The following is a 72,089-nucleotide window of genomic DNA, read 5'->3' as shown; positions in this document are numbered from 1 at the left end:
GATGATGGAATTGACATCTGAATCTATTGTATCTCATCCAACTCATGATCATATTACTGATTATTTGCCTATTCAAAAGGACGATAATTATATTAGAGACACTATTTATTCAGATAATGATGATTTAGAAGAATCTGTTTATACATAGGATACTATTGTTAAGACTAATAACGAGACAATAAATGTTTATAATGAGATACCTTCTAGTCATTTGAATAGTGAGATTCCTACAAGTCGCTTAGTTGCAGATAATAATGAGGCGATTATTCATGATATTGTTGTTCCGTTGAGCTCCTGTTTTGCTGACTCATCTTGTGATTTCCTAATTGCTAATATGAATGTGGAGGCGATTGGTACTGGTCAGGTAAGTACTGATTTTGAACCAATCTCAGTTTGTTTAGCCCACTTTGCAGATTTTGATGATCCTATGCTTATTGACATTGTCAATGCACTATGCCCTCCAATGGTTAATCAAGGTAAATCAATAACGGAAGTTATTTCCACGGACTTAGAACCAGATTTAGGAGTTACTGCTTTTGAAAAACTGGAACCTTTTTTTTTTTTTGATAAGTCAAAAATTGAATTAATAGATGAGAAAGTAGGGGTCTAACAACCACACCCAATATTTCGTTCGGCAATCTGAATGGACAAACTCCAATATACTTTCAAGAGAATCAACTAGACAGTCAGACTCAATCTATAGAAAAGTATATCAAAGAGTTTTATATCTCTATCTCTCAATTCAATCTGCAATCAGCAAATAGGAATTCGCGAGCCCGATTGAACATAAGAGAAGTAACTTGAACGGTACCAAAGACCAATGTTCAAGGATCAATCAATTTCAATCAACAACCAAAGGTTGGATTTACGAATTGATCGATTCAACACACAACCTATGATATTTCTATTATATAACAAAATATAAAGCAAAAAAGAAATAACACAGACACCAGAATTTTGTTAACGAGGAAAACCGCAAATGCAGAAAAACCCAGGGACCTAGTCCAAATTTGAACACCACACTGTATTAAGCCGCTGAAGACATTATCCCGCTACCAATGAACTTCGGACAGGAATGTAGTTGAACCCTAATAAATCTCGCACTGATTCAAGGTACAGTTGCGCTCCTTACGTCTCTGATCCCAGCAGGATACTACACACTTGATTCCCTTAGTTGATCTCACCCACAGCCAAGAGTTGATACGACCCAAAGTCGAAGACTTGATTAACAAATCTGTCTCACGCGGAAAAGTATGTTGGAACAGATAAATCTGTCTCCCACAGAAATACCTACGAGTTTTGTTCCTTCTTTTGATAAATTAAGTTGCACAAGAACCAATTGATAAACCAGACTTATATTCCCGAAGAACATCCTAGTATTATCAATCACCTCACAATAATATTAATCATATGGTAGCGAAACAAGATATTGTGGAATCACAAACGATGAGACGAAGATGTTTGTGACTACTTTTAATCTTACCTATCGGAGATAAATCTCAAGCAAATCTTAGAAAAGATAATACTCAATCAAGATAGAAGAAGTAAGATCATAACATGCAACTACAAAGAAAATAATTGGGTATGGATTCACAATCCCAATGAAGTCTTTAAGTCGTTAACCTTTCGTGAAAAACCTAAAGTTAAAGGAGAATCGACTCTAGCTTATACAACTAGTATCATACATGAGGTATGGGGATTAGGTTTCTCCTTTATATTTTTTTCAAATCACTGTTTGCAATCTAAGTTACCTTGGTAACAAAGCATTCAATATTCGACGTTAGATGAAAATCTGATTAGATTCAAGCTACTATCTTTCAGCCGTTATATCGAACTTAGCTTGTTATACACAAATGAAATGTACCTTCATTTAGGTTTAAGTAACTGTACCTAAACGTGTACACCATTTTGGCTCAACAGTAGTTAACCGAGGTTAGATTTATGAACACTCTCATATCAACCCTATTCATCTTAACCACAACTAGTTCAAATGACTCAAATGAAACTAGTTAAAGAGTATTTCAATTGCTATATTCTCATAGAAGTATACAAAAACATAATTGAAGCAAAATCGGTTTGATTCACTCGAATCAATTCATGAACATTATAGCCACGGTTTTCACAGAATGTATTCCTTAATATATAAACGTATTAGCTCATGTCACAACCGATTTTAGAACTTTAACCACTCAAGTATGAAACCGGTACACATACATAAGTAGCCGGTCTGAGTTTGGGTTCGCCAGCATACGAACGGGTACGCATACCTTAGTTTACTTCCAAAACCCAACAGGAATTCCCGGACCTATACCTTACGCAAGTATGCGTACCGGTATGTGCACTTCGTACACGGAATTTCACAACTACAAGTACGCATACGTGTATGCATACTCTAGTTACGGTCATGGATCACATACATGCAAGAGTGCACACTATGTTTATAATCCAATAGTTCTAAACTCTATTTCAATCATTGAAACTTTATTAAAGGATGACAATAGCCGTTTTCACACACTATTAGCATCAAAGCAATTTTCAAGTTATTGAAATAATCATAACGAAACATTCAAAGTCTACAGCAAATGATTGTATCACACAAACCATGTAAGATGTTATTCGGAAATTTTCACATGATCATCTTTTGACTTTCGTCAAGAGTATAAGATGAACTTGGTCGAAGCGAAAGCTTACCAACACATATTTCGAGAAATATGTAAGCGAGTCAATCTCAGCTCGAAATCTCAAATGTGCATAATCGACAACTATATAGTAATATGACTTTTGTCTCAATTTAGGAGATAGAGTAGAAATAGACTTTCCAAGTGATAGATGAGTTTTAGTCTCCACATACCTTTTGTTGATGAAGTTCCACAAGATCTCCTTAGTAGTTCTTCGTCTTCAATTGATGAATGTCGTGAAGTCTAATGCTCAACAACACAATCTATCCTAGTCCGAGACATCACTATAAGTATACTAGAAATCAAGACTTATAGTTTTGATCACTAACATTGACAAACAAGCTTGAGATAGCAACGCTTGTGAGTTCGACCGAGCAGTGCTCTAACAATCTCCCCCTTTGTCAATTTTAGTGACAAAACTATCAATACATATGGATTACAAAATAAATAAACTTTGTAGATTCTCATCCAAATGCTTGATCTCCTTGGTTCTTCGAAATTACTCGAAATCTTCATCACTTCCAAGTACTCTAATGATTCTAAATGTGTTCAACTCAGTATCATACTTGTTGAAGATCCGTAGCAATAACAATGAGAAAACAGTTGCTCTCAATCATTGTTATACAGTGTCATAGTATCATTACACAACATCAAAGTTCAATTGTATCACAACTTTGACAACAATACTATAATGATATGTATCATTCCCCCTTAGTCAATACTTCATCTCACAATGAAAACCACTCCCCCTTAGATAATGATCTGTAAACCTTATGTATTTGTAGTGTGAACTACACATTAATTCTCTCCCTTTTTGTCAATATAAATTGGCAAAGGTATGAAAACTAGTGGATCCTCATGAAATTTTCATAGAGATACTTCATGACCAAAAGAGAACAACATACCAACTTGTTTCGATTATTTCACATAGTCTAAACTTAGTGTATTCATCAAGGAGTTTATAAAGATACAAGATAACTCGTACAATATTCCACAACCGCACTCTTCATAAATATTTGGCAATTAAGCACAAGTTCAATTAAAACTCTCCCCCATAAAATGCCATTCCCGAAAGAACAACAAGAGTGACCTTACGTTTACAAGAAAAGAAAGATTTCTTTGGACATTAACAAGTCACATGAAACATTAATTCGTATCCAAAAATCTCAATTGAATTAACCACAAGGAAAATGATCAATTCAATTGGTCATGCTCGACATAAGAGAACTTACGGAGCAACACAGTACATACACAAAGATGTGGAGTAGGAAAACAACAATACTGCGGAATAACCAAAGATTCATTTTATTTTTCATCACTATTTGCATAATGACATATAATAGACTTAATCTTTGTAAACAAAAGTCCATCCTATCTTCCATCAATAATGACATAATAGGCTTAACTTTTGTAGTCAAAATATCATTTTATCTATTATCAATACTTTCGTACCGACATATAATAGAGTTAACTTTTGAACAAATATGGGACAGTCAAGGTTCACGGACATGAAGAACATATCCCATAACAATTTGCAATATATAAAACCATAAAGATTGATACTGCAAAAATCATCTTCCAACTCAATTTTTAGAATTTAAATAAATAAATCTAAAAACATTGCAAGATGAAAAACGTTGGCAATAGCTATGTGAACTCACAATAATGGTTATTCCAAACCCTAGTTATCCTTCTTAAAAACACAAGAATAAATTCTCATAAGAAGTTTCCTAGACATTGAATCAAAAACAACAACTACTCTAAGACCAACACAAATGAACACATGTTAAGAACAGAGTTTGTGTTCAGTATCTTCATGGATTTCAAGACCTTCAGGCTCGTGACTGACAGCACTGACAGCTTCTTCGGAGAAAATATCCTCTTTGAGAAAATCCTTAACATGCAATTTCATGAGAACAACATTAGAATTAACCTTTTTCAACTCATTTCGTAACATATCAAGATCCTTCATAGAGTTTCCAAGCTTCAGTTTTGCTCTCCCGAGATCCTTGAGAAAACCATGAACCACTTCAGCAGAAACCATCTCGGAATTTTCTCGATCTTGAAGAGAATATGCATAAAAGCATGATGCACCAGATGAAGATAGTCAACTATAAGAATGGTTCTTTTCTTCTTTACTTCGAACTCGAAGTAAATAGAGTTATCAACAAAATCTTCCGGCAAATCCCAAGATTACGGAGGAGCAGCCATTCTAGAAAAACAAAACCTGGAGTATGCGTATTCAAGCAAAAAGCTTTGATATTTAAATGGTTTCTCAAGGAACAGAGTTTAGGGTTTCCAAAGTTGGTCCATGACAAGTAACGTGGTACCCGTACGAACACAAACTTGACCCAAAGCCGGAAAATACCCAAGTCGCGAAAAACAAAAAACAGGAAAATTGTTTGTACACACAAGTTTTGCTACGTGACTAATTTCACCAAATTTAGCTCGATAAATTTTACATTCTCTTCAGAGAAAAAATTAGAGCAACCGAGTAGCATTTTTTGACACAAAAACAAGATTAAGAAGTTTTGTCAAAAACATACAAATACTTATGCAAACGTGTCTGTGAATGATAGTCCGGCTATGAACGATAAGAAAATAGCTAGAGCATCAGAAAACACTTTTCCATCAAGTATACCTGATTACATCTCACTCAACCAGGAATTTTTGTGAGTGAGATTTCAACCTTGTGATTAATTAGCACAAGTATGAGCCTTGAGCTCATCAAATGAACGTTGTTTTTTGGTTCAACCTGTTTCTTCTGATCTTTGGAGGAAAACCATTATGATGTGACAAGTTATCATAAAATTTACTATCATCAAAATACGACACATAGTTTTTGTTCTTACCTGAAGAAATTTGTCTAGAGGAAATTGACAACATGTTAATAATCTCTTCATAACCTTCAATTATCATTTTTAGGTTGTCTTCCATCTCTCCATTTTTGCTTCCTTCTTCTGGTAATTTTTTCACATCCTAAACAACATTATCTCTCTTTTTGATAAAAGAAAACCCATGAGTTCTTCTTGAACGAAATGGTTTAAGAAGACTGTTTCACATTTCATCATTTGAGGAACACATTGAACTGACTTTCCTGGTGGGGTACACAGGGTGAGTACTAAAACCAATTGGTTTAGACATACGAATGTCAGTTACACCTTTGAGAATTAAATATAAGGTGTGTTGAAGACGATCCAATAGAATTTTCATTCAACCTAGATTTGTTCTTTTGTTCACCATGTCATTTTGAATCACAAAAGAGACACACTTTCTGATCACCTGAGTGATTAGACAGAACAGTCTTAATACCATCATTGGGAGATATCTTCCTTCCAGGTGATGTGGATATTCCTTGATTAGAGGAAGGCACAGGCACATCTTTTCCAACATGAAGGGATTTTGATTTTGCTTCTGAAACAGATATTTTTCCAGTTAACTCAGAAGTAGTTGGTATAGTGGACTCCTTCGAACATTCTTGAACATAGAGTTTACTCAAAAGAAGTTCAGTTTCCAAAGTATCCTCTTTGAGTTTTCCCTCAAGCTGAGTTCGTGAAGAACAGACCGAGACGTTTTTCTCACGAAGGACCTTTAGAAGAGAGTCACACTCATTTACCATACCAATAAGGACATTGACATTGTGTTTCAACCGGTTAACATTATCAGCCTGGATTCTAACAAGTTATAGAATCACTGCACTCTGTTTGGATGTTTTCCTTTCAACTTCAGAGTCAGACTCGTCAGTAAGGTTATCCGGGTAACACTTGGGTAGTCTGTTTCATTGGAACACTAGGTTCTTCTATATTCGAGATCGAAATATCTTCCTGTATAATATATTTTATAGAAATGAACCTTTTGTTTCTTATAATGCATTTATCAGAGATAGCACTTATGTCCATATTCAGATTGCTACAAACAAAAAATTATAAGGTCATAAACGTGTTTGCCTGCTCTGATACCAATTAAAAAAGGCGGGGGTATAACAACCACACCGAGTATTTCGTTCGACAATCTAAATAGACAAACTCCAATATACTTTCAAGAGAGTCAACTAGACAGTCAGACTCAATATAGAGAAAAGTATATCAAAGAGTTTTATATCTCTATCTCTCAATTCAATCCGCAATCGTAAAATAGGAATTTGCGAGCCCGATTGAATATAAAAGAAGTAACTTGAACGGTACCAAAGACCAATGTTGAAGGATCAATCAATTTCAATCAACAACCAAAGTTTGGATTTACCGATTGATCGATTCAACGCACAACCAGTGATATTTCAATTATATAACAAAATATAATGCGGAAAAGAAATAATACAGACACCCGAATTTTGTTAACGAGGAAAACCGCAAATGCAGAAAAAACTCGGGACCTAGTACAACTTTGAACACCACACTGTATTAAGCCGCTACAGACACTATCCTACTACCAATGAACTTCGAACTGGAATGTAATTGAACCCTAATCAATCTCACACTGATTAAAGGCAGAGTTGCGCTCCTTACGTATCTGATCCCAGCAGGATACTACGTACTTGATTCCCTTAGCTGATCTCACCCACAACCAAGAGTTGCTACGACCCAAAGTCGAAGACTTGATAAACAAATCTGTCTCACACAGAAAAGTCTATTTGAATAGATAAATCTGTCTCCCACAGAAATACCTACGAGTTTTGTTCCGTATTTTTGATAAATCAAGGTGCACATGAACCAATTGATAAACCACACTTATATTCCCGAAGAACAGCCTAGTTTTATCAATCACCTCACAATAATCTTAATTGTATGGTAGCGAAACAAGATATTATCACAAACGATGAGACGAAGATGTTTGTGACTACTTTTAATCTTACCTATTAGAGATAAATCTCAAGCATATCTTAGCAAAGATAGTACTCAATCAGGGTAGAATAAGTAAGATCAGAACACGCAACTACAAAGAAAATAGTTAGGTCTGGCTTCACAATCCCAATGAAGTCTTTAAGTCGTTAACCTACAGGGTTTCGTGAAAAATCTAAGGTTAAAGGTTCTAGCTTATACAACTAGTATCACACAGTAGGTGTGGGGATTAGGTTTCCCAGTTGCTAGAGGTCTCCTTCATATAGGTCTCAAATCAGGGTTTGCAATCTAAGTTACCTTGGTAACAAAGCATTCGATATTCAGGTAAGTAATGATTTTGAACCAATCTCAGTTTGTTTAGCCCACTTTGCAGATTCTGATGATCCTATGCTTATTGAAATTTTCAATGCACTATGCCCTCCAACAGTTAATCAAGGTCACTCAATAACGGAAGTTATTTCCACGGACTTAGAACCAGATGTAGGATTTACTGATTTTGAAAAACTGGAACCTTTTTTTTAATGAGTCAAAAATTGAATTAATAAAAGAAAAAGCGGGGGCTAACAACCATACCCAATATTTCGTTCGGCAATCGGAATAGACAAACTCCAATATACTTTCAAGAGAATCAACTAGACAGTCTGACTTAATCTAGAGAAAAGTATATCAAAGAGTTTTATATCTCTATCTCTCAATTCAATCCGCAATTACAAATAGGAATTTGCGAGCCCGATTGAATATAAGAGAAGTGACTTGAACGGTACCAAAGACCAATGTTCAAGGATCAATCAAATTCAATCAACAACAAAAGGTTGGATTTACCAATTGATCGATTCAACGTACAACCTGTGATATTTCAATTATATAACAAAATATAATGCATAAAAGAAATAACACAGACACCAGAATTTTGTTAACGAGGAAAAACGCAGATGCAGAAAAACCCTGGGACCTAGTCCATCTTTGAACACCACACGGTATTAAGCCGCTACAGACACTAGCCTACTACCAATGAATTTCAGACTGGAATGTAGTTGAACCCTAATCAACCTCACACTGATTCAAGGTACAGTTGCGCTCCTTACGTCTCTGATCCCAGCAGGATACTACACACTTGATTCCCTTAGTTGATCTCACCCACAGCCAAGAGTTGCTATGACCCAAAGTCGAAGACTTGATAAACAAATCTGTCTCACACAGAAAAGTATGTTGGAATAGATAAATTTGTCTCCCACAGAAATACCTACGAGTTTTGTTCCATCTTTTGATAAATCAAGTTGCACAGGAACCAATTGATAAACCAGACTTATATTCCCGAAGAACAGCCTAGTATTATCAATCACCTTATAATAATATTAATCGTATGGTAGCGAAACAAGATATTGTGGAATCACAAACGATGAGACGAAGATGTTTGTGACTACTTTTAATCTTACCTATCGGAGATAAATCTCAAGAAATTCTTAGCAAAGATAATACTCAATCAAGATAGAAGAAGTAAGATCATAACATGCAACTACAGAGAAAATAGTTGGGTCTGGCTTCACAATCCCAATGAAGTCTTTAAGTCGTTAACCTACAGGGTTTCGTGAAAAACCTAAGGTTAAAGGAGAATCGACTCTAACTTATACAACTAGTATCATACAGGAGGTGTGGGGATTAGGTTTTCCAGTTGCTAGAGTTCACCTTTATATAGTTTTCAAATCAGGGTTTGCAATCTAAGTTACCCTGGTAAGAAAGCATTCAATATTCACCTTTAGATGAAAACCTGATTAAATTGAAGCTAATATCTTTAAACCGTTAGATTGAACTTAGCTTGTTATACACAAATAAATGTACCTTCATTTAGGTTTAAGTAATCGTACCTAAACGTGTACACCATGTTGGCTCAACAGTAGTTAACCGAGGTTAGCTATATGAACATTCTCATATCAACCCTATCCATCTTAACCACAACTATTTCAAATGACTCAAATGAAACTAGTTAAAGAGTATTTCAATTGCTATATTCTCATAGAAGTATACAAACACAATTGAAGCAAAGTCGGTTTGATTCACTCGAATCAATTCATGAACATTATAGCCACGGTTTGCAAAAAATGCATTCATCAATATATAAATGTATTAGTTCATGTCACAACCGATTTTAGAACTTTAATCACTCAAGTATGCAAACTGGTATGCATACTTAAGTAGTCGGTCTGAGTTTGGGTTCGCCAGTATGCGAACGGGTACGCATACCTTAATACACTTTCAAAACCCAGCAGAAATTTTGGGACCTATACCTTACGCAAGTATGCGTACCGATATGTGTATTTGGTACACAGAATTTCACAACTATAAGTATGCATACAGGTATGCATACTCTAGTTCCGGTCATGGATCACATACATGCAAGAATGCACACTGTGTTTATAATCCAGTAGTTCTAAACTCTATTCCAATCATTGAAACTTTCTTGGAGGATGACAATAGTCGTTTTCACACACTATTAGCATCAAATCAATTTTCAAGTTATTGAAATAATCATAACGAAGCATTCTAAGTCTACACCAAATGATTGTATCACACAAACCATGTAAGATGTTACTCGACAATTTTCACATGATCATCTTTTGACTTTCGTCAAGAATATAAGATGAACTTGGTTGAAGCGAAAGCTTACCAAATATGTAAGCGAGTTAATCTCAGCTCGAAATCTCAAATGTGCATAATCGATAACTATATAGTAATACGACTTTTGTCTCAGTATAGGAGATAAAATAGAAATAGACTTTCCAAGTGATAGATGAGTTTTAGTCTCCACATACCTTTTGTTGATGAAGTTCCACAAGCTCTCCGTAGTAGTTCTTTGTCTTCAATTGATGAATGTCGTGAAGTCTAATGCTCAACTACACAGTATATCCTAGTCTGAGACATCACTATAAGTATACTAGAAATCAAGACTTATAGTTTTGATCACTAACATTGACAAACAAGCTTGAGATAGAAACGCTTGTGAGTTCGACCGAGCAGTGCTCTAACAATCTCCCCCTTTGTCAATTTTAGTGACAAAACTATTAATACATATGGATTACAAAATAAATAAACTTTGTAAATTCTCATCCAAATGCTTGATCTCCTTGGTTCTTCAACATTACTCGAATTTTTTGTCACTTCCAAGTACTCCAATGATTCCAAATGTGTTCAACTCAGTATTATAGTTTTTGAAGATCCGTAGCAATAACAATGAGAAAACAGTTGCTCTCAATCATTGTTACACAGTATCATAGTATCATTACACATCATCAAAGTTCAATTGAATCACAACTTTGACACCAATACTATGGAGATATGTATCACTCCCCCTTAGTCAATACTTCATCTCACAATGAAAATCACTCCCCCTTACATCATGATCCGTAAACCATATGTATTTGTAGTGTGAACTATACATTAATTCTCCTCATTTTTGTAAATATAAATTGGCAAAAGTATGAAAACTAGTGGGATCCTCATGAAATTTTCAAAGAGATACTTCATGACTAAAAAAGAACAACATACCAACTTGTTTCGATGATTTCACATAGTCGAAACTCAGTGTATTCATCAAGAGTTAATAAAGATACAAGATAACTCCTACAATAATCCATAGCCTCACTCCCCACAAAGATTTGGCAACTAAGCACAGGTTCAATTAAGAACTTTCTCCCATAAAATGTCATTCCCGAAAGAACAACAAGAGCGACCTTACTTTACAAGAAAAGAAGGATTTATTTGGACAATAACAAATCACATGAAACATGAATTTGTATCCAAAAATCTCAATTGAATTAACCACAAGGAAAATGATCAATTCAATTGGTCATGCTCGATATAAGAGAACTTACGGAGCAACATAGTACATACACAAAGATGTGGATCAGGAAAAGACCCATACTACGGAATAATCAAAGATTCATTCTATTTTTCATCACTATTTGCATAATGACATATAATAGACTTAATCTTTGTAAACAGAAGTTCATCCTATCTTCCATCAAATAATGACATAATAAGCTTAACTTTTGTAGTCAGAATCTCATTATATCTTTTATTAATACTTTCATACCGACATATAATAGAGTTAACTTTTGAACAAATATGGGACAGTCAAGGTTCACGGACATGAACAACATATCCCATAACAATTTCCAATATATAAAACCATAAAGATTAATACTCAAAAAATCATCTTCCAAATCAACTTTAGAATTTAAATAAATAAATCTAAAAAATTGCAAGATGAAAATCGTTGGCAATAGCTATGTGTACTCATAATAATGGCTATTCCAAACCCTAGTTATCCTTCTTAAAAACACAAGAATAAATTCTCATAAGAAGTTTCCTAGACATTGAATAAAAAACAACAACTACTCTAAGACCAACACAACTGAACACACGTTAAAAATAGAGTTTGCTTTCAGTATCTTCATGGATTTCAAGACCTTCAGGCTCGTGACTGACAGCATTGACAGCTTCTTCGGAGAAAATATCCTCTTTGAGAAAATCCTTAACATGCAATTTCATGAGAACAAGGTTAGAATTAAAAACAGAGTCTGTGTTAAGTATCTTCATGGATTTCAAGACCTTCAGGCTCGTGACTGACAGCATTGCCAGCTTTTTCGGAGAAAATATCCTCTTTGAGAAGATCCTTAACATGCAATTTCATGAGAACAAGGTCAGAATTAACCTTTTTCAACTCAGTTCGTTGAGAAAACCCTGAAACACTTCAGCATAAAAGCATGACGCACCAGGATGAAGATAGTCAGTTTTAACAATGGTTCTTTTCTTTTTTACTTTGAACTCGAAGTAAATAGAGTTATCAACAAAATCTTCCGACAAATCCCAAGAACACGGAGGAGCGGCCATTCTGGAGCAACAAAACCTGGAGTATGCGTATTCAAGCAAAAGGCTTTGGTATTTAAATGGTTTCTCAAGGAAACAGAGTTTAGGGTTTCCAAAGTTGGTCCGTGACAAGTAACGTGGGTGCCCGTACGAGCACAAACTTGATCTAAAGCCGGAAAATACCTAAGTAGTGAAAAACGAAAAACAGGAAAATTGTTACTACACACAAGTTTTGCTACTGACTAATTTCACCAAATTTAGCTCGATAAATTTTACATTCTCTTCAGAGAAAAATTTAGAGAAACCGAGTAGCATTTTTTGACACAAAAATAAGATTAAGAAGTTTTGTCAAAAACATACAAATACTTATGCAAACGTGTTTGTGAATGGTAGTCCGGTTATGAACGATAAGAAAATAGCTAGAGCATCAGAAAACACTTTTCCATCAAGTATACCTGATTACATCTCACTCAACCAGGAATTTTTGTGAGTGAGATTTCAACCTTGTGATTAATTAGCACAAGTATGAGCCTTGAGCTCATCAAATGAACGTTGTTTTTGGTTCAACCTCTTTCTTCTGATCTTTGGAGGAAAACCATTATGATGTGAAAAGTTATCACAAAATTTACTATCATCAAAATACGACGCATAGTTTTTGTGCTTACCTGAAGAAATTTGTCTAGAGGAAATTGACAGCCTGTTAATAATGTCTTCATAACCTTCAATTATCATTTTTAGGTTGTCTTCCATCTCTCCATTTTGCTTCCTTCTACTGGTACTTTTTCATATCCTGAATAATATTATCTCTCTTTTTGATAGAAGAAAACCCATGAGTTCTTCTTGAACGAAATGGTTTAGGAAAACTATTTCGCATTTGATCATTTGAAGAACACATCGAACTGACTTTCTTGGTGGGGTACACAGGGTTAGTACTAAAACCAATTGGTTTAGACATACGAATGTCAGTTACACCTTTGAGAATTAAATATAAGGTGTGGTGAAGACGATCAATAAAATTGTCATTCAACCTAGATTTCATCTTTTGTTCACCATGTCCTTTTGAATCACGAAAGAGACATACTTTCTGATCACCTGAGTGATTAGACAGAATAGTCTTAATACCATCGTTGGGAGATATCTTCCTTCCAGGTGATGTGGATATTCCTTGATTAGAGGAAGACACAGGCACATCTTTTCCAACAGGAAGGGATTTTGATTTTGCTTCTGGAACATAAATTTTTCCAGTTAACTCAGAAGCAGTTGGTATAGTGGAATCCTAGGAACATTCTTGAATAGAGAGTTTACTCAAAAGAAGTTCAGTTTCCAAAATATCCTCTTTGAGTTTTCCCTCAAGATGAGTTCGTGAAGAACAGACTGAGACTTTTTCCTCACGAATGACCTTTAGAAGAGAGTCACGCTCATTTACCATACCAACAAGGACATTGACATTGTGTTTCATCCGGTTGACATCATCGGCTTGGATTCTAACAAGTTTTCGAATCACTGCACTCTCTTTGGCAGCTTCCCTTTCAACTTAAGAGTCAGACTCGTCAATATGATAATCCGGGTAACACTTGTCAATGGAAGTCTGTTTCATTGCAACACTAGGTTCGTCTATATTCGAGATCGACAAATCTTTTTATTTAATAGATTTCATAGAAACAGACTTTTTGTTTCTGGTAATGCGTTTATCAGAGATAACACTTCTGTCCATATTCAGATTGCTACAAACACAAACTTATAAGGTCATAAACGTGTTTGCCTGCTCTGATACCAATTAAAAAAGTTGGAGTCTAACAACCACACCCAATATTTCGTTCGGCAATTTGAATAGACAAACTCCAATATACTTTCACGAGAATCAACTATACAGTCAGACTCAATCTAGAGAAAAGTATATCAAAGAGTTTTATATCTCTATCTCTCAATTCAATCCACAATCAGTAAATAAGAATTTGCGAGCCCGATTGAATATAAGAGAAGTAACTTGAACGGTACCAAAGACCAACGTTCAAGGATCAATCAATTTCAATCAACAACCAAAGGTTGGATTTACCAATTGATTAATTCAATGCACAACCTGTGATATTTCAATTATATAACAAAATATAATGCGGAAAAGAAATAACACAGACACCAGAATTTTGTTAACGAGGAAAACCGCAAATGCAGAAAAACCCCGGGACCTAGTCCAACTTTGAACACCACACTGTATTAAGCCACTACAGACACTAGCCTACTATCAATGAACTTCAGACTGGAATGTAGTTGAACCCTAATCAATCTCACATTGATTAAAGGTACAGTTGCACTCCTTACGTCTCTGATCCCAGCAGGATACTAAGCACTTGATTCCCTTAGCTGATCTCACCCACAACCAAGAGTTGCTACGACCCAAAGTCGAAGACTTGATAAAAAAATCTGTCTCACACAGAAAAGTCTATTGGGATAGATAAATCTGTCTTCCACAGAAATACCTACGAGTTTTATTCCGTCTTTTGATAAATCAAGGTGCACAAGAGCCAATTGATAAACCAGACTTATATTTCCGAAGAACAACCTAGTATTATCAATCACCTCACAATAATCTTAATTGTATGGTTGCGAAATTAGATATTGTGAAATCACAAACGATGAGACGAAGATGTTTGTGACTACTTTTAATCTTACCTATCGGAGATATATCTCAAGCAAATCTTACCAAAGATAATACTCAATCACGATAGAAGAAGTAAGATCAGAACACGTATCTACAGAGAAAATAGGTGGGTCTGGCTTCACAATCCCAATAAAGTCTTTAAGTCGATAACCTACAGGGTTTCGTGAAAAACCTAAGGTTAGAGACTCTAGCTTATACAACTAGTATCACACAGGAGGTGTGGGGATCAGGTTTCCCAGTTGCTAGAGTTCTCCATTATATAGTTTTCAAATCAGGGTTTGCAATCTAAGTTACCTTGGTAACAAAGCATTCAATATTCACCGTTAGATGAAAACCTGATTAGATTCAAGCTAATATCTTTCAACCGTTAGATCGAACTTAGCTTGTTATACACAAATGAAATGTACCTTCATTTAGGTTTAAGTAACCGTACCTAAACGTGTACACCATTGTAGATGGTGGATTTTCGACAAAGGATAAAATCTTAAACTCATAATTATACGAAGCTCTGATTCAGCAATCAGACGTGAGTATCGAGACACGGGTCTCTCATCGAATTCTCAACGGAGAGTACTTTCTCTCAGAGTACATGTAGATATATAGTCTCACGACTGGACACCGACATATCTCATGAATACTGAATACTTTCGGTGATTATTTCTATATAGTATCACGAGATGGACGGCTCCTAGACAGCTTGCTCTGCTAGTATAGAGCGATAACGTCTTCAGGAACAAACAACAAGTTTACCCTGACTATATAAAGGATATGACTTACCGACAAGCTCATATCGGGATAATTATGCTCCTAGACAGCTTGCTCTGCTAGTATAGAGCCACAAAGTTAATTATTCCTAATTAAGATTAATTCTGCCGTGACATTCACTACTGAATTCCCAGAATAATCTATTATTGCTCCTATTCCATGGTTAAATCCACGACTGGTCCCATGGAATGGCAATAACAATTGCTCCTATTCCATGGTCGAATCCACGACTGGTCCCATGGAATGGAAATAAACAATTGTTCTGATTCTATGATCGAATCCATAGCTTGATCTCATAGAATAACAATAACTATATTATCTCATTACTGTGATTTCATGATCGAATCCACAACTGGTCTCATAAATGGTAATAGATAAATCTTAATTACTCCGATTCTACGGTCGAATCTACGATCCCATGGAATGGTAATGCTCACTTTATTATTCTGAATTCGTAGTCAAATCCTCAGCTGATCTTATGAATTAATAATAAACATCGTATTGCTCAGTTTTGTGAATTATTCTCCACCGAATTCCACAATTAGTAATAAATAATCAACAACCGGGCGTCTGAGCTACCTCTAAGTAAGCCCTGATTCGAATGGTGAAGGTGTATTCAACGACGATACACTAACAGTCACCGCACGAACGAGTATTTCAAAAATACAACGAAACGATTAACCTATGCAAAATAGAGAAGAAAATAATAAATAATTAAAAATATTGACCAGGGTGCTGGGAGCACGGACACACGACCGACCGTGTCGTGGTCAATCCCACGCCAGTTTTATATTTTTAATGCATTTTTATTATTTTCCATGATTTGATGAAAATTCTCTCATTTTATCAAATCTCCTTCGTCTCGAGGAAACTCCTCGGTTTCATGGTACTTCCATAAATCCATAAAAAATAATATAACATTAAGGAAAGGAGTGTGGGGCATGACCATTGGCCAACCGGCCATGCCTTGGTCCCAACCGGCCCCACACCCTATGGTTCCTTATTATTTTATTATTATTATTATTTCTCTAATTTCATGAAACAACTCCTTGATTTCATGGTATTTTGCACAAATCATCATATAATAAAAATAATATAAAATTAAGGAAAGGAGTGTGGGGCGTGACCATTGGCCAACCGGCCATGCCTTGGTCGCAACCGGCCCCACACCCCACGGTTCCTTATTATTTTATTATTATTATTATTATTATTATTTCTCTAATTTCATGAAAAACTCCTTGATTTCATGGTATTTTGCACAAATCATCATATAATAATAAATAAAATAAAATTATGAAAAACTTGTGGGACCGGGCCCCTAGCCAGTCCCACACGCCCTTTGCTTTATTATTTTATTATTATTTATCCTATTTTTCCTTGAATTCATCAAATTCCTTGATTTTATGGTATTTCTCTCAAATTAGGAAAAATTCCCTCAAATCATCAAAATACCTAAAAATATTAAAAAAATTAGGGAAACTCATCAGCCGCGCCTCCACGGTCCCACACTCCCTTGTTTTATTATTTTAATATTTTTTGATTCCCTGAACTCATGAAAACTCCTTCAATTCATGGAAGCTCCCTAAATTCATCAAATTTCTCAAAATTCATGAATTTTTCGTAAAATCATCAAAATATTATAAAATTAAGGAAAAGGCACCGCGGGACCGTGGTCACGACCGGTCGACCATGCCTTTACCATGGTTCCCACGCCTCCTCATTCCTTATTTTATAATTATTTTTCATCATCTCATGGTGTTTTCATCAGTTTCGTCGAAATCCAAATTTTGGCATATTTTCTCGAATGGATGCTCAATTGCACGCCAGAAAATATCAAAATTCTTAGGATTGAGACGCGAACACCTTGGGAACACGAGCATGCTATCTTCACCGACCAAGATTGACTCTTTGGCTCACGGAAGCCGGTCCCATCAATTTTCACAGTTTTGACCTAATTTGCACAATTGCTCGTATTAGGTCCAAAACTCTTCCAAACACTTTGGATTTTCATGAAGTGATCGTCAGGCGGACACGTGACAACCCAGGGCCAGTTTTAAGACTCCATGGTTGGTCCCTCGCCTCGTCATAATTAATTAGGTTTTCTCGCCTAAGGCTCAGACGAGCATTTTGAATAAATGATTAAGCCAGCATTTAATCATTCTTCCACCAACAAATCGTCAACTCTTAAGGAGTTCTTCGTATTTGCTCACCCGAGCATATGGACACTACATGGTTGTTCCACAGTCCCATGTAGTCGCTCCCTCCTTCGTCCTATGGTTGAAATTCTGAGAACCATGAATTGATCATCAATTGATCAAATTAGGTTTTCTGAATCCAAGGATCATCATTCCAGATTCCAACCTTAATAATTTTACGACGACCTCATGGTCATTAATTTTATTAATTATGCTCGGTTCAACGACCAGTATTCTAATTAATATTTTTGGTACGCTGCCAATAAACCATCAATTGAGCAACACATGCTCAGACGATCAAATATTCAACAATTCACCACATGAGCAACACTTGCTCAGATGATAAATATTTGCTCAAACCAAGGGATATTGGTTCAAAAATAAATATTTAACGATCCATCGAATGAGCAATACTTGCTCACTTCATCGTAAGAACTATACCTCTGTCTCATGACATGTTCAACCCATGAGTTTCAGAACATCATGTTCAACTTAGCAACTACATGGACTCGTCATCCCATCAAACTACGAAGTCATCAATTGACTAACAAACCACGAGACGTCAATCGTGTCACTTGGGGGATATCACTTAGGGTTTTGGTCTGGAGGTCTACGACACGTGTGTTCAAACACACGATGGAATGTGAGCAAGTCGTGCAATCAGTTGAATGAATTCACGAGGTAGTGGGTGGAAAATAGACCAAGTCTCCGCACGTTGAGCAACTGGTTTCAAACACGATCTCCACTTCCCCACTCCTTGATTCCATCAACTGTCACACTTCATGGAATCATGGTGTCTACAATTCCAGCAATATAAATAAGTCTCTAAATCATGATTGAATCATCGGCATCATCAGTATCATCAATCTCACATCAAACTGACAACATGAGATCATCAACTCATTAATTGAGAAACTACTCTCAATTGAGAAATTTCAATCACTCAGAGCTTATCGTATTCAGAATTCACACACCCACAATCTTTGATTACCATTGATTCCACACATTTCTAAGCTTCCCTCCTACAGATCATCCCATCCTCTCTTGTGACCGAATTTACTCTGGAACGGTCATTGTCTTGATTTAGACCGGAGTACTACAGATTGATCTTTCGAATCTAAAGCACCCCCTTTGTAGCGGTGCATCTGTGTGAGGTTTAACATTTCGCTCGGTTCAAGGAGTCTCCTCCGTACGGTCGTCTCCTCAATTCCTTAAAAATCAGCAAATCGTTTTTCCCCGTCTACATATTGGCGACCACAATGGGAGATCATTCTCTCGGTTGCAATCTCAATTCTCACAAGGATAGACGGTCTTAGGTCTACCAATTAGGGTTCAAACCCGATCCTAATATCACAAGCTCTAGTGGTACCGCTAATGCCACTCCTCCGACGCAACCTGCTATTACTACTGCTCCAAGCACTGGTGCTCCAGTGATCACCCCTGCAAGTGACGGCACTTGCGCCATCAACAATCTACTCTTCGTTGATCTCCTGAAGAAACCAGAGGAAATCAACCTACCATTCTTAATCTCATGAAGGTTCAGATTGATGTGGCTGCAGCATAGAACGAGTTGTGTACTTATCCCAAAACTCTCACAGAAAAGCTTTCGTCTGAACGAACTCAGCCTCAGCGCGAGAAAGGAAAAGTTAAAGAAACATCTTCAACTGTTGATCCTGAAATCTCTCCAATCCATGTTGTACATGATGAAGAATCCCGCAAAGATGCAAATGACTCTCCATCAATGGAACCTGAAAGTTTCATCAATCACTCGTGAAGACCTGGAGCACTCTTTTGTACATCGAGGAAAATACAAGACATCATTTGTCCATCTTCGTCAACCTTCATATCCCGCTGCCATACGGAGGATTCCTCTCCCAAAAGGTTATACCGCTCCAACATTCATTCTTTATGATGGAACGTACAATACTCAAAAACACATTTCTCGGTTTCGAGCGAACACGAGCACAACCATGTCGTCTGTCTGAAGAAATTTTCGAAGTCTCTGAGGCAGAGCATACACCTGGTACAACGCACCGGGAAGTATCACCGATTGGGGAGAGATAATTAATGCTTTCTACAGAAAATACTTCTTCGTGTCAGAGAAAGTAACTCTCTCTGATCTAGGAAGGATGCTTCAAAGGAGCGATGAACATCCCAATGATTATGTGAAAAGATTCAGAGCCGAGGCCCTGGACTGTCATGATCCAAGCGTCACAGAGAAACAACTGGTAGACTTCTGTATAAACAACATGATCTCGGTTTACAGATCTTTGTTGGAAAATCTACGTTTCCATACCTTCTCGGAGCTTCATGAAGCGGCGAAGAGATCGGCGACTACTGCACCCGCTTTACTGGAAGGAACAAAAGCTACAAAGGCTGAAGAACCGCGCTCGAGGTAACAGACATCTGATCAACAAGAAGTACAACCTCCGACCTTCCACAAACGTTGTTGCAGAAGGGAGCAAACGAAAAGTCGAACCGCCGTGCAAGCATACCTCAGCTCCTTCAAAAGCACAAAGGAAGGATAACCAATATGCAAAAACCTCGACCTAGCATCAACAAACGGGAAATGATCGGACAAATTCAAACCTCCCTGAAGTGATCGAGTTACCGGAAGTCTGGGTGAAAGATGATACAATGAACTTGATGTTCATCAAACAGAGCCAACTGAAGCAAGATGGAGAACCCCAGGTACTGTCATCTTCATGGATTCATCAATCATCCAACAAGTAACTGCAATATTTTGAAGCACATCTTCAAAGAGAAGTTTGATCTACACAATATTCAACTGGGGACTGAAGGAGTACACAGATCCTCTCCCAATCAATACCTCGACTCTCTGAACAACCTGTCAAAGAGGCAGTTCAATCCTTGGTCGAACGTGGATTTCTCTATCCGTTGAAGGCACAAAGGAGAGACATGTTCACAGTACTGAACCACATTGTGTCAAGAAGTTCATTCCGGAAATACTCCTTGAGCCTCCAACCACAGATCAAGAGATGTTCGACTGGGGACTGCTTACCATACTCAATCTCAGAAGAAACGAATTCGGGAGAACGTTGGTCCATGCTGGCACCGCTATCAACACCATTCCACTGAAAACCCTCGGAGCCGCAGGCAGCACTCGGCAACAAGCTAGTGGTGATCCCATCTCAATCAGAGACCTTGAAGGATCGCTTAGAAATATTTATGGCTACATCACTCTCAAGGTGGACATAAGCTTAACCTGGACAGAAACCAAGTTTCACATAATCAGGATGATCCAGAATATGACATGTTCTTCAGAAGAGCGTGGATCCATGTTGACAAAGCGTCTTTGGTTGCCCATCACGGACATCCCATCATCAAAGCACTTGGAGGAATTTCGAACTTTGACGAGATTGAAGCGAGAACCTGCAAAAGATGCATAGACATTCATCAAGAGGTTCCACACACAGGAAAGTCTCATTCCCCCATGTCTACATCATTTATTTCCTCACATGCTATCCTAGCATGGGGACTTAATTCTGCTAGCAACTCTGTAAGACGTTATGAATGATAACTTCACCGCATTAGCATTTTACCAACTGGTTGAATTTAACATTTCTCTGAATCGAGCACTGAGACGTTCATTGCTGACATAATGTCCAAACATGGCAAATAACACTTTGGGAGTTTCTACATAGCCTTGCAGGATTGTCCATGTGTGCCACAAAATTAGAAAGATCTGATTTCTGCACAAGTGTTGAATCCCACTGCTGTAACGAAAGAAATGCTGAATCAACAGAAGATAGTCGGGGCCCAGAAGATCAAACCTAAGACATGCTCAAGGGGTATGACGCTTCAACACTCAAGAAGCCCTCAAATTGTACTCCCAATCAAAGAGTACACCTTCGATAATGGCGCCTCTGGCTTCAACACAAATATCTCGACAGATTCAACACCAGCACGATTGACACTACATTCGATAAGTCTTCATTATCTCATTATAAGACTTCTGAAGCAGATGCAACATCATTCATACATGAATGTCACCAACTCCTTCAACATACACTGGGCAACCTGAGAACGGAGATTTCTGCTGATATCTTCCACAACAACGTGGATTCACATACAAAGCCGCTTCACGATACATCCATGCTTTCAAGAGTACTCAGGTTGAACTCCCAGTATACTGGATTCTCAACTCAGTTCGTCAATATAAATGCTCACTGAATGGAGGAGCAACGAATAATCATGGTTCCAGACTTTTCAATCTCTGGGGCAGCTCTGGCCATAACATCGACATTAACAAGGATATCTGTTGGAAATCCTTCCATGGTCTCAGCATCAATAAGAATGTATGGAGAAAACTCAATCGTGATCTTAGCATCAACAACGGGAGAAACATCCTCATGACATGGCTTAATCAACTTATCATTCTCTGAAGTGTTACACATGAAGCGGAATTCTCCAAGCACTAATGATTCATAGCAAGATATCTAGACGTGAAAACACATTAGCATGAGAATCTTCCGAAAGCTTGCATGGTGGACGGTCACAAGCCAAAGTCTTCTACAAGATGTTTTCTACAGATAAAGTACAACATACTTCATCCCATGGGTTTACAAAAACGTACCAATGAGTGAGGAATAAGACAATACTTACTCAACGAAAGATGTTCGTCTATGTCTCTTCTACAACATACCAAAAGGGTGCATCAATCGGACATACGATCTAAAAGATATGGCCTTTACTGTCAGGTCTACGAGATCTGAAAAATCTGTACGGGATTACAAATTACAAATGTGCACGCCTCATTGGATTACTTCTACAACTCCAAATTGAGTGATTCATTTCTCATGTGATAACTCAATCTATTAGCTTCAAAAGTTGGGGTCAAGCATCGAATTCCGACGTCGTATGAGGTTTCTACAGCTTCCAGAGCATACAACGCGCAACCAAAGATTCGTGGACGGGATTCATAACTTCCACTCGATCGGTGTCCACTAGGTCTTTTCGCTAATTCCTTCATCAAGGTACCTCCAACTTCAACCACCTAGGTCTTTACATCGATTTTTCTACCCGGGTCCTCTATCTAGGTCTTGACAGAAGAAGGGAAAACGAAATAGGGAGATTCAACAATATACTGGGGACTGTCGGTCCACCGATCATGACGATCAATTTCACAGCCCAACACTTATGGTGCCGGGCTCTCCAGTGCTAATCATTCATCATAAAAGGAATGCTACCACCGGGACATGAAACCATGGTCATTATATCATCCCCTCTTGAGAGCAACCTCAGTTATGGTCTCATGACCAGGGTTTTCAGAAGTAATGTTTCTATGACTGACAGAAACAAGGTGGTAATCAAGCACCATGCTCATGTGCCAATCAAGGAGTCCTGATCTCAATTGAATCAATGACATCAATCCTTCACCAACCGTTCAAGACACAAGCGAATTGTTTAAAGACGCAACATGAGTGTTTTACAACAAGCCCGTGTGAAATAATTTTATGCTGTCCTGTACAAACCTACGAGCTGGGAGCAATTGGTGAAGAATCTAGGTATGGGTCATATACAATTATCTTCGTATGGATGTCCTCTACAACATATCCAAAATTCACAACAATTGGAGAAACGGGCGAAGAGTTGTGGCCAAAACATTGGACCCCATGCCAGCTGTAAATTTTCTGAAGGTTTCCTGGAAGTTTACTGTTTCGTCGATTTCGGATCCTAAACAAGCTCTAAACTCAAAAATCTTCTTTACTAAAGCTTGGAAATTTCCTGGGCTTGGGGATACATATGCAGATGTCGAAAATACGACCCCAAACGAAGATTCTACAGCGTTTTTACTAAAGGCTGAAGTCTGAAATTTCCTGGTGACGTATTTCGGCAAAATTACTCGTGTATTCACATGGGTTTTCATTCATTCACTCACAAATCAGGAATTTCATACTTCTATGAAGGGGTCACAATAGATATACTTACTAGGGGAGTCTTTAAACCATTTGAGGGTTTGGCAATGTTGGAATCTCCGTTGGCAACTCCATTATCGTCATTCGGTTCGGGATTTTGGGAACTCTCCATATTATCATATCCTAAAGAAGAGCACGCTTCATAAACATAATGCTTATATACCATGATTTCTTCCTGGGTTCGTCAATAACAATTATTATTATGTCATTCAAGGAGATGCCACGATCACGTGCACGAAAAAGGGTACTTACATCGACTTCTTCATCAATGCTGGATTCATGAATTGTTTACCCGGGAACAAGTTGAAGACCGTCAATCGATGGAGCAAAAGTCTGAAAAGAAGTAACAAACCTTGATCTCATGATCCTAATTACACGGGTAAAGTCATGTCACAAGGAGCGGCTGGGGACTGCACGTCATTTGGTAACACCCTATAGTCCTTACTTATGGGTTCTCCGCTCCCGTAGATTTTCCTCCATTTCCATGGAGTCTACATTGATCCTGGATCTCACTACACGATCATCCTATGGTAAAGCCAACGGAATAACCAAGAATACAACTCAGTATGAAGGATCTCTCACCACTCAGAGCACATCGTTCATACAAAGCGCAGGATTCGACAGAACAATGAATCATGGATTAAAGGTGCTCACAACAGCGTCTACAAAAATGGTAATCCTCCACCCTTACCTATTTACGTTTCACGAACTTAGTAATAATAACGTAAAACCCTCGAAAAACTTGCTCGCCTCTTCAAACTTGCCAAGATGAGCAAAATTCATTATTTAAAACCAGCACCTGACTTGTCATGAAACTATGAATAATTCACATAACCTTTCATATGAACATTCGCTGGTTTTCTAAATGTGTGCATACACTATAATATCGCCAAACTCATACAAATATTATTTCACCATGTATAATTGTCTACTTTCAACAGTTGTTCAAAATCAAAACATGATTTTACAAAATATGTAAATATTTTAACGTGAAACCCATGTAAATTTGAAAAATATATCTACATACTTTTTCTCCTTCGCGCGAGCATCTGTCTTTGAAGTGAGGGTATATTTTCAAAAATTTGTGAACGCTCACATATCGAAAATAAAAATTTTCATGAAAGCTCATAGACAAAAATTTTATTAACAAACGCACGTCTTTTCAAAAAAAAAAAAAAAAATTTCTCTCGTGCGAGCATTCACCTTTGGAACGAGAGTTTATTCCATTTTGTGAAATCTCACAAAGATAAAATTTTGGTTTTCATGAAAGCTCATAAACAAAACTTTATATCATTAGACTCAAGTCTATTTTGTTTTTTCTTTAAACTGATGAACAAATGAGCGTCTATTCCTAAAATAAGGATTTCCTTATTGGGCCCTGCCCGCGAATCCTAATCGACCAAGGACTCGTCGTCCAAACCAGTGGTTCAGCACTAATTTATGCTCATCAAGCGACGCTCTAATCATGACATTGAAGCCTTCATCAAGTCGTGGTTTTCTCATACTCTCGAAATCCGGTAACGTCTCATCTTACGACTAAGTTCAATTACTGGTATTATTATTTATGGCCGTAAAATCACCATTTAATGCTGACTGGGGAACACAGCTTTCCTCAGTAAGCAGGGGACTTAATGTAGATGGTGGATTTTCGACAAAGGCTAAAATCGTAAACTCATGATTATACAAAGCTCTGATTCAGCAATCAGACGTGAGTATCGAGACACGGGTCTCTCATCGAATTCTCAACGGAGAGTACTTTCTCTCAGAGTACATGTAGATATGTAGTCTCACGATTGTACAATGACATATCTCATGAATACTGAATACTTTCGGTGATTATTTCTATACAGTATCACGAGATGGACGGATCCTAGACAGCTTGCTCTGCTAGTATAGAGCGATAACGTCTTCAGGAACAAACAACAAGTTTACCCTGACTATATAAAGGATATGACTTACCGACAAGCTCATATCGGGATAATTATGCTCCTAGACAGCTTGCTCTGCTGGTATAGATCCACAAAGTTAATTATTCCTAATTAAGATTAATTCTGCCGTGACATTCACTACTGAATTCCCAGAATAATCTCTTATTGCTCTTATTCCATGGTTAAATCCACGACTGGTCCCATGGAATGGCAATAAAAATTGCTCCTATTCCATGGTCGAATCCACGACTGGTCCCATGGAATGGAAATAAACAATTGTTCTGACTCTATGATCGAATCCACAGATTGATCTCATAGAATAGAAATAACTATATTATCTCATTACTCCGATTTCATGATCGAATCCACAACTGGTCTCATAAATGGTAATAGATAAATCTTAATTACTCTGATTCTACGGTCGAATCTACGATCCCATGGAATGGTAATGCTCACTTTATTATTCTGAATTCGTAGTCGAATCCTCAGCTGATCTTATGAATTAATAATAAAAATCTTATTGCTCAGTTTTGTGAATTATTCTCCACCGAATTCCACAACTGATAATAAATAATCAACAACCGGGCGTCTGAGCTACCTCTAAGTAAGCCCCGATTCAAATGGTGAAGGTGTATTCAACGACGATACAGTAACAGTCACCGCACGAACGAGTATTTCAAAAATACAACGAAACGATGAACCTATGCAAAATAGAGAAGAAAATAATAAATAATTAAAAATATTGACCCGGGTGCTGGGAACACGGACACACGACCGACCGACCGTGTCGTGGTCAATCCCACGCCAGTATATTTTTAATGCATTTTTATTATTTTCCATGATTTGATGAAAATTCTCTCATTTTATCTAATCTCCTTCGTCTCGAGGAAACTCCTCGGTTTCATGGTACTTCCATAAATCCATAAAAAATAATATAAAATTAAGGAAAGGAATGTGGGGCGTGACCATTGGACAACCGGCCATGCCTTGGTCCCAACTGGCCACACACCCCACGGTTCCTTATTATTTCTCTAATTTCATGAAAAAAATCCTTGATTTCATGGTATTTTGCACAAATCATCATATAATAATAAATAAAATAAAATTATGAAAAACTTGTGGGACCGGGCTACTAGCCGGCCGACCATGCCCTAGCCGGTCCCACACGCCCTTTGTTTTATTATTTTATTATTATTTATCCTATTTTTCCTTGAATTCATCAAATTCCTTGATTTTATAGTATTTCTCTCAAATTAGGAAAAATTCCCTCAAATCATCAAAATACCTAAAAATATTAAAAAAATTAGGGAAACTCATGGGATCGGGCCCTAGCCAGCTGGCCGCGCCTCCACTGTCTCACACGCCCTTGTTTTTATTATTTTAGTATTTTTTGCTTCCCTGAACTCATGAAAACTCCTTCAATTCATGGAAACTCCCTAAATTCATCAAATTTCTAAAAATTCATGAATTTTTCATAAAATCATCAAAATATTATAAAATTAAGGAAAAGGCACCACGAGACCGTGGTCACGATCGGCCGACCATGCCTTGACCACGGCAGTCCCACGCCTCCTCATTCCTTAATTTATAATTATTTTTCATCATCTCATGGTGTTTTCCTTAGTTTCGTTGAAACCCTAATTTTGGCATATTTTCTCGAATGAATGCTCAATTGCACGCCAGAAAATATCAAAATTCTTAGGACTGAGACGCGGACGACGCCTTGGGAACACCAGAATGTTATCTTGACCGACCAAGATTGGCTCTTTGGCTCACGAAAGCCGGTCCCATCAATTTTCACAGTTTTGACCTAATTTGCACAATTGCTCGTATTAGGTCCAAAACTCTTCCAAACACTTTGAATTTTCATGAAGTGATCGTCAGGTGGTCACGTGACAACCCAGAGCCGGTTTTAAGACTCCATGGTCGGTCCCTCGCCTCGTCATAATTAATTAGGTTTTCTCGCCTAAGGCTCAGACGAGCATTTTGAATAAATGATTAAGCCAGCATTTAATCATTCTTCCACCAACAAATCGTCAACTCTTCAGGAGTTCTTCGTATTTGCTCACGTGAGCATATGGACACTACATGGTTGCTCCACGGTCCTATGTAGTCGCTCCCTCCTTCGTCCCATGGTTGAAATTCTGACGAACCATGAATTGATCATCAATTGATCAAATTAGGGTTTCTGAATCCAAGGATCATCATTCCAGATTCCAACCTTAATAATTTTACGACGACCTCATGGTCATTAATTTTATTAATTATGCTCGGTTCAACGACCAGTATTCTAATTAATATTTTTGGTACGCTGCCAATAATCCATCAGATGAGCAACACATGCTCAGACGATCAAATATTCAACAATTCATCACATGAGCAACACTTGCTCAGATGATAAATATTTGCTCAAACCAAGGGATATTGCTTCAAAAATAAATATTTAACGATCCATCGAATGAGCAATACTTGATCACTTCATTGTAATAACTATACCTCTGTCTCATGATATGTTCAACCCATGAGTTTCAGAACATCGTGTTCAACTTAGCAACTACATGGACTCGTCGTCCCATCAAACTACGAAGTCATCAATTGACTAACAAACCACGAGACGTCAATCGTGTCACTTGGGGGATATCACTTAGGGTTTTGGTCTGGCGGTCTACGGCACGTGTGTTCAAACACAAGATGGAATGTGAGCAAGTCGTGCAATCAGTTGAAGGAATTCACGAGGTAGTGGGTGGAAAATAGACCAAGTCTCCGCACGTTGAGCAACTGGTTTCAAACACGATCCCCACTTCCCCACTCCTTGATTCCATCAACTGTCACACTTCATGGAATCATGGTGTCTAAAATTCCAGCAATATAAATAAGTCTCTAAATCATGATTGAATCATCGACATCATCAGTATCATCAATCTCACGTCAAACTGACAACATGAGATCATCAACTCATTAATGGAGCAACTACTCTCAATTGAGCAATTTCAATCACTCAGAGCTTATCGTATTCAGAATTCACACACCCACAATCTTTGATTACCATTGATTCCACACATTTCTCAGCTTCCCTCCTACAGATCAGCCCATCCTCTCTTGTGATCGAATTTACTCTGGAACGGTCATTGTCTTGATTTAGGCCGGAGTACTACAGATTGATCTCTCGAATCTAAAGCACCCCCTTTGCAGCGGTGCATCTGTATGAGGTTTAACATTTCGCTCGGATCGAGGAGTCTCCTCCGTACGGTCGTCTCCTCAATTCCTTAAAAACTGCAAATTATTTTTTTCCATCTACAACCATGTTGGCTCAACAGTAATTAATCGAGGTTAGTTATATGAACACTGTCATATAAACCTTATTCATCTTAGCCACAACTAGTTCAAATGACTCAATTGAAGCTAGTTAAATAGTTTTTCAATTGCTATATAGTCATAGAAGTATATAAGAACACAATTGAAGCAAAATCGGTTTGATTCACTCAAATCAATTCATGAACATTATAGCCATGGTTTGCAAAGAATGCATTCCTTAATATATAAATGTATTAGTTCATATCACAACCGATTTTAGAACTTTAACCACTCAAGTATGCAAACAGGTGCGCATACTTAAGTAGTCGGTCTGAGTTTGGGTTTGCCAGTATGCTAATGGGTACGCATACCTTAGTACACTTCCAAAATCCATCAGAAATTTTGGGACCTATACCTTACGCAAGTATGCGTACCGATATGTGTATTTGGTACACAGAATTTCACAACTATAAGTATGCATACAGGTATGCATACTCTAGTTCCGGTCATGGATCACATACATGCAAGAATGCACACTGTGTTTATAATCCAGTAGTTCTAAACTCTATTCCAATCATTGAAACTTTCTTGGAGGATGACAATAGTCGTTTTCACACACTATTAGCATCAAATCAATTTTCAAGTTATTGAAATAATCATAACGAAGCATTCCAAGTCTACACCAAATGATTGTATCACACAAACCATGTAAGATGTTACTCGGTAATTTTCACATGATCATCTTTTGACTTTCGTCAAGAATATAAGATGAACTTTGTTGAAGCGAATGTTTACCAACACATATTTCGATAAATATGTAAGCGAATTAATCTCAGCTCGAAATCTCAAATGTGCATAATCGACAATTATATAGTAATACGACTTTTGTCTCAATATAGGAGATAGAGTAGAAATAGACTTTCCAAGTGATAGATGAGTTTTAGTCTCCACATACCTTTTGTTGATGAAGTTCAAAAAGCTCTCCTTAGTAGTTCTTCGTCTTCAATTGATGAATGTCGTGAAGTCTAATGCTCAGCTACATAATCTATCCTAGTCTGAGACATCACTATAAGTAGACCAGAAATCAAGACTTTTAGTTTTGATCACTAACATTGACAGACAAGCTTGAGATAGAAACGCTTGCGAGTTCGACCGAGCAATTATCCTACAATAGATATCAATATTTACAAGAGAAGTTTACAAGAAAAGACGTCAGAATAACCCCAAAAACTTGAAAACTAATTGAATCTATAATAAGTAACATTGGGATATTCAACAGAAATAAAAAAAATGAGGTCGTTCTTCATAGTGCATTCCTTCGCCATTCCTTCTAACCACCTTTGTCTTGAAAACCAAGGTAAACTAGAGCTTTTGAACGCTTCCACCACACTAAAAGAATCAGTACGAATATAAATTCTCCTCACTCCCCATCTAGTAGCCCATTCAAGACCAATAATAATGCCATAAAGTTCTGCCAAGTAATTAGTAGTTACTCCCAGGCCGATAGACATAGCTCCAAGAACGTTGCAAGACACATCCCTAGCCACCACACTCGCACCTGCTATACCTAGGTTTCCCCTCGCCGCACCATCACAACATAATAAAATCTCGTCTTCGTCGGAGGCTGCCAATAATATTCCACCGGCTGGTGATGTTTAATACTTTTATGCTTAACCCGAAAACAATCCAGGATGAGAACATCTTCAGCGCAATTATTCATATGACCATGGATATGCACTGAGTAGTCTTGAATCAATTTTAGCACACGTTTATAGAACATACTCCAGTTGGATTTCTTGTGCTCAGAAACTCCTTTATTCCGCATAGCCCAAAGCTCAAATTTGAGCACAAGATTTGCTAACAACCACAGGTCACGAATCATATGACTCCTCCCCTTTGCTGCTTTTTAAAAAATCAAAAGATAATTGTTAGTGTTTAAACCAAAAATTCTAGAAATCCAGTTCCAAGCTCGAGATGCAAAGCTACAATGAAACAACACATGATCAAGAGTTTCCTCGGTAATTCAACACAAGAAACATCTATTGGCTAGCTGAATTTTGAGCCTTCCCCTGGTGAGATCAAACGTAGCACAGGCTCCACGAATGAACTTCTAGTTCTGAGCTGCCAACACAGGGTGAACCCCTTTCCTCCAAATGAGAGACGCACCGTCCAGTTTTGGATATTTTTGATGAATCAACTCTTTAGCAGAACTGACACTGAAATTTCCGGTGTAGTCTGGCATCCAAATTATGTTATCTTCCCCTCCAAGTGACGATGAAAAATTATTAACCTCCAATCCAGCAGCGAGCACACGTTGAAGGTTCAGATCTGGAATAACCCATTGATCACCATTCAGAACATCACTAACCAACACCTTTCAATCCAGAGTTTGGTCATGTAACATAATTGCAATACACCTATCAGCATACCAAATATCACAGTAAAGAGAAGTGTTCCGGCCATCCCCTATCAAGACTTTGGTATTACTTTAAACGAGGCTATACACACTGCGGACGCCTGGTAGAATTGTGGACTTAATACCCGCCTGCTTGATGCAACCATTTCTTCCAAAAACAGTTGCCTTAAGATTTCCCGCCCACTTCTTTTTGGAGTTACGAATCTTCCACCACAACTTCATAAGAAGTGTGTTGTTCATCGTATCTATACGAGTTAAGCCTAGACCCCCTACTCAAAATGGAAACAATTTTTATCATAGGCTACCACAATAGATCGACTAACATTCCAATCCCCGACCAAATAAAATTCCTTATTGCCCTATCACATTGCAAAATGAATTTACGAGGTCATTTATAGATCAAATGGAACCTTTAGATATAGGTTTAAACCATTATGTTGAGTTTGCTAATCTGATACCTTTTTATACTGTCAACACATTTCCTACTTTGATTTCTAGTGAAGATAATGTGTTTCCTAGGATTATTTTAGCTGATCTTGAGCCTGATTCAGATCATACTTCCCATATAGAAACTGGTAGGTCGGGAAACAGTACCTACAATAACAACTGCAAGTGCACAGTGTCCTAATGTAACACAGGGAAATCACAGATCGATCCTCAGGGACAAGGTGGGTGTAAGTTGAAGCTACGTTCTTACTACAACTGACTTAGAACAAAGAGTAACCAAAAGGGGGTTTTGTTGTCGATACGACTAGATGATTGATAAAGATTTAAACAGCAAAATAAAGATGCAGCAACAAAGATGTTAACACTGAGAATGAGGGTACTAGGATTGTCAAATCCACCACTAACTAGGGCTGCACAAGACCCGCCCACGATACCCAAACCCACCCGTACCCGCTAAATCCGTGGGTTTTTAATCCATACCCGCCCGTTGTGGGTGGGGGGTTGGTTATGAAAAAAAAAACCGCTGTCTGTGGGTGCGAGGTTGGTTTAAGCTAATACCCGCCCATACCCGCCCAAAAAACCCACAGATTATATACCATTAGATAAAACTAATCCTAGTCGTCCATTATGAAACCCTAATATTAGTAGATAGGATAACTGATAACCCTCATTCACTTTCTACACTCTTCTCTCTGTTCGGCCTCTCCTCTTCTTCCTCCTCAGTTCTCCTTCTTCACCTACGAACGACAATTACCAGAAATCTTCACCAGAAATCGACAACAACAACTTCGAATCTTCACCAGAAATCGACAACAATCGAAAAATCAACAGATTCAACACTTAATCTTCATCTGTGAACTTCCTAGATATGAATATTTTGGGGGTTTTGGTTTTTTTTTCTCACTTAATCAAGGAGAATAGAAGTTACTCTAAATACTTGAATATAAAGCGGGTTTAAACCCGTTTAAACCCATACCCGCCCAACCCGTAGCGGGCGGGTAACAAAACCCGCCCGCTGTTTGTGGGTGCGGGGATGGTTATGAAAAAAAAAACCCGCAGTCTGTGGGTGCGAGGTTGGTTTTAGCTTATACCCGCCCATACTCGCCCATGTGCAGCGCTACCACTAACCCACACTCTGTATTCAACTAATTATACTATTCTAGTCCGTGTAACAGATAAAGGTGAAGATTGAAGTCTGCCCTATATCTAAGGTGTTTCTCCGATTGATAGTTTAATCGCAACTAAGGTATCTTTCTAAAGCATTAACTATCTAGTTAAAGCACAACTAATCTAAGGATCAATAACAATCTGGTTAAGTTTGAGTTGCAGCCCAATCAACACATTGGTATTCTAACTACAATGGATACATGGCATACATTGTGAGAGCAAAATGTTGAAGCACTATGATTAAGAACAACACAAATTGTATGAATAACACAGTAGCAATCTAGGGATTCATCTAAACCCTAGGAAATGAAATTAAAACATGATGAAGATGATTAAAATACAAATTATATTATGAAAACTAGTGGATCCAGCTAGAATCGGATTTCCTGTTACACAACAACAACCTCTATTTATAACAAATTTCTTCTCAATCACTTGAATTCAAAAATTAGAGAATCCCCACTCACCATAAACGCATTTTCTAGATAAGTCCCTTCTTCAAATCATCTCTACAAACCTAATTTTCCAGTTTTTGAAGCTAACTCTAATCTTATCTCTCTCAATCATAGCTTCTAGCCTTACTGTTCTTGACAAGGGAAAAGATAAGATTGAGAGAGATAGAGATTAAGAGTTTAATTGCATAGGGTGGTGTTGATGGTGGTTTTTAGTTCAGGGCTAAATTTGTAAAAGTCTATCTACCTGACCCGGGATCAGATGTATTAGACATTTATATGTCTATATTCCGCAGGGAATTTGGAGAATATATCAAAATCTGATGAGTGCCTATGTCTCTCTTCATATTATATTGAAACTCAAGCTCCTAGATGAATTGTTCACTAGTATAGAGCCTAATGAGTGTATAAGCTCCTAGCCGCATTACTCACTAATGTCGGAGCCTGCCGAGTATTTTTCCTATGCTATGTTCCCCGCCTGAACCCTTAATATTGATATGGCATGACAATTTGTGTTCACTCGCATCAGAATAGCACGAATTTCCAAGTATCAAGGTTAAGGTCCTTGCATAAAAGTACTCAATCGGAAAGCATACTGCTCTCTGGCAATAAACTTAAAGAACTCTATGTCAACACATAGAATTCAATCAATTTTGTGATAATTCACAAGATTCAGATATTACCCTGACTAATTTGCAAAATTAGGGTTTTGCGTCGTGCGCAGTATATTGGACCTTGATTGTCGAAATTAAGCCTAGGCGAACTAGGCAATTAATTCGCCATGGATTAGTAAGTGCAAAATCCTACCCACAGTCAGAAAACAAGGAATAAAAGGAGTCGCGGAATAGGAGCAGCAACAAAGGGAGGTGCGGCAATGCCATAGGCCAGCCGGCGCCACTTGCAAGTGGCCATACCCCATGCTGCTCGACCGACCCCTATTTCCCGTCGACCAATCAGGTCGCCTTAAACCCGCCATACGCACACTAGAAGTGTGGCCACACCCACGTTTGGCGCCCCCCTTTTCTATTGACCAATCAAGTCGCTCTAAACCTGCCACAGTATTAAAAGAGGCAAAATCGCGCCAGATGGTCACAATGCCAAATTGACTTTCCAAAGCCGCGCCAATACGCTAATTGGCATGCCAAACATGCCAAACGTGCCACTTTGCCGTAGTAGCATGCCGAACATGCCAAACGTTTCACTTTGCCGCAATAGCATGCCAAACATGCCAAACGTGCCACTTTGCGACAGTAGCATGCCGAACGTGTCAACATGCCATAAACAGCGCCAACGTGCTAACCCACTTCTTGTTCGTGGCCAAACGCCATAACATATTCCAATTAGGGTATTCTCAACACGGCTCTGCCTTAGCAGTTTTAGTCGAAACCTTAATTTCCAGTCATGGCCCAATTACGCCACTTTGGCCCTACAACATGCCACGAGCCATGTGGGACCCGACAAACCCTAAAAACTGCGTCATTCTATAATCACACGTGGCCATCCTTGGTTATTCCCATATTATGGCCTGCCATAATTCCTTTAATGTGGCCATGGCACCGATTGCATAAAGCGCCACCGTGCCGCGGCCATGTCACACACGCTAATTAGGGTTTCGATATGCCAAACCCTAATTTAGCTAAAGTTGTCACACCAACTATGTCAAGTAATTCTCCTAAGGCCTTAAGTTTGACATAGAAACAGGGCCAATGTTGCCAGATCCATATTTGGGTCTAACACCAATATACCAAAATAGTTGATATGGCTATGTCAGACGCCAGTATGCCACTAACATCTGCTATATGCCACTACGCCATTAGCATGATCCAATGATGCCACTGTGCTACCATCAGGCGCCAACAGAATGTGTCCATAATCAATGGCCACCCTTTCTCATGAGTTACGATCTCAGCCGTCCAAATTCGCCACAGAATTGACAAACCTGTGGCAAGTTTTGGGCGACCAACTAAGACAAGCCTAATAGCATCACATGCTACTCTCCTGTGGCAAGTCTCCTGACTTTGATTTGCCACACATAGCAATCTGCTGCATGTTTTCCATGAAAACACTCGAGACATCAAACATGTCACAAACTGGGGGATGCTCATCACTTGCTTCATGACAAAACTGTCAAAAAGTGGAGAAACAAAAATAGGCTAGTAGGAGATGTAACTAAGAACCCATGTTTTAAGGGATTTTTAATAAAGTGGCCAACTTTTTGCAGTATAATTAAGAAAGTGGTTGTTTTTTGGAATCATTATATAAAGTGGCCGAGTTTGACATTTCCATCCCGTTTTTTTTAAACGGATAATGGCAGTTATGGCTTGTGTCAGTTACCTGATCTATTCAAAAGACATTTAAGTCCCTTAAATCGACTCACTGAGTCTAAATTAATGAAAACATTCCATCATTATCAAGTTCATCTTCTTCCCAATTGATTCAATTCTTATGGGTACAATGAAAACAGATATAAATTCAGGATCTCCAAATTACAGATCAAAGCTCAAATTCAGAATCAAAAAATAAAATCAATATTAGATAAGACCTTACAATGTTGATGATGATACTGGCGATAGTAGAACTGTTGGTGTTTAACCGGTGAAAAGACTTGGTACAAGAACTGGTGACAGCTAAAATTGATTTTGTAAGGAACTACATGGTCAAGCTTTTTCACAAACACCTTGTGTGTGTCTCGTTGCTGAACTAGGAATGAGTTTGCCCTTGTTTCTTTTAAGCTTTGTAATATCTCCTTCGGTCCTTCCCTGTGTAAGTAATTTCATTTTGGAATAACAACCAACAATATCACACACAAACATTGAAACAAAGGCAGCAACATCACTTATTTCAGTGAATCCATTTTCAGCTAATAATGGAACTCTTTATCCTCATCAATCTTCACCATCCGTGAAACACACATCAACACAAATTAACCTTAATTAAACAAAACAAAAAAGTCAATCAATCATCGACATAAAATCAGGTAAGTTAGAGAACAAAAAGGGGGAAAGAAAAAAAAAAGTCAATCGATCATCGACATAAAATCGGCTCCGGATCCTCTACACCCAAAATCCTCTACAACTGTGCACCTACCAATAAGGGAACGCCATGTGTTTGCGTTTAAACATACCAAAATCATACGTTCTTAGTATATTAAAGTTGTTGAAATTGAAAGATTTTCACGGAGATAAAAAAGGAAAATATTTATCCTCCTTCAATTATCTTCCTGTACAGACTAATTGACCTTTTTATTTTTTATTTTTTTTTGACGAACACTATTGAGTCTGTTCAACATTTTCAGTTTATGATTGTTCTGTTTTGGTTCTAAATACATATGGAGCCTCCACCTCCTCTAGAGGTACTGTTATCCATCTTACTTAATTTTGTCAGTCCAATTAAATTAATTATTTACATCTTATTTTTTCATACTTGATAACCTTCTTATTTTTTCTTTTTCTTTTGATTGTAGAACTCGTTTTCTGAATGCCACCGTGCTGGGTCTCAGATACGTCGTAGATTAGATATTAATAGAGACATACATCTAAATTTGTCTGCACCTGAAGAATGCTACGACGATGAAAAGACTAATCCTGTGAGTTTTAGTAAACTTGTTGATTTTGTTCACTCTAAAATACTTAAGGAACTTATTCCTGAAATTGGTATGGAATTTGAGACAGAGGATGAAGCATTTAAGTTTTACAATACATATGCGTACGATTTTGGTTTCAGTGTCATAAGAAGTACATCACATTCTTTCAATGATGGCAAGCTAAAAGACAAGCTTTATGTCTGTTCGGCTCAAGGTACGCGTGTCAAAGATAAGCGTGATGTTAACGTTAAAAAGCATCGGGCAGAGACCAGATTTGAATGCTTAGCTAGGATGAAAATTAGTTTAACACAAACAAGTAAGTATGCGATTGTCGATTTTTATGCATATCATACGCATATCACCACAACTCCTAGCAAATCCCACTTATTTAGATCTCAGAGGCGTTTGAGTACTGCTATTATAACACAAGCTGATATGGCTGATGCATCAGGAATTGCTCCTAGAGAAACTATGGAATTTTTAAGTAGACAATCCGGTGGTCGTCAAAATGTTGGAATTATACCCGTGGATTATAAAAATTATCTACGTTCTAAGCAGACGAGGAGAATGGAAACAGGGGATACAGGCAGTGTGTTAGAATATCTACAAAAAATGAAACTAAATGATCCTAATTTTTTTTCTGCTATTTAAGTAGATGAGGATGAATTGATTACAAATATTATTTGGGATGACTCGAGAATGATTGTAGATTATGATTATTTTGGTGATGTGGTAAGTTTCGACACTACGCACAGAAAAAACAAAGACGAAAGACTATTTGCCATGTTTGTTGGAGTAAATAATCACAGACAAACTATTATTTTGGTGCTGCATTATTATATGATGAGACTGCAGAAACTTTCATGTGGTTGTTCGACACTTTCGCCGAAACTATGTCTGGGAAGAAGCCAAAAAGTATTTTCACCGACCAAGATGCAGCAATGGCTAAAGCATTAGCTTCATAATGGCCTGAATCGTGTCATCGGTTGTGTATTTGACACATGTTTCAAAATGCTGCCAAACATCTTAGCCATGAGTTTCATAAATTTAATGACTTCACGAAGGATTTCACCAAATGTGTATATGATTATGAGGACGAAGTTGAATTTACTGATGCTTGGAAGAACATGCTCGCAAAATATAATCTCCAGAATAATGATTGGTTAGAAGGCTTATTTAGTTTAAGAGAAAAATGGGCATTGGTATATGGGCGAGACACTTTTTGCGCAGAAATGACCACTACCCAACGCTGTGAAAGTATGAACAGTGTGTTAAAAAAATATATTAGTTACAAGTATGATTTAGTGCTATTTTTTGAGCATTTTGAAAGAATGGTTGACGCTCGTCGTTATCATGAATTAACAATGGACTTCAAAGCAAGTCAAAGTTACCCTGCAATGACACTTCAAGTGAAGATTTTGAAACATGTTGCGGCCATATATACACCGACGGTGTTTGAATTATTTCAGAAGGAATTATATCAAGCTCAAGATTGTGTTGTGACCATTATTAGTGAAAGTGAGACTATGAGTAAATATGCAATTACTCCTCATGGAAAAGAGTATCATCGAACTGTTATCTTTGATTCACTTGATAACAATGTTTCATGTAGTTGCAGGAAATTTGAATTTGCTGGATACTTATGTTCACATGCTCTGAAGGTTCTCTCTGAAAAGAATATCAAGAGCATTCCTACTCAATACATATTGAAGAGATGGACAAAGGATGTCAAATCTGGGAGTATAACGGGTGGTTCGAATTCAGTGGGCACAAATTATAGAAAAGTAGATACGGTCATACGCTACAGAGAGTATGTAGGTTACATATTCAACTAGCAACACGGGCTTCAGAATCTGAAGAAGCATACAAAATTGCTTTGTTGGCTCTCAGTAATACGTTGAAAGAGGTCGATGCGAAATTGAGGGGACTAAAAGTTCAAGAAGATTTAGAAAACCAAAACATCTCGCCAGCAGTTGACAAAGAAATTAATCTCAATGCATCATTTAATGTTGATAATTATAATGTTTGAGGAATTAAGATCCGGCCGAAAACAACAATTGATACTAGCTCTGTAAGACCCAAGAATGTTTTGGAAAAAGCTGTAAATTCAAAAAAGAAGCGGATTAGTAAGACCATGGAATCTCAAAGCAATGAATAAATAGTACCAGCTTTTGATTTCCAAAGCCAAATGATGTCGCAAGTCTTTCAGGTATTTAATTTTTACTCTTATCTATTAGTTATTCCTTATACTGCACATGTACAAAAAATGTTTTGGTTATTTTATCATCAGTATAAATAGGTCACCTGTTCAAAATTTAGGTACCCAATGCTTTAGTGAGAAGCATAAGTATGGCTAGTACTGACACAGTACCAGCACCAGGACCTCCATATGTTATGCCGACAATACTTTTGAAGCAAATATCAGTCATTATTTCTATGAGTGTAATAATTTTCTAAATGCTAGCACATTAAGAATTAACACTTGGTTGGTTATGAATGATATGTGATAGCAATACCATACTGGTGGCTATGTTCCTTTTAGCGGTTATCAACAGCGCACAAATGTTACCAGTTATCAACAACGCCCAAATTTTAGCAGTTATCAACAGCGCCCAATTCTTGGCGGTTATCAACAATACCCAAACGCACTAGTTAGAGTCTTACAGGTAGTTAGCTGATATTTTTCTTTCAAATTTTTTTCTTTTAAGTTGAAAAAAACATAAATTTGATTTTGTTATGTTATGTGTACTCTAGGAAAATACACAATTACAAGGTGGGCAACATTTATATAACTCACATCCTCAAGATTACGCATGGGGGTTACACTATGGACGAAGTTCAGGAGAATAGAGAAGACTATTTCAGTATTTGCACATTAGGATTGTCGCCATACCAAACACCAGTGATGCTGATGGTTGCGACGTACACAAGAAATCCGGACCTGCTGCTTAAGCATGGACATGAACTATTCCATTTTCTATCATTAAAATGAAGTATTCTTTTGTGATTCGTTGTAAACAGTAAGTCTTTAGCATGCAATATGAACACCTCTCTTTTGTCACGGCATGAGCTTTGGATGCTTTATAATGGATATTATGTCAATGACTTTGTATACTGATAAGTTAAATGTTTCATGGCTATTTATATTTTGGTTTTTCAGTCCACAGTATTGGAAAAATGACTTTTAGCAAATATTTGTTCGCAGTATCAGTACAGATGTTCATAGTTACGACTGAAATTGAAAAACGAATACTATGGCATTTATGTAAATCAGAGGCATCAATAACAGACGGAATTTCACATAGGGAAGGAATCAACATAAAATGAAAGAGGAGCAACCCATTCTTACGGAAGTAGGAGGTTTGAAAACATGTTTTAAGATGAACAACAATTGTGACATCAGAGATTCTTGGCCCGTGCACAAAAAAAAGATTAACCACCAAACACAAAAATTAGTTAGCTTAAGGACTACGAGATAAGTGAAAAGAGATAATTGAAGGAGGATAAATATTTTCCTTTTTTATCTCCGTGAAAATCTTTCAATTTCAACAACTTTAATATACTAAAAACGTATGATTTTGGTATGTTTAAACGCAAACACATGGCGTTCCCTTATTGGTAGGTGCACAGTTGTAGATGATTTTGGGTGTAGAGGATCCGGAGCCCATAAAATCAGGTAAGTTAGAGAACAAAAATGGAAAAAGAACATCTTAACCCTAGAACTCAAATCGACCGAAATCAATTGATTTTAAAACCTAAACAGGAGTTTTCATCAAATACAAAATTAAATAATGTGGGGGTTTCAAAAAACTTACCTGGATTTTGATTTCTTCATCCGCGATTTGTATTTCATCTTCGCTGCATCCAATTAATGAAATCCTAACACTTCAAAATTCCCAAATATCACTAATGTATTATTCTTGTGCTTCAATTAATAATGACGTATACCCTGCTGATCACTACTTTTTCTTCGTTCAATCACCTGAACTTCCAACCCTAGTTTTGACGAGAAGAATTGTGACACAGAGATAGAAACATGAAGAGAGGAAATAATATCAAAGGAAGTGGGTGAGTCAAGACATAAGGGTGAGGATATTTGGGGCAGATTAAGCCTAAAATTGACCAAGTCAGCTCGTTGGACTATTTTGGTAGGACCACGTGAAATAATAAACGGAAGGGCCAGTTTATAAAAAGTTTTAAATATGTGGTCGGTTTATTAATTAGGGGTGTTGAAACGGGCCACTTTATTAATTTGCTCTTATTTTAATAACTGGACCGGACATCGAACCAGTAAAACTACTGGGTCAAGTTTTTTTTTTTTGTTGGGTTGACTCTCTCTCCATTTCCAGCACTGGAGATCACTTATAAATTATTTTTTTTCCTTTTCTGAATTTCTCAAAAAGTTTCCTATTGTCTTAAGTATGATTATTATTTTATGGATTCATCTTTTTTCTATGAGAAGTTTTTTTTTTTTAATTTCCATGAATGGGCATTATATATCTGATGATGGATAATTATAGATCTGGTTCTTTAAAGAAAAATTCATCTTTTAATTGCTATAAACATATCTGGTAAAACAGATCACAACATAGAATCATAGATTCAGTGGAACTGATTGAATAGCTGTCTAAAATTTTCAATGGATGCTTCGGAAGGAAAAAAATCTTTCGCAGAAAAGCACGTCAAAAACCCAGCTGGGTCAGCGGGTTAACTGGTTAAACCTGTCGGTTTATCCAGTTCGCTGGTTTTTTTAACATATTAGTGGATTAGTATTGAACCAAACCGTTTTTCTTATTGGTTTACCGGTTCTCCGGTCCAACCGGCCGGTCTGACTCGGGTCTTAAAACACTGCTAAGAACCGAATTAACAGTAATAGCAATTCGTAAGTCGTTACTTGCAATGCTAGAGTTCCAATTTCAAGAGGTTTTGCTTGCTGAACTGGGAGATTCCATATTTTGTTCACTCTCGGTGAGGCAACCAAAATCCGAGACATTTTCTTCCGTTAGAGATATTGGAATATGCTCAACATAAGAATATCATACCTTAATCGGTTTTGTTATATGAACCCTTAGATATGACGTAGGGTCCTTCCCATAACGCAACGAGTTTTACCAGCTTACTCAGAGTTGCTAGGTAAAACTTCTCTAATTAGCTTGTGATTTCTCTGGTTTTTCCTAATGCATCTCTGATGCTTTTCAGGTTATATGAATGTTATTTCTCCTTTCAGATTAACTTCTTCTATAGCTTTAAGGATAGCTTCATCATTTGCGCCTGAAGTGGTTGATAATGTTCTGGTGGTTGGTAAAATGATCCTGCAGAACAGATATCAATGTGGTCTGGTGGTAAATCTGTTGGGTGATGATACCAGCGACCTGACCTCTTTGAGGTTTATAAAACTTTAATGTCGCCATTGGGTTTTAACCTTTTTTTTTAAACAAAAAATTTCATTCTATAGGTAAAACAACTTCCAAAAAGCTATAGAAGATTGAGACACAAGGGTTGAGAACCTTTTGGTTGATCTATAGACTCATAATACCTTATGCAATATGTTCGCCCACATTTCTTTAGAAAAACCTAGCTTTTTCTTTATGTTGGGTAGCAGAGTCTTGTTCGATATTTCTGCCCGTCATTTTTTATTGAAGTATGGCGTGCTAAACATATTATTTCAGTGGTTAGCAATTGTTTAATCCACACTTGTGCTCTTGGAGCTTTAAACTTTGAGTAAGGACGCTTGAGATATAATGGTTAAATTGAATTTCCTTATGTAACTTATTATAGATTTAAATAGTTTACAAGTTTTGGGGGGTTTTCGGACCTCTTTTCTTGTATTTTTTGTAGATATTATTTTTCACTAATACAATTTTCTGACTTATCAAAAAAAATTTAAACTTCGAGTAAGATGAAGGATCTCTTAAAAGATCTAAATATGATTCAGAGTTTTGGAGTTTAAGAAGCATATTTTTGTTGTATATTCATTTTTTTACAGAACTCTGCTAGTCGATTAGACTTTAACTATGGATCATTGCCGTTTACTTGCGTGATGGGCATTCCAAATCTATGGGTTACTACATATTCCCAGATAAATTTTCTGACATCTTTTCCTTTGATTGTTAGCAAGGCTTTAGCTTCCACCCATTTAGAGAAATAATATATGGCCACCATTAGGTATTTTCTCCCTCTAGGTGCCTGAGTATTGAAATTTCAAATTCAGCTTTTAGAGCTTGAAATCTCACATCATGCTTTTAAGTAAGCTACTAGTTTGAGATTCTTTACCGTAGTAAATGGAACCATGATGGTCAATGCACACTTGATGAATGACCAATACAAACATTGTGCAGGGTTTCCACGAGTATATGTATCTTGTTATTATATCTGCATATAGAAAATTCTCACAGTTTCATTATCATTGACCTTTTCAAGTCATATTTTCGTTTATGACTTCCAAAGTTATATTCTGACTTCAAAAGTTATATTTGCATTTATGACTTTTAGAGTCATATTCATGATATTCACATTTTTGCTTTATTATGCGGATATGGTTTGAATCTGGTTTTCGCCTTTTAAAAGAAAAACTGAATTCAAAATTTATTCAAAAGTTGGGAAGCGCCGACACAGACACGGGACACAGACACTGGGACCGACAAAATCCAAAATTACTATGACACGGTCACGTTTTTACATATTAACTACTCCCCCCATCCCTAAATTGATGACCTAGTTCAAGTTTGCACAATTCTTAGTCCAAGCACTACGGTGAAAGATTTCCCTTCGCTATAGCTTAATTGTAGCGAAATCTAACTACTATGGTCTTCCGTATAGCTTAAATGTAGCGAATCTAGAGATATCCCTTATCTACATTTCAAAGTTAATCACATCTGTTAGACTTTGTAGCGTAGAGAAATCACATGGAAACTCGTGTGCTTTTTTACTTTATGGAAACTCAGTTTCCGTTTTCCAGTTGAAATGGATACTCAGTAGTCGTGACATTTTATACGAAAAACTGAGTTTCTGTTCCGTAAAATTTATTTGTTTGACCTTTTTTCATTTACACTTCACTCACACCCCATCTTAACCATCCATCATTCTCAACGACTACTTTTTCTTGGCCATCGGATCCAATGGTTATTTTTCCAAAATTTGAGAAAACCTCTATATAAGGTAACTCTAATTCTCAACTCAATTTTGTCCTAATCAATTGAGTTTAGTTGATTTCTTATGTCTCTTCTACTATATTTCTTTGATATTTTATTAACCTTCTACTAGTCAAGTATTTATATTTTAGTTTAATTCAAAATGGTTAATAATTTTGTTCAAAAAGAAGAAGATGATCTTACCGCTGCATACATGGGTTGTGATGAAGTTGTTGGTGCGCAATAAAACACCGCTTTTCTGGAAACATATTCATGAAACTTTTGTCGACTGGAACGACAATCCTAATGAAAGGGATCCCGGTGCCTTAAAAAAAAGATGAAAGTAATCAAAAAAGATTACAGAGAATTTGTGTCAATCTCAACGTTATGTATCGGCAAACTAAAAGCGGTGCTTCACATGAAGATTTCGTAAGTTCTACCATTTTATTAAGTCTTTTCCGTTTGGTGATATTAGTAATTAACTTATTTTTTTAACATAATATTTCAGCCACGAGATGCTCGGGAGCAATTTCAGAATCAAACAGCGCAACTATTCAATTGATGCTTGTTATGAATTGTTGAGACTGAAAGTCCTTGGGTTTGATTATCATCTTATTGTCGCACAAAATAGTGCCATGTTTGACAGCCATCATAAATTTGCACCAGTCGAAGATGGGGTAGAAGTAATGCCTAATGGAGAGACTCATTGGAATTACAAGTATCAGGTGAGGCCTATCGGAACTAAAAAAGCCAAAAAAGAAGCTAGGATGAAGAAGGATCACGAGCAAGGTATATTCAGGGAAGCTGATGGGGGAAGTTCTTCGATTAAGATGGAAGAAGACAAGATCTATCAACATAATGCAAGTATTTTGAAGTATGTTAAGGAAACATAATCGAGGAAGGAAGCTATCAAAGCGGAACAAGAATCTCAACTCCAAGCAGTTTGGACGTCTAACCAACAAAAAAGTTATCAAATGCATCAGCAACAGAGTTATCAAATGCACCAACAAGTAATTTATCAAATACACGAACAATAGAGTTATCAAACGCAATTAGAACAAGATAATGCAATATGGATCTAAGTAAGTTAGCTCCTTATGTATGAAAATATTATCAACGTAAGAAAAAAGATATTTTGAAGAGGATGAATACAATCAGAGCTGAAGATTCAGAAGATAATGAAGTTATCCACCTCAAATAGTTATCCTTTAATATATTTTAATTTTTTATTCCGAGTCTACATTAAAAAAAATATGTTGTTTTTATTTCTAGTTCGTGTAGTTGTGGTCTTAATTAAAATTGATGTTTAGTGAACTTAATATAGTTTTTGCTTGAATTAATAAAAGGTTTATATTTCGAGTAATCAAGGGCTCTATTTTTAGAAATTAACACTAACCTCTCTATTTTTTGGAATTAACACCAACGTCTCTATTTTTTTGAAATTAACACTAACCTCTCTATTTTTTTGAAATTAACACTAACGTCTCTATTTTTTTGAATTAACACCAACGGCTTCATTAAAGTGCTCAACACTTTTGTTGTGTTGTGTTGTGTTGTGTTGTGTTGGGCTTGATTAATGTTATTAGGGAGCTGTTAGAAAAATGGTTCATTATTAATTAAAAGTTGAAACTACAACCGCTCATTCGACTATTGCGTGGTGTCAATACACTTTTTGAATGAAAATTTTGAATGAGGTTTTTTTTTTTCATGTAACACCTTCCTTAAGTAGTATAACGCCATGCGCTAACATCATAACGTCATGGGCGATTTCTCGATGCGAATGGGTTTAATCTTTGCATCACTTTAATGATATTGAAATGAAATTCATAATGAAAATCCGTTTCTTTCCATCTTCGCCATTCTCGGAGAGATATCGCTATTACATTTATATCGCTTTCATCCCCAAGTCGATATCGATTAACATTAAATGTTAAAGCAGTGAATGCGTCAACTGCATCGGCTATTGTTGCATATCGAAGGAACAATCCAGTTGTATTACGAGTATTCGGGTTACCTGTTTATGAGGACAAATGCTTAAGAATGATATGCCAATAAAATTGACGTGGAATACCATTTTGCTTACGCTCGTGCCCCCTAGCCGGAAAAAAAAAATAAAACCAATTTTTGACAGAGATTAATCTTCCTCTAATCTGAGAGCTCTGCAGGATTCACATAAGATTGAACCAATTTTAGGAAAATCGACAATAAACTTAAGTCTTCTTTAGGATATATAATTTTTGTCAAAAAAAAAAAATAAAAAAAAAAAAATTATATATCCTAAAGAAGACTCTAAATAGGTTATTATATATCCTAAAGAAGACTCTACACCTTTGACAAAAATTATATATTTTTTTTTTTTACTTATTGAAAAAAAAATATATAATTTTTGTCAAAGGTGTAGATTCTAAATAGGTTGGGTGGAACTTGCGCCTGAAAAAACGGGGGTCTAACAACCACACCAAATTTTTCGTTCGACAATCTGTATGGACTAACTCCAATATAATTCCAAGATAATCAACTTGACAGTCAGACTTAATCAAGGAAATATATCCAAGAATTGTATCTCTATTTCTCAATACTATAAGCAATCGAACATATAAGAATCTGTGAGCTCGATTGATATGAGAAATAACTTGAACAGTATCAAAAACCAATGTTCAAGTGTCAATCAATTTCTATCAACAACCAAAGGTTGGATTCACCAATTAGCTGAGAGTAAAAGCTTTCACCCATACCAAAGGCACATTGCATACAAGACGTACATACATCATGATTTAAAGTGTAATGTAAGATGAATAAAAATAGAACAACCTCAACAATATAACGGGGGGAAATCATGAACAACCAAAACATTTCTTCACAGTGCTCAAACAAGGTTCCAAGAATCCTGAAGGCAATGGAGATTGATCTGGCTGAGTTTTGTTACGCGGAAGCTGCTTGAAGAAGGCTTTCACAGCTCCTGTTACTCCATCCTCGGCTTGCATTGCTTCTGCCAACTCAACTGCACGCTCCTTCACCTATCATTTTGGAAATAAGTGCATTGAAAACTAAAATGAATCTAATTTTACCTAATTCCCAACTTGCTGGTTCTCTCTAAGAAAAGGGGAGTTCTGTTTGACAGACCAGTACCTTGGGGTCAAGCATGAAGTTAATTGCATTGATTAACTTCTGCAATGAAAATTGATCAACTGAAAGGGGAGCTGGACCTACTCTTCTTGCATGAACTCTCTCACCCCAGAAAGGTTGATCTCCAAAGAAGCGTACAATGGTAGTCGGGCACTGTGCATCAGCAACGAAAACACCATTTATCAGTAAACCGTAAGCAGATCCTTGCTTCATGTGTAAGGAGAAACCGGAGAAAAAATTACCGCAGCTTTAAGGCCAGCAGCTGTTGTTCCAGCACCCCCATGATGAACCCGAAAACGATACTGGCTCTAAGTTATAAGATCAAAGCACTAAAGAGTATAATCCTATTTAGTTTGTGTTCAAAATCCAAAGTATCAGCATTTTCAAATATCATATATCATTCAGAAGGCACAAGCTTAAGAGAAGAATACATATTAAAATACATGTACTAACGGATCTCTTTCTGTTTTGAGTTTAAATAATACGTAGTAGGTTGTTTTTCATAACTCTGAAAGTTAAATTCCCAAAATAAATAAATAAATAGATAAAAAAACAATGGTTGTTCTTAACTTCTCCAGCAATCTAGAAAGTTTTACATGCAGCATTACAATGAAAACACCCACAGACAGGAGTCTAGGATTAAAACCCAAGAAGTAAACAATTGGAGACAAAAATACAGATGCCTAGATAGTTCATGATGCTCTTCCAAATTTCAACATTTAGGCTGCAGTAAAGAAATCCTTGACAGAGTCTTACCACAGCCATGCATTGTAAAAACAACCAGTCATGAGGGCAGTTATCCAGTAGATATACGAAGTCCTTGGGTTCCGCCACTGAAACAAAAAAAATCGCAGGTTCGAACCAGAAACATGTGCGAAGAGGCATAACAAGGATTCAATTGAAAGAAGAGGTGGTAGGTTGAAATATGAGACATAACACTTACTGTTCCCAAGACCACCCCACCCTTTGTTAATGATGCCTCTGTTACCAGTGGTTTCCAGTGCCTCCACAATGATCTGAGTCATTTTCTCTGGTTCTTGCACAGGCTGGTATTGATGACATATAGATTAAGAACGCTCGAGATCCACAACGAGACAATAAGCAAGAAATGAGAAGAATAAAGTAAAACAATGACGATACTCCTCAAGTCAACTTGAATCATTAAGTATCGCCAACAACCTTTTTCAGAAGGATGCACAAACCAAAAACAGATCAGGAAACTCACGAGGCTGCCAAATCCGATGTAGATAGGCTTTTTACCAGCTTCAAGCCAATCCTGAAGTGGCTTTGGAGGCACATAATTTGATGCAAGGTTGAGGAAGCAGAAACCAACAACATCAACTCTAGGTCCCCAATCTGCAAATAAAACATTAAACTCAGTACAACAGATAAGGCTTTCAACTGTAGACCCTTTTGGCAAGAGATGCTACAGCAATCGCAACACAGATGAAAGTTCAAACACAAGTGACCTTTTGGCTTTGGAACAAGGTGAGAACTCCAAATATATCCATAAGGCACATCACATGCCGACCCTTGAGCACCACTCAAGTATGTCACAGGACGTAACTTTAGTTTCTTCTTCCTAAAATCATTTATCATATCTCGGATTCCCAGCCAAATCATTGAATCCACAATTTGGTATGATAGCTGCCAATGTTTTAGGTATCAGCACTGAAGTGAACATAACAAGTAAAATTAAAATATAAATGTGACCATACTAAAGCAGTAAAGCTAATATACGCAAGTAGTGGAAAAGTGGGCTTACTCTATATCCTGCCTGTTGCTTTACACGGGATAGCGGATGTGGAAATTCACTAGTTGGCCTGCACAACAAGATTAAAGCATAACTGAGAGATGCAACACAAACAGATACCAATTCAGTAGGTAATGCACAAATTACTTCTATCAATTTTTAACAAACTAGAATTTGTTCCAACAACTGAATCTGTAGAAGTGACACGGATAAGAAATCCCCAATTACTTAAAATTCTTAATTAAAATTAGGGTTAGGGTTAGAAATCCCTAAATTCTCTTGTTTTAGGCATTAGTTTATTTTTGGAAATTGTTCTGTTTTAATAATTTTATTTTAGATTCCTAATTATAGAAGTAGTTTCCTTTCTAGGTTACCTTTCCTTAATTTTATAGTTCAATGGCCTATATAAGAAGGTCTAGTGTTATTAGTTTGATTATCGATGAGAATTATAAATTTGTTCTAAGCTTCTGTGTTCTTTTAAAGTCCACTCTGCTGGCCGTGGGTAAGAACTATTAAGTTCTTATCAATTGGTATCAGAGCAGGCGTATCCTGTTTCAATCCCACACTCCTATTAATTTACATGATGCAATGGCAATTGGAAGGTTACAAGATGAGAAGGTAACATTGCGAAAACAATCATATAGAATAGCACCAAAGACACCTAGTGTTGTTAATACTAGTAGACCTTTTATTTCTAGAGCACCTATATCATCTTCAAAACCCATGACAGAAACTCCAGTTGTTAGAAGATTAACTCAGGCTGAAGCTGAAGAAAGAAGAAAGCAACAACTATGTTATAACTGTGATGAAAAGTGGCACCGAGGTCATCGCTGTAAAACTCAGACATTGTTCTTAATTGATAGATATGACAATCAGGATGAAGATGAAGGTACAGATGAAGTTGCTATAGAAGAAGAATCTGAAAAAGAAGCCGTCGAGATTTCTATGCATGCACTGGATGGATCATTAGCTCCACAAACCATGCGGGTACAAGGAGAAATTAAGAAGGCTAAAGTTACCATACTTATCGATTCTGAAGGCACCCATAATTTTGTTGATTCTGCGATACCTAAAAGAATGGGAATTAAGATAATTAAAGATGAGACTTTTGAGGTGTTGGTAGCTAATGGTGCTAGAATGACTTGTGAAGGAAGATGCTTGGATCTGGATTATAAGTTAAATAAATATGGGTTGAAAGGAATTTTTTATGTATTGCCACTTGGGGAATGCGATGTGGTTCTGGGAGTCCAATGGTTAGAAACGTTGGGTCCCATAACTTGGGATTTCAAACATTTAACCATGGATTTTAAGAGGGATGGTGAACGTATTCGACTACAAGGAGATAAGAAAAATAAAGTAAAGTTAGCCAACATCAATAGCATCCAGAAACTCTTAAATAAGGGATCAACTGGGTTCTTTTGCAAAATCAATCAATGTTCAGAAGCACAAATTAGTCAAGAAACACCAGGGGAGATACAAGAATTAATTGAAGAGTTTGGTGAGGTGTTCTCGGTACCCACAATGCTGCCACCTGTGAGAAGCCATGATCACCGCATAATGTTACAACCTGGGAGTGCTCCAATAAATGTACGACCTTACAGGTACGCGCATTACCAAAAAGGTGAGATCGAAAAGATTGTTAAAGAGTTGGTAGACTCGGGATTAGTTAGGCCAAGCACGAGTCCTTTCTCTTCTCATGTTTTGTTAGTTAAGAAAAAAGATGGCACTTGGCGTATGTGTGTTGATTATAGAGCTTTAAACCAGGCTACTGTCAAGGATAAGTTTCATATTCCAGTCATTGATGAGTTATTAGATGAACTACATGGAGCTTTATTCTTTTCGAAGCTAGATTTAAGATCGGGTTATCATCAAATTAGGATGTATGAACAAGATATCTACAAAACATCTTTTCGAACCCATGACGGACACTATGAATTCCTAGTGATGCAGTTTGGATTAACTAATGCTCCATCTACATTTCAACATCTTATGAATGATGTGTTCAGCAATCAATTAAGAAAATTTGTCTTGGTTTTCTTTGATGATATTCTGATCTATAGTCCTACCTAGGAAGCACATTTATTGCACCTTCGTGAAGTATTCCTGATATTAGAAAGCCTGATACTTAAGGTCAAATTAAGTAAATGTTCTTTTGGTGCTGAGAGGGTTGAGTATTTGGATCATATCATCTCAAGAGGAGTGGAAGCTGATCCTAGCAAGATACGGGATATGTTGGACTGGCCGTTACCAAGAACTGTCAAGGCATTACAAGGATTCCTAGGTTTGACAGGATATTATAGGAAATTTGTACAAGGTTATGCTAATATTGCAGCACCACTTACAAAATTGCTAAAAAAGACGGTTTTTTGTGGATAGATGAAGCAACAAACGCACTTGTTAAATTGAAAAGTGTAATGACATCCACACCCGTGCTAGCATTACCTGACTTTACAAAGACCTTCATTATTGAAAGTGATGCTTGTGGAGTAGGAATAAGTGCGGTTTTGATGCAAGAAGGTAGGCCAATTGCTTTCACAAGTAAGCCACTTGGACCTCGTCATATGGGTTTGTCAACTTATGAGAAAGAGTTGTTAGCAGTAGTTCATGCGGTTACTAAATGGCGACCTTATCTAATTGGGAGAAGATTTCTTATTCGCTCAGACCAACAAAGTTTGAAGTATTTTTTGGATGCTAGAGCTGTAACACCGGCACAACAAAAATGATTAACAAAACTATTAGGCTATGACCACGCGATTGAGTACAAGAAGGGATCGTCTAACAAGGTTGCTGATGCACTTTCTCGAAACTTTGAAAACGGTGAAATTTGTTCCGTAACTTATGTTAATTGTGCTTGGATGGAAGACCTATTGGCTGAACTAAAAACAGATCTGTGGATCACAGATTTCATCTTTAAAGTGAGTCAGCCTTCTTTCGGCAAAAATAACTTTACCGTACGAGATGGTTTAGTTTACTATAAACAACATCAACTAGTGATAAGTCCTACTTCAAGGTGGAAGGCACTACTACTAGCTGAGTTTCACGACTCTCCAATTGCTGGTCATGCCGGATATTTGAAGACAGTAAAACGTTTATCTAAGTTGTTCTACTGGTCTAGAATGCATAAAGAGGTGAGAGACTACATTGCTTGCTGTGATGTTTGCCAAAGGAATAAATAGAGTACTCTTTCTCCAGCAGGATATCTTCAACCATTGCCGATTCCTACTACAGTATGGACAGATATATCCATGGATTTTGTTGAAGGGTTGCCAAAGTCTAAAGGGAAAATTGTGATTCTTGTAGTGGTGGATCGACTAACTAAATATGCCCATTTTCTTGCATTAAAACATCCATATACAGCCACATCGGTAGCCCAGAAGTTTTTAGAAACAGTCATCAAACTTCATGGATTTCCTCAATCTATAATTTCTGATAGGGATGCTGTATTTTCAAGTAATTTTTGGCAAGAGTTGTTTCGCCTACATGGAACTCGATTAAGGATGAGTTCCTCCTATCATCCGCAGACCGATGGTCAAACTGAAGTGGTTAACAGATGTTTGGAAGGTTACTTACGGTGTTTCGCTGGAAATAAATCAAAAGGATGGTCATCTTGGTTACCATGGGCAGAGTATTGGTATAATACATCCTATCATACTTCAACTAATACTACACCGTTTGAGGCTTTGTATGGCATTCCTCCTCCGGTATTAGCAACTTATTTACCAGGAGAAGCGAAAACCACAAATTTGGATGAGGCAATAACCAAGAGGAATGAAGTTTTATCAATGCTTAAGGATCAACTTCAAGTGGTGCAGAATAAAATGAAGCTAAGGGCAGATTAAGGACGTCGGGACGTTGTATATCAAGTTGGAGATTATGTGTATCTGAAGTTGCAGTCATATCGGCAAAATTCTAATGTGCAAAGGAAGAACCAAAAATTATCTCCAGGATATTTTGGACCTTATAAGATTTTGGAGCGTATAGGACATGTGGCTTATCGATTGGACTTGCCTAAGGAGTCAAAGATACATTCGGTATTTCATGTATCGTTTCTGAAGAAGGTTTTGTTTCCTAACACAACTGTTGGGGATAATCTACCAGAAGAAGAAGATGAGGTTGATCCAGTAATCTCCATGGTTGAACTGATCCTTGAGGTCAAGGAAAATCTAAAGGGGGAGGGAATGATAAGAAATCCCCAATTACTTAGAATTCTTAATTAAAACTAGGGTTAGGGTTAGAAATCCCTAAATTCTCTTGTTTTAGGCATTAATTTATTTTTGGAAATTGTTCTGTTTTAAGAATTTTATTTTAGATTCCTAGTTATAGAAGTAGTTTCCTTTCTAGGTTACCTTTCCTTAATTTTATAGTTCAGTGGCCTATATAAGAAGGTCTAGTGTTATTAGTTTGATTATCGATGAGAATTGTAAGTTTTTTCTAAGTTTCTGTGTTCTTTTAAAGTCTACTCTGCTGGCCGTGGGTAAGAACTATTAAGTTCTTATCAGACACCATCTGGAAGATGAGGGTGCTTGTCTTTGATAGATATGTACCACTCTGGGAAAGATGCTTATAGTTATCAAAACGCAAGAACAAGTACTATGAACACAGTCTCTCCATCAGTAAGAAAGACTTACGTCCACGGCATTGTGAAAAATATGTGAACCGGCACATTTAGAGCTTCTGCCACGTGGGTATGCCCTGAGAAATATATGAACAGTGTTGAAAGATGCACTAGATGTTAAGCCATAATTAACATCACATAAGATAATGGTGTTCGAACCTCACCATATGCAGGTGGATTGGCAATTATAGTCTCAGCTTTGAAAGGAATACCAGAATCGACATCAGGATCTTTGCATGCTGGCAGTAATGAGAATATAATTTCCTTTATTTGCTTCCGTTGGATGGGTATTTCAGATGGACCAGATGGTAAGAAGCCTTTGTTCTTGACCATATCTGGAAGGTAAAAAGGAAAAAAGAACACACAAGAAACCATTGAAAATTCATGAAAAAGTACCAACCTATACATTAATTAACAAAAACAATATTGTTCATATAATCCTTTAACATATGGTATCACATACACCAAAATAACCTATACACAACTGTGCTATTGCAATCTCAGGATGAGAAAGGAAAAATAAACGGTACTGTCAAACTCTTCAAGTAAGAAATCATAATAATATCAAGGCTCGAGATGAGAAAGATTAATAGTGCTCAAGAATTTAAAAATCGAGATTCAAAGACACACAATGAGCGAAGTACGAAAACAGGATCATCAAACACAATGATATTGATAGACTGTTTAGTTACTAATAGTATGCATGAAGATACGTACATTCAGCAAGAACTTTTGGATCCCCGCCTAAAGGAAAAAATTCGAGCCCAGCTGTTAGAACAAATTCCTTGAAGTTTGCATGAGTTGCTAGTCTAACTCGATGCCCGTAGTCCTGCAAGTGCATATCCATGTCAACTATGAATATTGTGAAAACAGATTCAGCTACTAATGCTCTTTGAATCACAGTTTAGATTTAAGAAAAAAGAAGTACTTGAACCTAGTAAAGAAATTCAGAGTCAACTTAGGCTTGGATAGGAAACTGAACATTCCACTGGAAAGTACAAGGAATTACTCCCCAAATCATTTTTTATTTTTGAAGAATACCTATGTTAGTAGTTTTATACCCTAATATGTTAACTTTTCAATAAGATATCTAGATCTGCAAAATGCAACGATATCAGGAAATACAATGCAGAGCAAGATCATAACAAGGAGAATAGAAGCCCAACCTGTAGGCGTTTTCCAATGGCAATAAATAGCTGTACATCTCCTCGTGTACCAACAATAAGCATTACTATTTGTAGTGGTGGTATATATTGAAGGTCTGAATCAACTGGTTCTTCCTCAACAACTTCACTGTAAACATCATCTGTTCCAAAATCAAAACCTCCAGGTTTCACATCCACGGGGACTTCAAATTCTATAGTTCCGTCATCTTTCACAGTCGCTATTCGGTTCAACATTTTGAGCTGCAGAGTCATAACATATTCAACATTAATGAAATCAAGCAAACAAAAATAGGACAAAGAACAAACTATGCAAAAGTAGGTATCTTCGTTATCTTAGACTAGTTATGATGGTGAAACTACAAGAAATACACAGACTGCTGCACTTGTAGTCAGTGAAAAATGTAAGTACCTCTTGCGGTGTTGCAAAATAATAACTAACACACAGAAAGGAACTACAGCAATGTCCAACAGAGACTTTAGTTCATTCAGTTTTCTGCTTGTTCAACTAGAACCCGTCACCTCTTTCAAAAAAAAAATGGAACCCCTCACGTATACTGCTTTGCTGGATAGTAAACCTATCTAATTCAGCTTTTGGTATGATACACTAAAACCCACTATATTTTAACAAAATTATTAACCATATATAAGATTATGAAGTACAATAACACAATAAATGGAGTCACACCTTCTTGCGTGGAGAAATCTTGGCATCGAATATTTGTGCTGCTTGTTCACCAAATTTATTACTCAGTCTGCGCTTCTCTGATTTTGATCTTTCCAACTTGAGTTTATCCAAAGTCAAGTCTGTTTTGTCAGAATTTGATGTTTCCCCAGGCAAAGTGCTCGATCTAGACAAGCCTTTGTCAGCAGCCCCTGAAAAAAGTAGATTCAGAAATAAATATCCATGAATCTAAGGTTACCACGAGGTAACCTCCACCATGCTAATGCATCTAAAATCACCCACACTCTCAGTAACTCAAATGTAAGCAACCATGCCTAGTAAAATCCAATTGAAAGAAATTTCCAGCAATGCTTTTCAATGTCTGATGAACCAGTGGCACTGGTATGCCCAGTTCTCTTTGGCCACACCCTCCAGGAACCAGGGTATCCACATCATTTGACCATGTATACATAGGCCATGCACAGATTCCTGCTAATTTCAAGGTCATTCACTTCAAAAATCGCTTTGTTCAGGAGTGCCTAACGCCCCTTATTCCATCAAAGGGTACTCTCTACCTGGCAACATCAGGGCGTAGCCTTGGCTTTCCTGCAGGCAGGGTGCTACTGCTTACCAATCCAATTTCCGCATACATATGGTATGTACTACTGCACCTCTTAATAATCCTTCTAAAAAAACCTTCAACTTTAAACTGTAATCTAGTCTGTCGCTACAATCTCCCAGGAAGTGTTTAACTGCCATCACATTCTTTCTTTCCCTTCCCACTAGTCCCACAAAAATAAGCATTTTCAAACAATTGCTAAACTCCTTCTTATTTTTATTCTCTTTGTAATGGTAATTGCAGTACGTTTGTTCAGGGACCAATGCAATTACGTTTGTTCATTATCTATGTTTAAACTGATAGTGCATGCCAGACAGTAATACCCTATTTATGAATATCTATTAAAAATTAACTACTAAAAAAAGGAAAAACTGAAACAAACTAACCTGAAGAAGTACCAAATTCACTCGAGTTCTTCGAAACATACATCTTATTTTCACCTTTACACCCTAACAATTCACCAACAATTTCACTTCCTTCGAATGCAACATCGTCAACACTTTTATGATCACCATCAACATTTGAAGAGGAAATTTCGAGAGAAGAATTAGATGAAAAAGATTGAATTCTAAGATTCACCGCCACTACTGATTCCGGAGAAGAGCTCTCTGCTTCTCTTTGTTTCCCTTTATTATCATCTAAATCAGAACCTTCTTCTTTATTCTTCTAAATCTCCATCACAAACAGTTCCGAGAAGTATCAAATTCTATACCACCAACTTCCGAAAACCCAAAATTGAAACCCTAATTATAATTACAGTGTTTAAAGCACTAACCAACAAGAAGAATCCGTCTCCAAAACAAAACAAAACAAAACAAAAGAAGAAGAAGAATCGATTTGTGTCATTTTCCTTTAGCTTGAGAGAAGAAGAGAACTAAAAATATGCGTCTCTCTTTTACTTTACTACTCTTTTACTTTTTACTAAAGTAGAATACACTCGCTGTCATATGCCCATTTTGTGGCTGTCGTTTTCCATGGGACATGACCGGAAGGGCTGCACAAACGACTACACGGTCGGAAAAAAAACGGTTTAGTCCAGAAACGCCCCTAAAAGAATGGTTTAGTCCACCCGATCCGACTAGGAACAAATTAGTCTAGGAATAATTTGAAAATGTATAAAGACTTTCTTCTTCCTTGCAAGCTTTTCATAATGCATATGTGGGATGAATGAAAAATTGTATGTAACTGACGCAATGAATGTAGGGGCGCCACGTTCACCACTTCCACAAATATAATAATGGAAAAACATTTTCCTTTTCCTTAACAAGAGAAAAAGAAAAACTGTGAAAAAAATAATCAAAACCAGAAGAAACCTTCCCTAAAATCTCTAACTTAACTGTGAAAACACAAAAACAAAACCCTAAAATCTTCATAATCAAATATCTAGATGATTGCAGTACCAGTGACATCATTTTGAGTGGAAAAACAGTAGCTACAAAGAGAAAAGCAGAAGAAATAGGGGAAGATTCAACATCAATTGAAGAAGAAACTTTATCAGTTGCAGTAGAACAAATTCGAAAATCAACAGGGCCAAGAACAAGATCAAAATCAACAGTAAAAGATTCAACATCAATTTCAGTATCAGAAACTTCAAAAGAATAACCACCTAAGAAGAAATCAAAGAAAACAAATCCTTCAAAGACAACAACAGCTTCAACAACTTCAACATCTGTTAAAAGAGCAAAAGGTAACAATTCATGTTCAGTTTTGTCTGTTTTTAAGCAATTTTTATGGTTAAGAGATTTGTTGTTGGTGTGTACAGATTTGTACACCAACATGTTGTTGCAATGATTCATGTTCGGTTTTGTCTTTTTTAAGCAATTTTTTTTTCAGATTTGTTGTTGGTGTGTACAGGCTAGTACACCAACATGCTGTTGTAGTGATTCATGTCCAGTTTTATCTGTTGTTTAGCAATTTCTTTCAAATTTGTTGTTGGTGTGTAGTGTACATACTAGTACACCAACATGTTGTTGCAGTGATTCATGTCCAGTTTTGTCTGTTTTTTAGCAAGTTTTTTCAGATTTGTTGTTGGTGTGTACATACTAGTACACCAACATGTTGTTGCAGTGATTCATGTCATGTTCTGTCTGTTTTTTAGCAAAAAAAAATCAGATTTGTTGTTGGTGTGTACAGATTTGTACACCAACATGATGCTCCAATGATTCATGTCCTGTTATATGAGTTTGTGAGTGGTTTTTATGATATTTGTTGTTGGTTTGTACATATCTGTACACAAAGGATAGCATGTTGTTGTTTTATCAGATTCATGGGCTATTGTTGTGTGATAATAGCAAGACCTGCCATATTTTCATTAAGTCATATCATTTGGTAATTCTGTTTTTCTACTTAGTGTACATACTCTCAGTGCTAAGTCATTCAGTTTAGAGGAACACTTAAGCATTATCTCTTAAAGAATGCAGATGAGCAAGTAACATATTCATTTTCAGTTGGAAATGTTTCATTTATCTCTTAAAGAATGCAGATGAGTAATGATCTATTTAGAGGACCACTTAAGCATGTTGTTGACCACTTACTCATTGACCACTTAAGCATGTTGTTGCAGTGATTCTATTGCAGTGATTCATGGCATGTTGTGTGTGTTTAAAGATGTTTATGTAGGAGTGTACATGTTTTTACACCATCATGGTGTTATAGTGATATATGGAATGTTGTATGGGAATTAATGTTGCTCTTGTTATATTTCTGTAGCAGTGTACTGGTTTGTACACCAGCATTTTTGTATGAGTATTATGTGTTATGCTTCTCTTTTCTTATTCCCATTTGCTTATTTCCGTAGATACAAAAAAAAACTTATAGATCGGGTTTTCATGCAATCAATGATTTTGTGAACAAGCACCTTGAGGATGAAGAAGTAAGAAAGAAGAATCCTGATAAAGTTTGGTTCACTGACTTTCAGTTAGAGAAACAAAAGGAGAGCCCTTTTTGTCCTATGGTAGATGTCTTTGTTCACAAGAAAGATGAAAAGAAAGGGGAGAAAAGGTCAGCAAAGAAAGGGGATAAAAAGAGAGATGTGTGGTTCAAGAATCCACACTCAATCTTCAAGATTGTGAACAAGTTCCGCCAAGATAATTCAGGGGAGAATGTTTTCGTTTTCAATCTTCCAAGAAAAAAAAGATGATGGAAGTAAAGAGTGTGCCAGAAGATTTGTTTTTAATCTTTGGATTAGATATGGTGGCATCAGAACCTAGTGAAGGAGAAACTACCAAAACTAGAGCTGAGATGACATTTGGTGCACTGATAACCCGAATAACTCTGAAGGAACCAACTAAGTCGGGGAAACTAGATATGGAGAATGAAATCTTCCGTATAATGAAGGAAAGACCAACGTTGGAAAAAGAGATTGAAAGAAATGTTGAGGATTTGGTAGTGTTGTTTGGGATGTACCTGTGCATCACTGGGTTTTTTTACCCAAGCAAATGGAAGCATGCTTACCAAGAGCAATTTTGCTCACTACTATAAATCATTGGATAGAATGAAAAAAACCAACTGGCCCATTGATATACATAAATATCTAATGGATAGCATTAGGAAACATATCCAGTCACCACTTAAAGTTAATGGTTGTATGGTATACATGTTGGTGAGTTTACATGTGTACAATTTTTTACATATGTGTTAAGTTGTACTAATTTAAATGCTTTGCTTCATTGTATTTGTTGGTTCTTATCATATTTCCAACTCTTTACATGTTTGTTAATGCAGCATTAGTTTGTTGAACACAACAAAAGCATGACACCAAGCTGAAAAAGCGGGGGTACAACAACCTCACCCAATATTTCGATTAACAATCTGTATGGACAAACTCCAATATACTTTCAAGAGAATCAACTAGACTCAATCTTAATGAAGTATATTAAAGAGTTATATCTCTCTTTCTTGATTCAATTCTTTCTCAAGCAAATAAAAATCTGCAAGTCTAATTGAATACAAGAGAAATCACTTGAACGGTACCAAAGACCAACGTTTAAGGATCAGTCAATTTCAATCAACAACCAAAGGTCGGATTTCCAATTGATTGATTCAAATGCACAACCTGTGATATTTCAATTATATAACAAAATATAATGTTGAATAGAAATAACACAGACACCAGAATTTTGCTAACGAGGAAACCGCAAATGCAGAAAAACCCCGGGACCTAGTCCAGATTGAACACCACACTGTATTAAGACGCTACAGACACTAGCCTACTACAAAATAACTTCGGTCTGGAATGTAGTTGAACCCCAATCAATCTCACACTGATTCAAGGTACATTTGCGCTCCTTACGTCTTTGATCCCAGCAGGATACTACGCACTTGATTCCCTTAGCTGATCTCACCCACAACTAAGAGTTGCTACGACCCAAAGTTGAAGACTTTAATAAAAAAATCTGTATCACACAGAAAAGTCTACAGGAATAGATAAATCTGTCTCCCACAGAAATACCTACAAGTTTTGTTCCGTCTTTTGATAAATCAAGGCGAACAGGAACCAATTGATAACCCGGACTTATATTCTCGAAGAACAGCTTAGTATTATCAATCACCTCACAATAATATTAATCGACGCGACGAAAGAAGATATTGTGGAATCACAAATGATGAGATGAAGATGTTTGTGACTACTTTTATATCTTGCCTATCGGAGATATAAATCTCAAGCCAATCGTTACGATTGTACTCAAAACGATAGAATCAACAAGATCAGATCACACAACTACGAGAAAGTAGTATCGGTCTGGCTTCACAATCCCAATGAAGTCTTTAAGTCGTTAACCTGGTTTTCAAGAAGAAACCTAAGGTTAAAGGAGAATCGACTCTAGCTAATACAACTAGTATCACACAGGAGGTGTGGGGATTAGGTTTCCCAGTTGCTAGAGTTCTCCCTTATATAGTCTTTCAAATCAGGGTTTGCAATCAATGTTAGCTTGGTAACAAAGCATTCAATATTCACCATTAGATGAAAACCTGATTAGATTCAAGCTAATATCTTTCAACCGTTGGATTGAAAACTTAGCTTGTTACACACAAATGAAATGCACGATTTTAGGTTTGTGTAACCGTACCCAAACATGTACATTTGTTTGTTCAACAATATTTAACCAAATGGTTAGCCATATGAACACTTTCATATCAACCATATTCTTCTTCACCATAACTAGTTCAAATGACTCAAATGAACTAGTTAGAGAGTTTTTCAATTGCAAGGAAATCTTATGTAACTACACAAGATACAATCGAAGCAAAAACGATTTGATTCACTCGAATCGGTTCATCAACTTTATAGCCACGGTTTGCATTTTGCATTCATTAGTTAATATAAATAAGCTCCCAAACAATCGTCTTTAGATATAACCAACTTAAGTTCGCAGACTTAGTTCGCGGACTTAAGTTCCCGGAAGGAGTTCTCAATCTCCATCATATTTTCTCGGGTCGAGAACTTCCGCCAGTTCGCGGACTGAGTTCACGGCTCTTGTTCCGGTTCTCTTGATCAACAAAGTTCGCAAACTTCGGTTCAAGGAAAAAGGACTCTCATTTCAATCATTGAAACATTCTTAGAGGACGTTATTATATAATTGTTATTCACAAACTATTTTTCGTCAAAGTAAGCAATTTTCAAAGTGATTGAAACATATCATGACTTTCGTCACTAGGTAAAGATGAACTTGGCCAAAGCAAAAGCTTACCAACACATATTTCGAGAAATAGATAGGCGAGATAAACTCGCCTCAAAATAGCAAATGTGTATAATCAAAGTCTATATAGCAAAAAGACTTTTGTCTCAAAATAGGAGATAGAGTAGATAGACTTTTGAGTGATAGATAAGTTCAAGTCTCCACATACCTTTTAGTCGATGAAGTTCCACCAGTTCCTTGAGTAGTCCTTCGTCTTGTATGATGATTGCCATGGAGTTCTGGAGATCAACTACACTTTCTATCCTAGTCTGAGACTTAGCTATAGTAGACTAGAAATCAAGACTTATAGTTTTGATCACTAACATTAACAAACATGCTTGAGATAGCAATGCATGCGAGTTCGACCGAGCAATGATCTAACAATCTCCCCCTTTGTCAATTTTAGTGACAAAACTATCAATACATATGGAATACACAAATAAATGAATTAAATTTTGTATCTCCTATTCCACATGCCTAATCTTCAACATTACTTGAAATCTTCGTCACTTCCAAGTACTCCAATGATCCCAAAGGTTGTAAGTTCAGCATCATCGTTGTTGAAAATCCGTAGCTATAACAATGAGAAAACAAGAGTTCTCAATCATTGTTATACAGTGTCATAGTATCATTATATAGTATCAAAGTTCAATTGCATCACAACTTCGACAACAATACTATGGTGATATGTATCACTCCCCCTTAGTCAATACTCCATCTCACATGGAAACCACTCCCCCTTACATAATGATCCGAAAACCATATGTATTTGTAGTGTGAACTACATATTAATTCTCCCCCTTTTTGTCAATAAAATTGGCAAAGATACGAAAACGGGATTCTAATGAAATTTCCGAAAGAGACATTTCATGACCAAAAGAAAGCAAATATCATCTTATTTAGATGCAATCATATAGCCGATGCTAAATGCATTCATCAAGGAGTTTATAAAGATACAAGATAACCCCTATAATTATATTCCACAGCCGCACTCCCCACAAAGATTTGTCAATTAAGCACAAATTCAATTAAGAACTTTCCCCCATAATATGTCATTCCCAAAGGAACAACAAGAGCGACCTTAATTTCAAAAGAAAAGAAGGATTTCTTTGGACATAACAAATTACATACAAGTATGAATTTTAATCCAAAATACTCAATTAAATTAACCACAAGAGAACCCGTGATTAATTTAATCGGAAATGCTCAACATAAGTGAACTTATGGAGACTCAAAAATACTCAATTAGATTAATCACAAGAGAACCCATAATTAATCTAATCGGAATACACAACCAAATTAACCACAAAATCAATTTAATTGGTCATGCTCGACATAAGAGAACTTACGGAGCAACAACTAAATAACCAAACAAAGATGATTATTTTAGTTGATCATGATCGACATAAAGTACCTCACGGAGCAACAACTAATCTAAGAATAACTCAGTCGATTGTGCTCAACATAAGACACCTGATGGAACAACACAGTATATGCACAAAATATTGTAGACCGGAGGTCGACCAAATATTGTGGAATAATCAAGGATTCATTCTATTTTCCATCACCATTTACACAATGACATAAAATAGACATAATCCTTGAAAACAAAAGATTTTAACCTATCTTTCATCAATTATTGACATAATAGGCTTAACTTTTGTATTTGTCAAAAGTTCATTCCTTCTTTTATCAACACATGCATACCGACATATAAAGGACTTAACTTTTGACAAGGTATGGGACAATCACAGTTCACGGATGCAAACACACATATCCCATAACAAATTGCAATATATAAAACCATAAATATTAATACTGCAAAAATCATCTTCCAAACAATTTTAGAATTTAAACCAATAAATCTAAAACATGAAGATAAAAACGTTGGACATAGCTATGTGTAATCACAATAATGGCTATTCCAAACTCTAGTTATTCTTCTAAACAAAACAAGAAAATAGAAGATTTACTAGGCGTTAAGACTTTTGAAGAATTCTTTATCGTCCCCGAACTCCTTGTCGTCAACAACCATTGGGACATAAGGTTCATGAAGATAGGAGTTAATACCAATAAACCTTCTTGACTGATGTCGAACCAGGGCCTTCTGAATCTCATGAGTCTTAAACACAAAAGACTTTATTTGATGAATCTCCTTCTGCATCTCTTTCAACATTTCAAGAACATCAAAAAACTTCTGAGAATTTGAAGGAACAGCTCTGGGCTTCCTTACATTCCTTCTTTTTCTTTTCAATGTTGGAGCTAGCGGAGATTTTTCTTTTTCCTTCATGATTGATGGCTTGACAATCATATTAACATCCTTTTCATCGGAAGACATGGTACTTGGAGCATCCATAGGCGTATGGGTTTGTGAGAGGAAATCACAATCTCAACAAGTGGTCTTGAGATAAAAAGAAGTTTCAAAGAAGGAAAAAGGAATGCAGGGTTAACCTTTAACAGGTTCGTGCACGCACAATTCTGAACCCTAAAGAGAGTAGAATTGTCGAGAATAACCCTCCTTTATTGATAGACAGGGATTCCAAAAAACAAAACTAAGAAAAGAAGAGAACAACCTTTCCCTCAATCCTGAGAGGTACATAATCTTGTCTCTTTTGATCAGGCACGGTGAACAACAATTTGTCCACCATTTTCCTCTTGAGAGGAATCCACAGACCTTTGTCTAACAAAACGACTTGACCATACTTTCTTCTTTAATGGTCTTGTTTTATCCTTAGAAACTAACTTCTTAGACGAAGTTAATGTTTTCTAAATATAATTAACTTAAAGCTTTTTCAAAGCTCTTTAGATATTTCAGGGCTTTTCAGAGTTTTCAGGGTTTTTTTAGAGTTTACAAGGCTTTTTAGAAAACATTCGATGTTGATCTTCACTATTGTAGAGATTTGTTATTATCATTCTATAACGAATCTCCTAGCTTGTAGATCACGGTGCTACGGAGTATAATAAAATTTAAGCTTTCCAAAGCTTTTTGGAGTCTTCCTGAGATTTTTAGAGTTTCTCAGAGCTCTTTCAGGGCTCTTTACGGTTTTTAGGAAACATTCAAAGATAATCTTCATTATTGTAGGGAAATTTGTTAGTATCATTCTTTATAAAGAATTAAGTTACTTTCAGTTGGCTTTAACGAATCCCCTGGCTAGTAGATACTAGTGCTACGAAATATAATTAACATAAAGCTTTTTCAGAGCTCTTTAGATATTTTAGGGCTTTTCAGAGTTTTCAGGTTTTTTTTTAGAGTTTACAAGGCTTTATAGAGAACATTCAATGTTGATCTTCACTATTGTAGAGATTTGTTATTATGATTCTATAACGAATCTCCTAGTTTGTAGATCACGGTGCTACGGAGTATAATTAAATTTAAGCTTTTCAAAGATTTTTGGAGCCTTCCTGAGCTTTTCAGAGTTTCTCAGAGCTCTTTCAGGGATCTTTAGGGGTTTTAGGAAACATTCAAAAATAATCTTCATTATTGTAGGGAATTTTGTTAGTATCATTCTTTATAAAGAATTAAGTTACTTTCAGTTGCCTTTAACGAATCCCCTGGCTAGTAGATACTAGTGCAACGAAATATAATTAACTTAAAGCCTTTTCAAAGCTCTTTAGATATTTTAGGGCTTTTCAGAGTTTTCAGGGGTTTTTTAGAGTTTACAAGGCTTTTTAGAGAACATTCAATATTGATCTTCACTATTGTACAGATTTGTTATTATCATTCTATAACGAATCTCCTAGCTTGTAGATCACGGTGCTACGGAGTATAATAAAATTTAAGCTTTTCAAAGCTTTTTGGAGTCTTCCTGAGATTTTTAGTATCATTCTTTATTAGGAAACATTCAAAGATAATAAAATCTCTTAGGAAACATTCAAAGATAATCTTCATTATTGTAGGGAATTTTGTTAGTATCATTCTTTATAAAGAATTAATTTACTTTCAGTTGGCTTTAACGAATCCCCTTGCTAGTAGATACTAGTGCTACGAAATATAATTAACATAAAGCTTTTTCAGAGCTCTTTAGATATTTTAGGGCTTTTCCAAGTTTTTAGTTTTTTTTTAGATTTTACAAGGATTTTTAGAGAACATTCAATGTTGATCTTCACAATTGTAGATATTTGTTATTATCATTCTATAACGAATCTCCTAGCTTGTAGATCACGGTGCTACGGAGTATAATTAAATTTAAGCTTTTCAAAGCTTTTTGAAGTCTTCCTAAGATTTTTAGAGTTTCTCAGAGCTCTTTCAGGGCTCTTTAGGGTTTTTAGGAAACATTCAAAGATAATCTGCATTATTGTAGGGAATTTTGTTAGTATCATTCTTTATAAAGAATTAAGTTACTTTCAGTTGGCTTTAACGAATCCCCTGGCTAGTAGATACTAGTACTACGAAATATAATTAACTTAAATCTTTTTCAAAGATTTTTAGAGTTTTTCAGAGCTCTTTAGATATTTTTGGGCTTATTAGAGTTTTCTGGGTTTTTTAGAGTTTTCAAGGCTTTTTAGAGAACATTCAAAGTTGATCTTCACTATTGTAGAGATTTGTTATTATCATTCTATAACGAATCTCCTAGATTGTAGATCACGGTGCTACGGAGTATAATTAAATTTAAGATTTTCAAAACTTTTTGGAGTCTTTCTGAGCTTTTTAGAGTTTCTTAGAGCTATTTCAGGGCTCTTTAGGATTTTTAGGAAACATTCATAGATAATTTTCATTATTGAAGGGAATTTTGTTAGTATCATTCTTTATAAAGAATTAGTTACTTTCAGTTGGCTTTAACGAATCCCCCGGCTAGTAGATACTAGTGCTACAAAATATAATTAACTTAAAGCTTGTTCAGAGCTCTTTAGATATTTTAGGGATTTTCAGAGTTTTCACAGTTTTTTAGAGTTTGCAAGGCTTTTTAGAGAACATTCAATGTTGATCTTCACTATTGTAGAGATTTGTTATTATCGTTCTATAACGAATCTCCTAGCTTGTAGATCACGGTGCTACGGAGTATAATTAAATTTAAGCTTTTCAAAGCTTTATGGAGTCTTCCTGAGCTTATTAGAGTTTCTTAGAGCTCTTTCAGGGCTCTTTAATATTTTTAGGAAACATTCAAAGATAATCTTCATTATTGTAGGGAATTTTGTTAGTATCATTCTTTATAAAGAATTAAGTTACTTTCAGTTGGCTTTATCAAATCCCCTGGCTAGTATATACTAGTGCTATGAAATATAATTAACTTAAAGCTTTTTCATAGATCTTTAGATATTTTAGGGCTTTTCAGAGTTTTAAGGGTTTTTTAAGTTTTCATGGATTTTTAGAGAACATTCAATGTTGATCTTCACTATTGTAGAGATTTGTTATTATCATTCTATAACGAATCTCCTAGCTAGTAGATCACGGTGCTACGGTGTAGAATTAAATTTAAGCTTTTCAAAGCTTTTTGGAGTCTTCCTGAGATTTTTAGAGTTTCTCAGAGCTCTTTCAGGGATCTTTAGGGTTTTTAGGAAACATCCAAAGATAATCTTCATTATTGTAGGGAACTTTGTTAGTATCATTCTTTATAAAGAGTTAAGTTACTTTCAGTTGGCTTTAACGAATCCCCTGGCTACTAGATACTAGTGCTACGAAATATAATTAACTTAAATCTTTTTCAGAGCTCTTTAGATATTTTAGGGCTTTTCAGAGTTTTCAAGGTTTTGTAGAGTTTTCAAGGATTTTTAGAGAACATTCAATGTTGATCTTCACTATTGTAGAGATTTGTTATTATCATTCTATAACGAATCTCTTAGCTAGTAGATCACGGTGCTACGGTGTAGAATTAAATTTAAGCTTTTTAAAGCTTTTTGGAGTCTTCCTGAGCTTTTTAGAGTTTCTCAGAGCTCTTTCAGGGATCTTTAGGGTTTTTAGGAAACATTCAAAGATAATCTTCATTATTGTAGGGAATTTTGTTAGTATCATTCTTTATAAAGAATTAAGTTACTTTCAGTTGGATTTAACGAATCCCCTGGCTAGTAGATACTAGTGCTACGAAATATAATTAACTTAAAGCTTTTTCAGAGCTCTTTAGATATTTTTGGGCTTTTTAGAGTTTTCAGGGTTTTTTAGAGTTTTCAAAGCTTTTTAGAGAACATTCAATGTTGATCTTCACTATTGTAGAGATTTGTTATTATAGGTCTGTAACGAATCTCCTAGCTTGTAGATCATGGGGCTACGAAGTATAATTAATTTAAGCTTTTCAAAAGATTTTTGGAGTTTTCCTGAGCTTTTTAGAGTTTCTCAGAGCTCTTTCAGGGCTCTTTAGGGTTTTTAGGAAACATTCAAATATAATCTTCATTATTGTAGGGAATTTTGTTAGTATCATTCTTTATAAAGAATTAAGTTACTTTCAGTTGGCTTTAACGAATCCCCTGGCTAGTAGATACTAGTGCTACGAAATATAATTAACTTAAAGCTTTTTCAGAGCTCTTTAGATATTTTAGGGCTTTTCAGAGTTTTCAGGGTTTTTTTTTAGAGTTTACAAGGCTTTTTAGAGAACATTCAATGTTGATCTTGTCTATTGTAGAGATTTTTTATTATCATTCTATAACGAATCTCCTAGCTTGTAGATCACGGTGCTACGGAGTATAATTAAATTTAAGCTTTTCAAAGTTTTTTGGAGTCTTCCAGATATTTTTAGAGTTTTTTAGAGCTCTTTCAAGGCTCTTTAGGGTTCTTAGGAAACATTCAAAGATAATCTTCATTATTGTAGGGAATTTTATTAGTATCATTCTTTATAAAGAGTTAAATTACTTTCAGTTGGCCTTAACGAATCCCCTGGCAAGTAGATACTAGTGCTACGAAATATAATTAACTTAAATCTTTTTAAAAAAAATTTAGAGTTTTTCAGAGCTCTTTAGATATTTTTGGGCTTATTAGAGTTTTCTGGGTTTTTTTGGAGTTTTCAAGGCTTTTTAGAGAACATTCAATGTTGATCTTCACTATTGTAGAGATTTGTTATGATCATTCTATAACGAATCTCCTAGCTTGTAGATCACGGTGCTACGGAATATAATTAAGTTAAGTTTTTCAAAGCTTTTTGGAATCTTCCTGAGCTTTTTAGAGTTTCTCAGAGCTCTTTCAGGGCTCTTTAGGGTTTTTAGGAAACATTCAAAGATAATCTTCATTGTTGTAGGGAATTTTGTTAATATCATTCTTTTTAAAGAATTAAGTTACTTTCAGTTGGCTTTAACGAATCCCCTGGCTAGTAGATACTAGTGCTACGAAATATAATTAACTTAAAGCTTTTTCAGAGCTCTTTAGATATTTTAGGTCTTTTCAGAGTTTTCAGGGTTTTTTAGAGTTTTCAAGGATTTTTAGAGAACATTCAATGTTGATCTTCACTAATGTAGAGATTTGTTATTATCATTCTATAACGAATCTCCTAGCTTGTAGATCACGGTGCTACGAAGTATAATTAAATTTAAGCTTTTCAAAGATTTTTGGAGTCTTCCTGAGCTTTTTAGAGTTTCTCAGAGCTCTTTCAGGGCTCTTTAGGGTTTTTAGGAAACATCAAGATAATTTCATTATTGTAGGGAATTTGTTAGTATCATTCTTTATAAAGATTAAGTTACTTTCAGTTGGCTTTAACGAATCCCCTAGTGCTACGAATATAATTAACTTAAATCTTTTTCAAGCTCTTTAGATATTTTAGGGATTTTCAGAGTTTTCAGGGTTTTTTAGAGTTTCAAAGCTTTTTAGAGAACATTCAATGTTGATCTTCACTATTGTAGAGATTTGTTATTATCATTCTATAACGAATCTCCTACTTGTAGATCACGGTGCTACGAAGTATAATTAAATTTAAGTTTTCAAAGCTTTTTGGAGTCTTCCTGAGCTTTTTAGAGTTTCTCAGAGCTCTTTCAGGGCTCTTTAGGGTTTTTAGGAAACATTCAAAGATAATCTTCATTATTGTAGGGAATTTTGTTATATCATTCTTTTAAAGAATTAAGTTACTTTCAGTTGGCTTTAACGAATCCCCTGGCTAGTAGATACTAGTGCTACGAAATATAATTAACTTAAATCTTTTCAATTTTCAGAGCTCTTTAGATATTTTGGGCTTTAGAGTTTCTGGGTTTTTTTGGAGTTTTCAAGGCTTTTAGAGAACATTCAATGTTGATCTTCACTATTGTAGAGATTTGTTATTATCATTCTATAACGAATCTCCTAGCTTGTAGATCACGGTGCTACGGAGTATAATTAAATTTAAGCTTTTAAAAGCTTTTTGGAGTCTTCCTGGTTTTTAGAGTTTCTAGACTCTTTCAGGGCTCTTTAGGGTTTTTAGGAAACATTCAAAGATAATCTTCATTATTGTAGGGAGATTTGTTAGTATCATTCTTTTTAAAGATTAAGTTACTTTCAGTTGGCTTTAACGAATCCCCTGGCTAGTAGATACTAGTGCTACGAAATATAATTAACTTAAATCTTTTTCAGAGCTCTTTAGATATTTTAGGGCTTTTCAGAGTTTTCAGGTTTTGTAGAGTTTTCAAGGATTTTTAGAGAACATTCAATGTTGATCTTCACTATTGTAGAGATTTGTTATTATCATTCTATAACGAATCTCCTAGCTGTAGATCACGGTGCTACGGTGTAATTAAATTTAAGCTTTTCAAAGCTTTTTGGAGTCTTCCTGAGCTTTTTAGAGTTTCTCAGAGCTCTTTCAGGGCTCTTTAGGGTTTTTAGGAAACATTCAAAGATAATCTTCATTGTTGTAGGGAATTTTGTTAGTATCATTCTTTATAAAGAGTTAAGTTACTTTCAGTTGGCTTTAACGAATCCCTAGATACTAGTGCTACGAAATATAATTAACTTAAAGCTTTTTCAGAGCTCTTTAGATATTTTAGGGCTTTTCAGAGTTTTCAGGGTTTTTTAGAGTTTTCAAGGCTTTTTAGAGAACATTCAATGTTGATCTTCACTATGTAGAGATTTGTTATTATCATTCTATAACGAATCTCCTACTTGTAGATCACGGTGCTACGGAGTATAATTAAATTTAAGCTTTTCAAAGCTTTTTGGAGTCTTCCTAAGCTTTTTAGAGTTTCTCAGAGCACTTTCAGGGCTCTTTAGGGTTTTTAGGAAACATTCATAGATAATTTTCATTATTGAGGGAATTTGTTAGTATCATTCTTTATAAAGAGTTAAGTTACTTTCAGTTGGCTTTAACGAATCCCTTAGATACTAGTGCTACGAAATATAATTAACTTAAATCTTTTTCAAAGCTCTTTATATTTTAGGTATTTTCAGAGTTTTCAGGGTTTTTTAGAGTTTTCAAGCTTTTTAGAGAACATTCAATGTTGATCTTCACTATTGTAGAGATTTGTTATTATCATTCTATAACGAATCTCCTATCTTGTAGATCACGGTGCTACGGAGTATAATTAAATTTAAGCTTTTCAAAGTTTTGGAGTCTTCCTAAGATTTTTAGAGTTTCTCAGAGCTCTTTCAGGGCTCTTTAGGGTTTTTAGGAAACATTCAAGATAATTTCATTATTGTAGGGAATTTTGTTAGTATCATTCTTTATAAAGAATTAAGTTACTTTCAGTTGGCTTTAACGAATCCCCTGGCTAGTAGATACTAGTGCTACGAAATATATATTAACTTAAATTTTTTCAAGATTTTAGAGTTTTTCAGAGCTCTTTAGATATTTTTGGGCTTATTAGAGTTTTCTGGTTTTTTTGGAGTTTTCAAGGCTTTTTAGAAAACATTCAATGTTGATCTTCACTATTGAAGAGATTTGTTATGATCATTCTATAACGAATCTCCTAGCTTGTAGATCACGGTGCTACGGAGTATAATTAAATTTAAGATTTTCAAATCTTTTTGGAGTCTTCTCAGATTTTTAGAGTTTCTCAGAGCTCTTTCAGGGCTCTTTAGGGTTTTTAGGAAACACTCAAAGATAATCTTCATGTTGTAGGGAATTTTGTTAATAATTCTTTATAAAGAATTAAGTTACTTTCAGTTTTGGCTTTAACGAATCCCTGGCTAGTAGATACTAGTGCTACGAAATATAATTAACTTAAATCTTTTCAAAGATTTTTAGAGTTTTTCAGAGCTCTTTAGATATTTTGGGCTTATTAGAGTTTTCTG

The 72,089-nt window shown here is 36.3% G+C and overlaps 1 protein-coding gene across 2 annotated transcripts; it reads right to left on the bottom strand.

Moving 5' to 3' along the window:
• Positions 1–46,973: 46,973 nt before the first annotated feature.
• On the bottom strand, positions 46,974–57,179 carry LOC113318582 (sterol 3-beta-glucosyltransferase UGT80A2-like). Of its 2 annotated transcripts, XM_026566768.1 has the most exons (14): positions 56,684–57,179; positions 55,703–55,890; positions 55,018–55,257; positions 54,569–54,680; positions 54,016–54,186; positions 53,865–53,928; positions 49,249–49,306; positions 48,953–49,130; positions 48,709–48,839; positions 48,427–48,529; positions 48,240–48,316; positions 47,726–47,791; positions 47,487–47,636; positions 46,974–47,374 (listed from the first exon to the last, which is right to left on the bottom strand). In XM_026566768.1, exons 1-14 carry the CDS (start codon positions 56,724–56,726, stop codon positions 47,192–47,194), a joined length of 1,764 nt encoding a protein of 587 aa, XP_026422553.1. In that variant the 5' UTR covers positions 56,727–57,179; the 3' UTR covers positions 46,974–47,191. The 2 variants fall into 2 exon arrangements, with proteins under 2 accessions (XP_026422553.1, XP_026422554.1); XM_026566769.1 differs by lacking the exons at positions 46,974–47,374; positions 47,487–47,636 and having other exon boundaries at positions 47,726–47,827; positions 56,684–57,177.
• Positions 57,180–72,089: the final 14,910 nt, after the last annotated feature.

This window comes from Papaver somniferum, chromosome 10, assembly GCF_003573695.1.
Source record: "Papaver somniferum cultivar HN1 chromosome 10, ASM357369v1, whole genome shotgun sequence".
Classification (NCBI taxonomy): Eukaryota; Viridiplantae; Streptophyta; class Magnoliopsida; order Ranunculales; family Papaveraceae; genus Papaver; species Papaver somniferum.
This window is presented reverse-complemented; position numbering and strand designations above follow the sequence as displayed.

Coding starts and splice junctions, on each gene's coding strand:
- LOC113318582 (XM_026566768.1), bottom strand. CDS start 56,726: ATGTATGTTTCGAAGAACTCGAGTGAATTTGGTACTTCTTCAG. Junction 55,258..55,702: donor AGATTTCTCCACGCAAGAAG/GTGTGACTCCAT, acceptor ATGACTCTGCAG/CTCAAAATGTTGAACCGAAT. Junction 49,307..53,864: donor TTTTTCACAATGCCGTGGAC/GTAAGTCTTTCT, acceptor CTTGTTGTGCAG/GCCAACTAGTGAATTTCCAC.